The sequence below is a fragment of the Nelumbo lutea genome, chromosome 2 (assembly GCF_056320005.1).
Source record: "Nelumbo lutea isolate HS-2025 chromosome 2, American lotus-T2T, whole genome shotgun sequence".
Taxonomy (NCBI): Eukaryota; Viridiplantae; Streptophyta; class Magnoliopsida; order Proteales; family Nelumbonaceae; genus Nelumbo; species Nelumbo lutea.
Window position 1 is genome coordinate 31,566,585 of NC_142685.1, and position 54,320 is coordinate 31,620,904.

Consider the following 54,320-nt stretch of genomic DNA (forward strand, 5'->3'; position numbering starts at 1 on the left):
AAATGCATCACCACCAATCTCGGATTATCCATTTCCTCAACTTCCCCTTCACAAAAGATAACGCAAACTGTAGGTGAGTGACAATTTCCCCTTTTGCAAGCAGATTTTACTTGGTCAAATTTTCATTCCCCCTCAACTTGTTCTAAATTGGGTAGGTTCCTATTCTCTTATGATTGGGAGGAATTATAGGGGACATTAATGTCAAGTATCCTACCGAGAATCACTTTAGATCATTGTCCTATTTGTATTGAGAAAGAAGTTCCTTTTGGTGGTCTTGCTTGTTTCAGGTTTGAAAATATGTAGTTTGAGGATCCTTGTTATGATAATATAAGAAAATTTTCATTAAGAAAAGGTGACAAACTACAACAATCAGCTGTAAAAAACAAAACGAACCCCAAACGTACAACTCAAATGTTGACCTCTTAGAAGCCTCCAACCTTTGAAACCACCCCTGAACCAAGGACATCCGCCAAAACAAAACAAAATACAGCATACAAATGTCATTACTATTCCTCCCCCTCGAGCATTTCCTCCTACCCATTATCAGCCTCATCCCAGACCTCTCCTCCTTCCCTTATTGCAATCTTCTTCAAACTCTCTTTCCTCCTTTTCTTTTTGAACTCCTTGATGGCTTTTCTAGCAAATGCCTCCCCGCCCAAAGAGAACAGACCAAGAAATCAAAGTAATTTCCACCAGAATTGAAGAGTTGGATAGAAAAGAAGCTCTTAGAAGTTAGAACCTTGGAAGAGGAGGAAAGAGAGGAGAGATGGAAGTTAAAGGTAGGGTTGGAGGAGATATTAAAGAGAGAAGAAATTAGTTGGAGATAGAAGTCAAGATGTAAATGGATTGCAGAAGGGGATGGTAATACTAATTTCTTCCACTCACTTGCAAATGGTAGAAAAAGAAAAAACACCATTTGTAGTGTGGAAGTGGAGGTCAGGAGTTAAGAGGGCCTTGGGAGATTGTAAGGGTATTTGTAAACCACTTTAAGAATAATTTCTCAGCTCCAATGGGGAGTAAGTCAGGTTTGTTGAATTTGGGTTTTCTCTTTATTTGGCTGCAGGTGGAACCTGATTTCTAATGTAAACATGCTCTTTGATCCATCAATTCTTGGATGGTCAGCAAAGAGAGGGAAGCTTATATGGAAATGCATAAGAGCTGCTACGGTATGGACCTTTTGGGAGGAGCAGAATACAAGAATCTTCCAAGAAAAAGAAAGGAGTCTTGAGGAAGTTAAGGAATGCATACTAACAAGGACCATCCTATGGCTGAAAACCTCAGAATTGTTTGTGAACCTTTCCTATGATGATATTTGGAGGAGTTGGGAAGCAGTGGCATTAATAGCTTCAAAGAAATCCAGATTACAAGCAAGGTGGACTCCTCTAGAAGGGGTAATTAAGCTGAATTTTGCTGGTAGCAGTCAAGGTAATCCAGGGCCTTTAGGAATTGGTGGAATCTTGAGGAATAAGAACAACAACATTATTTCCTTATTCTCAGGCCTAGTAGGAGTTGGAGACTCAACAAGAGCTGAATTACTAGCAGTTGTACAAGGCTTACAGATTTCAAGCCAACTTGGAGCGGAAAATCTGGTAGTTGAAGGAGATTCCAAGGTCATAGACTCATAGTTAGTTGGTCATAGAATCTGGACACTGTCACTTGGGGCTATAGAGATCGTCCGAGGAAAGTAAAATGGATTACAAGAAGCATGACAATCAATTTTCAATGGGTCAGAAGATCAGCTAATGCTTTGTTAGACTCTTTAGCTAAGCAAGGGGTTTCTCGGGTATCTTTGTATTGGGCTAATTTATAATTTGACAATGTTTGGGTTTGTACTCATACCTTTGGGGAGGTAGCATCTCATGCTTCCTCCAAGGCTGATTGTACTTCCCTTTTTTCTCTTTAAAAAAAAGTAGATTGGTTGTGGATGTGGATTCATAGGGATTAATTAGGGGTTGGAGTGTGGGTAGAAGTTAAGTTGTAGTATCCCATCTTCAATTTGCTAATTATACAAATCTTTTCAACTATTCACAGATTACACTGTGGATGACATGTTGAGGAAGTGGGGTGAAATTGCAAATTGCACACAGACCAAGTCAGTAATGAAAGTGGCTTGGACTCCCTCACCTAGTGGATTCTTGAAATTAAACTTTGATGGATGCAGTAGGGGAAATCCGGGGCAATCGGGGATTGGAGGTGTTTTTAGGGACGAAAATGGGGTCATCTCTGCCATGTTCTCAGGCTCAATTGGAGAGGGTGACTCTCTTAGAGCTGAGATCTTTGCAGTTATGGAAGGAGTCCGGAAAGCTAAGGAGTTGAACATCAAGAAACTCATAATTGAAGGGGATTCAGAGGTGGTGATAGGATGGCTGACTAAAGATCAAAATGGTTTATGGAAGTATAACAATGAGAGGAGGAAATTCATGTGGCTGGTGTGGGAGATGGAAGTTAAGACATGTTGGGTTAAAAGATCGGCTAATTCCCTAGCTGACGGTTTAGCTAAACAAGGGGTAGAAAGGGATTCACTGTTTTGGGCTAAGCTGTAACTTTAGTGTATTCTTTTCTCTTTTTCTTCTTTTTTCTTCCTTTTATGAGGCTCTTAGTGGCTCTTGGAAGATAAGTGTGTTTGTCTTTCTCCTATAAATTTTCTACTGATGATTTAATGAAAGTGTTATTGTTAAAAAAAAAAAATTATACAAATCTTTTCTACGAGAGGGTTGATATGGAAATGGTTAGAAATTTGAAGGCTTTGATTGATAGATTTGTAAGTATTTCATGACTAAGGATCAATTGGAGTAAAAATGAAATTGTGGGAATTAACTTGGAAGAGGGGGAAATCCTAAGGTTTGCAAAGGTCTTATGTTGTGAGATTAGGGCTTGGCCTATTACGTACCTAGGGCTACCTTTGGGGGGAAACTTGAGAGCTGATAGATTCTGGAAGCCGGTTGTGGAGAGGTTTGTCAAGAAACTAGGCCTCTGGAAAAGAAACTATATTTCTCTAGGAGGAAGAATTACATTGATTAGAGCCACACTAGTGAACCTACCCATATACTTCCTCTCCACATTCTGAATCCTAGGCAGAAAGCCAGAAATATATGAAATACTTCCTTTGGGAGCTTGGAGAGGGAAAAAGGACCTCTTGGTAAAATGGGAACATGTTTGTAAACTAAAAAAGAAAGGGGGCCTAGGACTAGGAAACATTAGTCTCAGGAATACTGCGTTACTAGGAAAATGGTTGTTGAGATTCCTTTTGAAAGAAACAGTTTGTGGCAAAAGGTAATTGCAAGCATTCATGGCATGGAGGGTAATGGTTGGAATGCCAAGATTGTCCTTAACACAACTTCAGCTTTTCCCTTGAAAATGATTCATGAGGTATATCCTCTTTTTCTCAGCTCTATCCGTCTTGATGTGGGGGAAGATGACAAAGTTCATTGTTGGAAAGACATTTGGGTAGGGGAAATACCTTTAAAAGATTAGTTTCCTAAATTCTTTGCCCTCTCTAGCCTTTAGAATGAAACCATCTCTAGTTTGGGTACACCCTCCTTTTCAGGTCTTAATTGGAACCTTGGTTTCAGAAGAGGTCTAAGGGAATGTGAGCGTAACTCTTTGACTGACCTGGTTGACATTTTGGAGTCAACCTTTATGGATCCCAATTTGGAAGATTCTATAACTTGGGTGCATTCACCAGATTGTTTATTTACTTGCTTTGCTTTTTTTAAGTTTCTTACATTACCTAGCTCTCAAGGGGTGGACTTTCCAGTCAACGAAATTTGGAGTAAGCCTATTCTACCTAAAATTCCAGCCTTCTATTGGGAAAATTTCCTTGGAAAGGTAAATACCTGCGATTTACTGTAGAAAGGAAGGCCCTCTTCCTTGGAAAGGTAAATACCTGCTCCTTTGTACATCATATTTGGGAGTTTTTCTGTTCTCTTTTTGGCTACAGGTGGGACACCCCCCCCCCCCCCCCCAACTCAAGAGGTGGTGGATATTTTCAACCCAACTTTCTTGAGGCAACCAAAGAAGAGAGGAAGGGTATTGTGGAGATCTACTAAGGCAGCAGTTGTTTGGATGGTATGGGAGGAGAGGAATAACAGAATTTTTTCTACAAAGTAGTAGTTTCCGGATGAGGTGCTAGATAGTATTAAAGTGAAAGTAGCCTTTTGGGTAAAAAACCATGGACAGTTTTCACAACTTCTCAGTGTCTGACATTATAAGGAATATTTGGAGGGAAATAGCACATTCCTCTAAGGAAAAAAAAGAGAGAGGAATGGAGTGGAAACCCCCAGTAGGTGCTTAAGTAAACTTGAACTTTGATAGGAACTCATTGGGCATGCTGAGGTCGACAGGAATCATAGTTGTCAAGGCGTTGCCTAGGTGACCAGGCGCCCTTGGCTGGGTGCCTCGCCCAAACGCCTTGACTTTTAGCAACTATGTGCCCTTCTAGGCGACTAGGCGCCCGCCTAGGCGACAAAAATGAAAAGGCGGGTGCATTTTATAATATCATTTATATTGCTGTATCTTATTAATGTATGTGTTAATGCATTTTATTATATGCTATATATATATCGATTATACTTTGTTTTAATGTTTTACTATTGAAATTTAAAAGATCAAAGGGTTTTGAGGAGAGAAAAAGAAAGAAAGAAAGAAAAGAAAGAATCAAATAATAAAACTTTTTTCTGTTCTCTCTCTCTAATTAAATAAAACAGAAACTCCATCCTTGTTTTTTTCTATTTTACTTTCCATCTTGAATATTTATCATATAAAGTTAATAACCTTCTTTAGCTCCTAATTAATAAATTTGCTCTATTAAATACTTATTATAGTAGTATTATTTTTGAAAATAATGAAATTAATATATGTAAAAGATTTTAATCTTTTTAGATATGATGATTTTCCACATTTTTAGAGGAAATTTAATGTTCTTAAATAAAGAGAATTGCTATTTTTTCAATTAACATACATGCTGAATGGTATATAAAACTAGGAAACTAGCCAAAAGTCAGATTTTTATATTATAAAATTTTTATCACCTAGGCGACTAGGAGCCTCAGTGTCGCCCAGAATCGCCTAGACACCTTGAAAACCATGACAGGAATAGGAGGTGCAATTAGAAACTCGGAGAGTAGGATAGTGGCATTATATTCAGGCCCAATTAGCACTGCAAATTCGGTGAAGGCTGAACTTTTGGCACTATTACAGGGGATCAGGCTTGCAAAACAATTGGGCTTCAGACAAGTGGAGGTGGAAGGGGACTCAAAAGGCATTATCTCGTGGACAAGATGCAATAGACATATCTCATGGACCCTCAAACATGTTTTCAGGGAAGTGGAAAAGATAAGAAATGGCCTAAATGCTGAATTCAAATGGGTTAGGAGTGCAAATGGGCTAGATGACACCCTAGCAAAACAAGGGGATGTAAGACAACATTTGTACTGGGCTTCTTTGTAAAATCAGATTATGTATTGTGAAGTCATTTTGTACTTACTCACTTACAATTAATGTAATATATTAATTTTTGCTGATAAAAAGAAAGATTTAGTCAAGGTGGATAAAGAAGTGGAAGTTGGATTTGTTCTTCTTAGATGGTTAAGAATTTGCTAGAGAGATGTTTATGGAGTTAGGAAAGAAAGATAAGACCCTTAAGAGACCAAGAAATTTCAGACCTTGTGGTCCTCATCCAAACCATCAAAGAAGTCTACATCTCCCCTCTTTCCCCTGACATCCGAGTGTGGACCATCCACCCAAAATGGTGAGTTCTCCTTTAAGTCTCTGTTTAAGGCTCTTTCAACAGCTGAACACAGCTCTTTCTTCCCCTTTAAGAAAATCTGGTGTAATCACATCCCTTGAGTTTTTTTTTTTTTTGGTATGGGAGGCTTGTTTACAGAGAATAAATACCTGTGATCTCCTTCAGAAGAGAAGTTTGGGAAGACATTATATTTCCCCTCACGCCCACTGTCTGTGCCTACAAGATGGAGAAACAGCTGATCACCTTCTTATCCATTGTAAAGTCACTCACAAGGTCTGGTTGCATTTCTTAAACCTGACAGGTTACCAATGGGTTAACCCAGAGCATATTCAAGACTTTATCCATCAGTGGCAGGGCCGTGGCCTAAGCAAAAGAGGCAAAGCCTACTGGAAAATGGTGATGCATGCCGTAATGTGGGATGTTTGGGAGGAAAGAAACAAGAGATTATTTGAAAACCAAAAATCAGAACTCTAGAAGAGTTAATTTCAGATATTACTTATCTCTGTAACTTTTGGGCTGCTAGTGCAGAGTTCCAAGGTCTCTCAATTAATGACCTTAACAGAAACTTACTAACTATTCTTTTCCTCCCTCATCCTACTCAGACTTCCTTAAGACACCCAGCAGTCTTCTTTGAAGGAGGGACACTTTACAATTTGATGGGAGTGCAGCAGGCAATCCAGGCCCAGCTGGAATTGGGGGTATATTAAGGCATGGAAGAGGTAATATTTGCTGGGTTTTCAGTGGCCCAATCAGATTCACTGGCTCAACCAAGGCTGAAGTGTTGGCTGCTCTCACTGGAATCAGAATTTCTAAAAGCTTGGGTATTCAGAACCTCTCCATTGCAGGGGATTCAGCAAAGACCATCAAATAGATAAGGGATAAGGAAGGGGGACCTTGGAGGTTAAGCCATTATTTGGCAGAAGCAAGGGACTCGCTGGACAGCTTAAATGAAAACCTATTTTGGATCCCAAGGGAGCATAATCCCATTGCAGATGGCTTAGCTAAATTGGGTGCCTGTTTGGAAGATCTGTATAGTGATAGACTTCCTCCTTTGTAAGCTCTTCAGGGTTCTTCCCTGCTTTGTACATCACCTCATGTGCTTCCTCCTTTTTTAATGAAATCTGGTTAAAAATTTCTCAAAAAAAAAAAAAAAAGAAAAAAGGAAAAAGAAAGATCATCACTAGCACATGTTGGTTTGAAAGAGAAATAAGGTTCTACTGGAATATTGTTTAGGGAATGAGGGGGGAGGGGTATAGGTGGATCTTGTGGTCATTAGTTTTTATAACTGTTAAGTGGTTCAAAGGAGGGGTTAGTGCTTGAGATTTTAGGGGCTTGGTTGTAGGGTGGTCAGCTATGATACCAGTTACCTGTACAAGGGGCCGTATCATGTTGAATACTTAAAGTTTTTAGTGTAAATTTCATATCTAATACTATATCCAGCTATGTCCTTGCTGTATCTGGGTAATATAGGGGTGTGTGGATATATGCATGGGGGTTTTCTGTAGTGACATTACAGTTTTTTGGCTCAGGTTGTTGGAGGTTTTTTCTTTTCTTTTTTTTTTTTTCTGTGTGAGAGGGAGGGAGGGATTTAGGAAGTAGGATAGGGTATTTTCTTTTCGGGAGTGTGATATTTATTTTGGATAGATTTCTCGTATGGGTTAAGATGGTTTAATCACATGCATTGAAGACCACCTATACTCATGTGAAGTGATCTTTTTACAATTTGAAGCGGCTAGAAGGTCTAGGGGCAGACCAAAAAGGACATGGGCCGGAGTAGTAAGAAATGATTTAAGTGCCCATAATTTTACAAGGGATATGGCATTAAACAGAACAAAATGGCAAAATAGGATTCATGTAGCCGACCCCATGTAGTTGGGATAAGGCTTAGATGGTGATGATGATGATAGTATCAACAGTGGGACCTGTTGGATCAAATATAACAAATCCAAGCAGAATAGCATCTCCATTAAATCAAAAGTTCTCTTCTCCATGGCAGATTAGCAAAAGCCTGTCTTCACCTTGCCACCAGCTGATTGATCACTTCTATTTTTTCCCGTCAACATTCCTTCCCTATCTCCCCTCAAAAAACCAGAAATGATTGAAAAAATTTGCAAGGTTAAATGAAGGTGTAGATAACAAATGGAAAATCATTTTTGTGATCTTGCTAGTTTTGGTATCTCAAGAGGATCTTGGCATAGATCGTTTTTCTTTTCTAAAGGTTTGGGATTGTAATCGTGGAATCATGAAATTGCCTTTCAATTTTGAATCCAATAACTTATTTCATATGATGTAATCTTTTTTGTTTATTTTTTTGTCTTTTTTTTTTTTGCTTTTTTTCTGTTCTCATTGTGACAAGGCTACAACTGTTGTTGAACCAAGGCTCTTTATTTTGTTGCAGCTCTGATACTTCATTCCCTTTCTTCATCTAAGAGTACTGTTGCTATACTTATTCAATATATATTTTTAGATTAATATCAGTGTTTGTTGTTTTCTTTCATATTTTATTTTTATTGTTCTCAAATTGCAAAATACAATGATATCTGTATTTGTTTTTGGAAACAAATCTAAGAATTAGGTTCTCAGTTTGAATTGATAACTATGAAAAGATCATTTTTATCAGTAACTTTACAATTTTATTTATTTATTGACAGAAGGTAAAGTATATATGTAGCAGATGCCAAAAAGCACAGTATAGGGTGGAGGGACCACTCCTATACAGTGAGGATCCATACAGCTGATAATCTTCTCAGAATTACTTACAAAAAGGAACCAAAAGAATTGAAAACGATTCCTGGGGTCTAAGTGTGCATGGGGGGAATTCTGAATTCTTAAAGCTGCTGCGAATTGAGCCCTGTGAAATAATCTTAGCTAGGTATTCAATGCAATTTCATCTGTTTGAGAGTAGGAATTATAAAAAATTCTTCTGTTTCTATCCACACTGTCTAAAATATAGCACCGGGAATCAGCTGCCAGATCACTTTGCCTTTATGGTTCAGCCTGCCTATTTTCCAGCTAGACAAGGTCTCCAAAATTGTTTAGGGAAGGCCCAGTTGATGTTGGGAGTGTTCAGAATGCTGGTCTGAATCTTGTGGATCATGGGGCAATGTACAAAAGGGATATGATCCTCGTTACAAATACTGTCTGTTTGCACTTTCTCTTGCAAGTAAATCAACTAGAGTATTTGCAGACATTGGAATCCAAGTGAATGAAGCATGTAAGTTTCTACTGATTTTCCTAAATTGGCTGTGTAATTTCGTTTCCTATTCCATTTAGTGTGTATGGAATTGATATTGCTCATTCTTTTGAAGTAGTTATTTCTGTAACTATGCCAAATTTCTACATACTTGGTTTTCATTCTAATTTAAGTAAATGAAAAACTAAAATAAATCAGCTAGAGTGTTTGCAGACATTGGCATCCAAGTGAATGGAGCATGTAGATTCTACTGATTTTCCTAAATTGATTTTGTATTTTTGTTTCCTATGCCATTCAGTGTGTATGGAATTGATATTGCTCATTCTTTTAAAGTAGTTATCCCTGCTACTATGCCAAATTTCTACATACTTGGATTTCATTCTAATTTAAATAAATGGAAAACTAAAATAAATTCAATACTAGTTTTGATTTGCTTAGATGAAGATGCATTTCAGAATTTTCTTCGTTCAACTATTTTGGATGTTTCATTCAACTATTTTCTTCATTCTTTTGGATGTTTTTGGTTCTCATCTGCCTTGTTGCAATTAGCTTTTCCTGAGTTGAAGTGAAATGTTTGAAATAGTTGTTATGATCCCAAGACATGCAATAAATGGTCACCGAGGGGAAATTTAATGAGAAAAAACTGCAACACCAAAAGATAGAACCCTATATAATATTCTAGAAGTACATACCTTATCCAAACTTGATCGAGTTACTACAAATTGAAGCAGCTTCATCTTACACTAGGATTTATAGTGTGGCTCCCATCTCAAAGTACTAGTTACTAGCTGTTTCATCACAGGATAGAAAGGCTTGGCTCATGGCTCATGGCTCATGGCTCATATTTGGCATGACCAGGCTAAGTCAGTTTGTTGATGATCCAATAAACATGATTGGGATGGTAATTGTGGACTAGTGGGTTCACTATTCAATGGGTTGGAATGGTTTAGTCTATGGTGTTAGATTCTGCCATAAATTAATGAATATGAATATGAATGAGATAAAGGTAATTATAGATGACCCAATTATAGATGTTGTGCATCCTTATTATTGGCTGCATATACTTGAACCTTCCTTCCCTTATTGATTAGTATGGTAATTGGTTCTCCTTGTAAATTTATATTAGGCTTTTATTTTCATAAGTAATTTATCACATTTAATGCTAGTTTTGAACTTTTTATAGTGTTTGAAATTGTTCAGACCAGAAAAGGGATAAGAATGTTCAAATTAACTTTTTGTCACTACAACAATATTGGCATGCAGCGCCAGGTTTCTTACCGGTACAAGAGAAAATGTCACTGTATGATCTGTTTTGAGTGGCATTTGTTCCAAATCACTACTAGAAGCCATGTGTGTTTATTGTGGTGGCCATGTATTTGCTGCTATAGACAAATTTTATAAAGATTCTACTTTGAGAGAAGAGGTTAAATAAAAAATGAATGGTAAAGATTGAATAAAAAGAAAAAACAAAACCAGTCTTCTCTCATGTGCTCAAAACACCATTCATTTTCCCTCCTCTCTTTAGCACGTGAAGAAGTCTTCTTCTTCTCTCCTTCATTTTCCCTTGAGCTATCTCTGTTTTTCATTCAGGTATGGACCCATCTCCGTTCTTCTTCTTCTTCTTCTTCTTACTAACTTATCATGTATTCCAGGCAACCGGATGAACTGAGAGTCAATTCGAGTTTTTTTTTTTTTTCACCCTTCCAATCGAACAAGCAAGTTAATAAGTAACACTTTTACTTTTCACTTTCCATGTTTTACCATTTCAAATGAGTGAACCCAGATCAGAGTTGATTCGAGAGTGTTTTTTTTTTCTCCAGAATTGATTTTCACTTTCTGTCTAAATATTTCAGTATGTTTTGCAGGGAATTCGAACTTCTTTGCTCCATTTCAAATGAGCAAAACCCTACATTTTTCCTCTGCTATGCCCAGCTCTGAGTCTGTCTATTTTCTCAACAGGTATGGGCCATATTCTTATTTAAGATTCATTGTGGATTTAGGTTTTGGGGTTCTACATGATCTTCTCAATTTATTTTGGATTTTAAGAGGAAATGAGTGAACTCACTCCAAATTTAGCTAAATCTCCCTTGGCTAGTTTATTTGGCTTTCTGTTTAGCTGCACTAGTTTGTTCCTAGATGTTCCTTGATGGTTGTAAATTTTAGATAAACTCTGGTTGGGTTTTGCTTTTCTATACAGTTATACGGAAATCTTAGAACCCTTCTGTAATCTGTTATGCCTAACTTGTGGTGTAAATTGAGAAATGCATTTTTGAATGAATGATTTGTTGTAGGGTTTGGTAAATCTTGTTCATTGTTTTAAGGGTTGGGAGTTTGAAGATTATTATGTAGGGAAATTAAACATGGAAAACATACGATGATAAAAATCCTCTAACCAATCTTATTCTTCATCTGGGACCATTATTAGGTAAAGATGTGCTTTTATTCTTAACAGTTTTCTTATTTTCCTTGTTTAGACAGATTGTTTGATTTTGGATGTTATTTTTCTTAACAATATAATGAGATAGATTAAACCTCTTAATTTTCACAAGGGTGCATTTTTTCCCATATAAATGGGAAGAAAAAACAAGTTTGGCCACAAAAGGGCCAAAGTTGTTACCGAAATTTTACAGCTCAAAAACCTTTTCAACCCCCTTGTTTTATAGACTGAAAAATTTCCACTCCTACTGTATGAAAAGACCAGACGTGAGGTTACATTTCTTCTGGGTTTCCAGAGTTTCTTGGAAAGGGCTTGACATGGTGCTTTTATTAGATAGAGGCACAGAGCACAAGAGTCATGTACTGGAATGTTTTTATGGAAAAACAAAGAGAAGGGATTTGGTATCCTTGTTATTGTTTGGCAAGTTAATTATATAGGATTGTTTTGTATGGGTATTCCTGTAAGCTACCAAAAAAAAAAAGAGCATACTGGTGTATAAGTATTTTCCAAAATAGAGCTCTGATTAGGATTCTACACCATTTTCCCCAACAGTTATTTGTGTGTCTTCTTATCTGTTTGCCTTATCTATGGGGAAGAAGCTCATCTTTTGATATAGCTTTATTTCAAGGCTGCATTCCTTGGAAGAAGATTCTTTTTCCCTTCAGAAAATTTGGAAATAAGCCAAATGCTCTCCATATTTAAAGAACTCTGGTTCCACCTCAATTCGTCTTGCCAACCCTTGACTGATACTCTTTAAATTGGTTGGATGCAGTAAAAGTAGCAAGCCTGTGAACCAATTTATTGACCCGTCAGGCTTTATCTCTAATTGTAACTGGAATCTGTTGGATAGTTGAATAAGGGGTTTACTTGTTTGTAAGGCTTTATCTCCATATTTAAATGCTTGTTTTCTAGTCTCTTAGCGTTTTCTTTTGTAGTGTCCTTGATTTAGATTTAGTTCTCTATTTAAATGTTTGCATTTCACAGCCTAATCATTGAAGGTGACTCCAAGATAATTATTGGCTGGCTGGAAAAATAAGAGAATGGTTTGTGGGAATATGCAAATTAAAAAAAGAAGTTCAAATGGCTATGATATGGCAGTAAGACTTCGGTGGGTCAAAAGGAGCGCTAACTCCTTTGCAGATGCCTTAGCTAATCAGGGGGTGGGAAGGGCTCAATCCTTGTTGGCTTGCTTGTAATTGTCTATGTTTTTGTTTCTGTTGTCCTTGGGGAGGGTTAAGAGAGCATACCCCTCCCCTTGGAAGCTGTAATTATTGCTTTTGAATCTATTAATAAATTTTCTGTTACTGATAAACAAATTAAATGTTCAAATTCATATGCTCATTAATGACCTAGTTGAATGTGTTCTTTAGTTGGGTCACTGGAGGTACTGTTAACACCTCACTTTTGAGCTAAAGCAACCTAGTTAGAGCTTAGTGTAGTTTACACTGCTAAGTGAACCTAGGAGTGTAGAAATGAGCCAATGGATAGATACTAGGGGACTGGTGACCACACCATCTTATCTTTCCAGAATCTCACCCCCTCCTATTACCTACCTCAAAATAAATGTTTAGCTCGAAATTAATCATGTTATTGATTGAGTATTCTATGTTCTGAAGTTGGATTTGACCCATAATTGTGCACCTGGCTCCCATATTTGTTAGCTATAACTTTTTCATGTTTTATTCTTTTCCACATCTCCCACATTCTATGTTCTGAAGTTGGATTTGGAATCTCTTCATCCAGAACTGCAAACTTTACTCACAAGATGTAAAGTAGCCCACAAATGCGACTTTTGTTTTTCTTATTGTTTCACACTTAATGTGGATTCCTTGATTTGAAAGATTTTTTCCTATCAAAGGAACCAAAACCACTAAGTGGGTCATAACCCTAGTGAATGATTGGGATTAACCAATTGTCAATTTTTAGGATGCATCAACCAGTCCAACATGAAGCCACTACCTAAAGGTCAAACTCCCTTCACATATACATTTTCCTTGTGAATAGTGAAAGGACAAAATATCAAATTCTTGTATTCAATATTAACAAATACTTAGTCTACTCTTTGAAGGGTTGTAATTTTTCTTAGTAATATTAAATAAATAACTATTTGGAACTCTCTCCTTAGACTGATTTTTTCTTCTTGCATTGACATTCTGTGGGTTTTTCATTATTCTTTATGCTTTGTACATATATGTGAATCTAAGCTTAAATCAGTGTATTTGGCTGCCCTTCTATAGGAGTTAAAGAGGGAGAGGTTATTGTTTTCACATCTCTATAGAGTCGACTCACAGGTTTAGTAACTTGTTGAATGCTTTTAGTGATTTATAATTAAATGAATGTTTAGGGCTTCAATGTCAATCCATGCAAAGTTATGAAATGCACTTGCAGAAAATTAGGAAATTGTCAAGTGTGATCCAGTTTATTTGCATTAAGTTGCACTTTGCACACAGGCATGATCAATTCTCACCATCTTACTGGTTCAAATTAGGAGATATAGATGCCAATTAATGCCATCAAATGATGTTAAGGGCCATTGATCTGGATCTTATCTTAATAAGCTGGATTCCAGCTCTAAATGGTAGACCCATTTAGGGGTGTCAACAGATCGGGTTTGTTTTGGATGCCGTCCAAATCAAAATCAATTTGAATGGGTTGGATGGAACAATATGACATATTGAATTGGACCATCCAGACTTATCCAAATTAAGTATTTATTAGATTGGATTTGACCTGCCGATCTGGTCCTTCCGTAATGAATTTATATCGGATTGGGTCTGATTGAACCAATATCCATTAACATAATATAATAGTAGGTGTCAATAGACCAGGTTTGGATTGGACCCGTTCTAAATTAAAACCAATTTGAGCAGATTGGACGGTCCAGACATTGAATTGGACCAATCCAGAATGGTTCAAAGTATTCATCAGATTGGACTAGACCTGGCCATTTGTAATAGACTCATACTGGACTAGGTTTGGTTGGACCAATATCCGGTCCATTGACAGCCCCAGACCCATTTATAATTGGATATAAATAATCTGATCCATTTTGACAGGGCATAGTTGAATATATTTGCTAAATGCATAGTAGATAAAGATTTAGTAACACGATAGCGTCCATTCTTTGGGTGTTCTGTTTTGGAAGACACTTTTATTGAACCTTATTAAGGATATCTTTCTTTGACCATATTTGAAATGGATCTAATATGTTAAATGTGTAACCAAATTGAACTTTGACAGTACCCATTTCTAATCACTAGCTCTAGTTCTCTATTTAAATGTTTGAATTCATATGCCCATCAATGACCTAGCTGAACGTGTTCTTTAGTTGGGTCAATGGAGGTACTGTTAATACTTCATTTTGAGCTAAAGCAACCTGGCTAGATTCTAATAGCATGATTAGAGGCTGGAGAGTTGGAAGGGAGGAAGTGGTGGTTACACATCTATAGTTTGCAGATGATATTATTTTGTTTTGTGATGGGAAAACAGAAGAGCTTGTGAATTTAAAAAGGATAGTGCATAATTTTGAGAGGCTCTCCAACTTTAGAGTTGTGTGGTAGGGGTAAATTTAGGGAGTGAAGAGGTGGATATTCTAGCGAGAATCTTGGGGTGTGAGGTGGGGGAATGGCCATTACAATACTTGGGACTACCACTATCAGGGAAATGGTTATGGAGGTGACCGTTGGAACATGATAAACTATGGCATAGAGTGATTGGCAGCAATGGATTGGCAAACAATGGTTGTTTTTATTGATAATTCCTGGGACCTGGGATCGAGGAGAGGACTAAAGCAGTTAGAAATAGCAATGGTGGATGAATTAGTTACCCTTTTAGGGTTGAGCTTTTTGGATCAGCCTTGTGTGGATGGTAGAATTTCGAAACCTTCCTCGTCTGGTGTTTTCACTTGTTCCTTTTCTTTAATGTCCTTCAATCAAATAACTTTGTAAGGAACTTTCCATCAAAGGAGGTAGGGTGTAGCCCTGTACCTCCAAAAATTCAGGCTTTTTGCTAGGAGGTGGTTCATAAAAAAAATCAATACTCTGGATGTGTTATAAAGAAAAAGGCCAAATTTCTGCCTTTCACCCCATGTTCGTAGCCTTTGTTTGGGTTCTGGTGAGACAATCATACACCTATTAATATTTTTTCCTTTTGTGCACATTATTAGGTCTTTGTCCTCTTCTCTCTTTGGTTGCAAGTGGACACCTCCCCTGAATGTGGTGAGCTTTTTTGACCCAAGCTTTTTTCAGGCAACCAAAGAGGCATGGTAGATTTTTGTGGAGAGCCATAAGTGCAGCTATACTCTGGTCCATTTGGGAAGAAACAACAGGATCTTTAAAGGAGTGGAGAAATCCAAGGAGGAAATTGTTGAAAGATTAACCATTGTGACTATCCACTGGTTGAAAACTCTAGATTTGTCTAAAGATTTCTTAGTTGAGGACATATTTAGGAATTGGGGAGTGGTGGCAACTACAACATCCATAAAACCTATTGTGCAGGAACTGTGGTTCCCACCAACACAACAAAGAATAAAGTTGAACTTTGATGGGAGCTCTAGAGGCAACCCGAGGCCTTCAAGTATAGGGGGTAGTATTCAAAGATGGAGATGGGGGAATTGTTGCTATGTTTTTTGGGCCAATAGGGGTGGGGGACTTAGGGGTGCAAATGGATCGGATCATGATTCAATCCAATCCTATTTGGTCGAATTCAGATCACCTTGTTCATATCTTTTGATTAGATAATATGATCCGATTAGAAATTGGATCAGATTCGAATTACCCCCATCCGATTTGAGAAGATTCGATTTGACATATATTATATATTTATAAATATAAATATAAAACACACATAGATGTTATTTATTTATAAATATATTTTTTATATTATATTTTTATTAATTCGTTATATTATTTATTTATTTATAAAAACATGTATATATATGATGACAATAATTAAAAATACTTGTATTTTTTGTTTTTACTTTATTTAAATTAATATATTTTATTTTTGTTTTAATAATTTATTATTTTTTAAAGAAAACAAGTTAGATCGGAGCAGATGTGAAGATTTGACTTCTCTATAGGATTTGAATTCAAATCAAGTCCTATCAGATCCAATCGGATCTTTGGATCGGAGATCCAACGTGAACAGTGTCGAATCGGATTCGAATATACCTTGATTTGAATCCGCTCCGATCTGTTTGTATCCCTAGGGGGACTCATCGAGAGTGGAGGTGATGTCTTTGCTTTAAGGTGTAAAATATGCCAAACAATTGGGGTTACACCAAGTTGAGATGGAAGGAGACTCTAAATTGTTAATGGATTGGTTGCAATCAGGCAAGTTGGGAACATGGATGTATCGACAACTCATGTGGGAAATTCTCAATTGGGGTACACTAAATTGAGATGGAAGGAGACTGTAAACTGTTAATGGACTGGTTGCAATCAGGCAAGTTGGGAGCATGGATGTATCGACAACTCATGTAGGAAATTCTCAATATAACAAGGGATGTTGGTGCATGCTTCAAGTGGATAAGAAGATCAACTAATGGTTTGGCTGATAACTTAGCCAACACAAGGGACAGTGAGGAAAAGTTTGTTATAGGCAGTTCTGTCATTCAAATTACTTGGGCTTAACACTTATTTTAGGGGTTGATAATTGTGTTTTAATTTTGTTATCGTTTCTAGTAAAAAAGCAACCTAGCTAGAGCTTATTGTAGTTTACACTGCTAAGTCAGTGTAGAAATGAGCCAATGGATATGTATCATATATGGGCTCCAACCCAATGTTAGAAAAGAAACCTCTATTGGTTTCCAACCCTTGTAAAATAATAAAACCTAGACTTCAATCACCATTCACATACAACATGGATGGACATACACACTACTAGGCCCTACTTTGAAACCCTTTAAACCATGCTTGCTTAAGATAAAATCTGATTACCATGTGAATTTTGTTTAATTATTTTTTGGCTTCGATAGATTAGTATCTCCCTGCCCACACCTATTTCAATTTCCATTCACTTATCGATAGGTTTCTTACTAGATGGCATCCTTCATTGACCCTTTGGCAAAGCTTCGGCTAGACAAACCCTTTGTCTTCCCTTGCATCCATTAAGATCTTCGCATTGTTGTCGTTGAAGCCAAAAGACGCTATCGTGGTGTAGTATCTATCTTCCTTCTCTGGTGAAGAGGACGTCCTATTCTCGCTTGCACTCGATAGAAGCCTTGCCAAATTTGTGTTCCCAAAACCAATGAGAGCCATGAAAAGGAGAGAGAAAAATATCAGTTTCATTTCTCTCTCTTGATTTTGATACTAGAAGTTCAGGACTGTTATCAGTCTTGAACCCTAATGAATCTCAGGATCGAAGATAAGCAGAAAGAAAGAGGAGAGAAGAGAAAGAGGGAGAAGAAGCAGTAGAACACAAGGGTTGAAAGGAGGAGCAGAAGCTTCATGTTCTGCCGCCGCCACTTTAATTAATATTTATAGGTTATGCTCATTACATGGAAAGGACAGATCTGCCCTTAGTCTTTACATAACAAATAGAGTAAAACAAAGACTGAAATAAATAACAACTGAAACAACTAAATGACCAATAGCTAACCCTAGGCAGACTAGAATATCTTCTACCCTACGAACATAGTGGGACCGTAGCTATGGGGCCCACTTCAGTGTTCTCTACACTCCCCCTCAAGTTGGGAATAAATGTTTATCATTCCCAACTTGGATAGATCTGCCTCTAGCTTCTTCCGTGATGCAGCTTTAGTGAGGATATCTGCCAGTTGCATATTGGAGGTGATGTATGGGAGACATACTTCTTGTGATGAGACCCTCTCTCGTACAAAGTGTCGATCAACTTCAATATGTTTAGTCCTGTCATGCTGCACGGGGTTGTGTGCTATATTAATAGCCGCTTGATTATCACAATACAGCATCAGGGGCTTCTCATACTCAACACCCAACTCCTCAAGTAGTGATCTCAGCCAAAGAATTTCAGCCACTCCATTAGCCATTGACCTATACTCGGCTTCAGCACTGGATCGAGAGACAACACTTTGTTTCTTACTCCGCCAAGAAACTAGGTTACCTCCCACAAGAGCACAATATCCAGAGGTAGACCTTCTGTCATCAACACTCCCAGCCCAATCGGCATCTGTATAGACTTCCACCTTCATGTGGTCATTGTTCTTGAACAGTATACCTCTACCCGGGCATCTCTTCAAATATGCTAGTATTCTTTCTGCTGCTAGAAGGTGTGTGGTTCTAGGAGAATGCATGTACTGACTGATAACACTAACGGCATAACTGATGTCTGGTCGGGTAAGGCATAGATATAGGAGCTTTCCCACTAACCGCTGGAACATAACTTTGTCTTCAAGCAGCTCCCCACTCTTTGCATTAATCCTGTGGTTCTGTTCAATAGGTGTATCTGCAGGTTTGACACCTAGCTTTCCAGTTTCATCCAAGAGATCTAACACATATTTCCTCTGAGAGACAAAGATCCCCTGCTTAGATCTAGCAATCTCAATACCCAAAAAATACCGTAGTGTGCCCAGATCTTTCACCTCAAACTCTTGATGAAGAAGCTGTTTGAGGGACTCAATCTCATGGTTGTCGTTTCCTGTGACCACAATATCATCAACATAAACTGCAAGTAGTGTCAGTGACGACTCCACCCTCTTGATGAATAATGTATGATCTGACTGGGCCTGTACATAACCGAACTTCCCAAGGGCTAGTCTGAATCTGTCGAACCAAGCTCTAGGTGACTGCTTCAAACCATACAAAGCCTTATTGAGCCGACAAGCTTTCTTACCTGCCTCTGTATCATAGAATTCAAGAGGCAACTGCATGTAGACCTCTTCCTGCAAGTCCCCGTTCAGGAAAGCATTCTTAACATCCATTTGGTACAAAAGCCAAGTGTAGCTTGCTGCAAGAGATAATAGAACCCGAATGGTGGTCATCTTGGCTACCGGGGCAAATGTCTCCAAGTAATCTATACCATAAGTTTGAGTGAACCCCTTTGCAACTTGTCGAGCTTTGTACCTCTCAATGGAACCATCCGCATTATGCTTCACAGTAAATACCCACCTGCATCCAACTGGTTTCTTTCCTTTGGGCAAGTCAACTAGCTCCCGGGTATTATTTTTCAACAGGGCATCCATTTCAACTTGCATTGCACCTCTCCACTCCGGGACTGGTAGGGCTTCTTGCACTGTTCTCGGAATAGGGACATCAACAATAGAGGTGAGATAGGACCTGTAGTAGGGAGATAGGCGATCATAGGACAAAAACTGGGAGATGCAGTGGGCTGTAGATGTGGTGCAATGCCGTTTTCCTTTACGGAGGGAAATGGGAAGGTCAAGGTCATCTGCAGAGGGTGAGGTAGCAACAATGGAAGGAGTCTCTGTGGGCCCTGGGACTGTAATATCTGGACTTGGAGCCGTAGAAGAGATTGTAGCTGGTTGGGACTGCTGATGACCAGGATCAATCTGCCTGCATCGCCTATGATAGACTCTCAACTCCCGATTCCTTTGACCACCCTCGCTACTACAACCCTCATCATCAACTGGAATAGGTAAGGGAACAGCCCCAAAGGTATTAACCCTGTCCTCACTGCACTCCTCCCCCTGAAGAAAAAGACCCAAATCTCCACGCTCACTACTCTCCCCCTGAGGAGAGACCCGAGAATAGTAGGGTGTCTCCTCAAAGAAAGTGACATCCATGGATACAAACTTCTTCCCGGAGACAGGATCATAACAACAATAACCCTTCTGAGTTCGTGCATAACCAAGAAAGATGCATTTGGAGGCCTTGGGTTGAAACTTGGAGTGATTGGGACCAAGAAGCTGAACAAAACAGGTACAACCAAATGTCTTGAGGGGAATAGTGAACAACTCCTCATTGGGTATAGAAGGGAAAAAGGAGGTTATCACCCCAGAAGCGAATAGGGACATTGGAGGTAAACATAATACTTCTAGCCACCTCCAAGATGTGCCTATTCTTCCTCTCTGCAACCCCATTCTGCTGAGGTGTATGAGGACACGTGCTCTGGTGGATAACCCCATGATTAAGGAGGTACGATGCCAATGCCTTAGCAAAGTATTCCTTTGCATTATCAGATCTAAGTACTTTTATCCTGGCATCAAATTGTGTTAGGATCATTTGGTGGAAGTTTTGGGTCAGGACAGGCACCTCATCTCGTGATCGCATAAGATAAACCCATGAAAAACGGGTGTGGTCATCAACAAATAGCAAAAAATACCTGTACCCCCCCATAGAAGGAATGTGATATGGCCCCCAAACATCAGTATGCACAATATCAAAAGAACTATTATTCCTTTTATTACTCAATGAATAAGAGTTTCTACAATGTTTAGCCAACTCACAACTTTCACACTTCAACTGAGATAACTCAACAGACTCGAACAAAGTAGGAAATAGACTCTTCAAGGACCGAAAAGATAAATGACCCAATCGGTTATGCCACAACATAACCGGACTCACAACTTGAGAAACAAGTAACTTCTTATCCACTGACTCTTCCCGACGAGAACTCTCCCCGAGCAGATAGATCCCATTCGTCTCACAGCCAGTCCCAATCACCTTCTTCGTCTCCATGTCCTGAAAAACACATCGGTCAGGAAAGAAAGTTACTGAGCAGTTCAAATGTTTGGTAATGCTACTGACGGAAAGGAGGTTAGTATCCAGTTTAGGAACATGCAAGACAGAGGACAAGGATATAGTATCTGACAGTTTGATGTCACCCTTGCCAGAAATAGGGACAAGAGAGTCATCAGCTATAGATACTCTATCCCTACCAGAAGATAAGTGATAAGTAGTAAACAGATAGGGCAAGCTGGTCATATGGTCAGATGCACCTGAATCTATTACCCAACATGGTTCAGTAGTACCTGGAGCGGAGGCATGGTAGGCTGAGGCTCGAGTACCTGAGTGTGCAAAGGCCGATGTAGCTGGAGCTGATGATGACTGCGGTAACTGAGCTGAACTACCAACTTCCTTCTCCAATTGTATTAGAGCTGCCCGAACTGCAGCTAAGGTCTCTAATGGTGTGCCTCTCGTGCCAGATGAGGATGCTGAATCAGTAGTCGTAGCCACATGAGCATTACTCCTTTTATTTCTCAACTTTGCCAAGACCAAATGTGGATGCAGCTTCCAACATGTTTCTTTTGTGTGTTTAGGTTTCTTGCAATGCTCACACACCACACCCCTTTTATCTTCCTTCTTTCTGTCCCTCTCTGAATCACTCTTTGTTTTGGGTTTGACAGCTACCAAGGCAGGTGTAAGCGGCTGAGGTTGCATCATGACTTTCCTCCTGGTCTCTTCACTGTGCACTAAGGAGTATGCCTGAGAGAGGGTCACACTATCTCTGATCAAGATCTGCTGCCTCACAATATCGTATTCTGAATTCAGTCCTGCCAGAAACTCAAACACTCTGTTTGTCTCAATGTGCTTTCTATGTATCTGAGCATCTTTGGGACTCTCCCACTCAAGAGTCTCTAAGTGATCAATCTCATGCCACAGGGACTGCAAGTTAGAGAAATAGACCGACACCGGTTTCTCTCCTTGTTTAAGGGCATTCACCTCACATTTCAACTCATATGCTCTAGCAACATTAAGGGGTTGGGAGTAAGTCTCTTTCATCACATTCCATATCTCCTTGGTTGTCTTTGCCCATAAGTAATTTCGGTTGATATGGGGCTGCATTGAATTACAAAGCCATGTCATAACCAAGTAGTTTTCTTGGACTCACTTGGTATACGTAGGGTCTCCCTTGGAAGGTTCTGTTACATCTCCCAAGAGATACCCTACTTTGCCCCTTCCCCCAATAGCCATCATGGCTGATTGGGCCCATTCCAAGTAGTTTGATCCATCAAACTTTACGGTTGTAATCTGAAAACCTATTTCAGAACCACCACCATTACTGTTGTTCCCAAAACTGCCTTCTGCCTAATTCTTAAGCTCCATTTCAGTCAAGAACCAGAAGTATCAAAGATTATGGTTACTACAGTCAAAACCAGCACTAGAAGTCCCAACAACAGTCACAAAATCAGTAGAGAACCATTCTGTACTCACGATAGATGTGCATGAAATATATATAAGATTGATCTGAAATCAATAACCACACACAACAGCAACAGTTCGAACTGTTTTCACCCCTTCAAAAGTGTTTGAAACCCCAAAAGAAGACTAAAACACAGTTTGAAGGGCAATCTGATATGCTGAAGCCAATTCGAGGTTTTAATCAGTCCTAAGAGCCTTACGGATAAGGTTTGTATTAGGGTTAATATGAAACCCTAAAACTGATCAATGTTGAGGAGAATTCTAGGGTTTGTCGTAGGAATAAGATCACAAGTTTCGGCCTAATACTAGGGTTTGCCGTAGGGATAGGACAAAACCCTAGAGAAACCCTAGAGAATAGAGAGATAAAACCCTAGAGTAGTTCGGCCACCCTTACTGGATAGGTCCAACCTATCTTTTCTGATGTTACTTCTCTCAGAAAGTAAAAAACTTACAGTAGAATGCAGTTCGCTGCCTACCAAGGTTACTCGAACCCTAGCCTTCTCTGATTCTTCCTGATCACCAACTTGCTACAACTGTGATACTTCTTCAAACAGCTGCTAATCCTCTGGAGATCTCCAAGAACCAGTCAACGAACTCTGCTTTCTCAGTCTTCCAGCCTTAGATGATTCTCATGTGGTCGGCTGGACTAGACTCACATGAGAGAACTTAGCTCTGATACCAACTAGAAGTTCAGGACTGTTATCAGTCTTGAACCCTAATGAATATCAGGATCGAAGATAAGCAGAAAGAAAGAGGAGAGAAGAGAGAGGGAGAAGAAGCAGTAGAACACAAGGGTTGAAAGGAGGAGCAGAAGCTTCATGTTCTGCCGCCGCCACTTTAATTAATATTTATAGGTTATGCTCATTACATGCAAAGGACAGATCTGCCCTTAGTTTTTACATAACAAATAGAGTAAAACAAAGACTGAAATAAATAACAACTGAAACAACTAAATGACCAATAGCTAACCCTAGGCAGACTAGAATATCTTCTACCCTATGAACACAGTGGGACCATAGCTGTGGGGCCCACTTCCGTGTTCTCTACATTGATTTCCGACACCTGTCACCTTTTTCTTAAAATTCCTTTCTGGGTTTTCTTGTGCACTAACGAGATGAAGATGGAGATGGAGCGGACTTAGAATTGGGTTTTCATTATCATTGACAGTTTGGCACTATAACCATAAAGGGTATTTTAGAAATCTTCAAAGAATATCAGTTACGTGATGTCACATGTGAACGAAGTGTGACGGAAAGTTAATGACAATGGATGTTTTAGACAATTGTCAGAAAACTTGGGGGGTACTTTAAGACAATATGTAAACAGTAAGGATAGAGTTAGTCAATTTCCTAAACCATAGAGGTACTTCAAGAAATTTGCCCTTACCCTAAATCTTCAAGATATTTTGTAGAACTTAAGCCATTGATGAATGAATGAATAAAATAATGAAGTATTTCCTGTATTTTTTGTTTTGGTGTTGATTTATTAGGAAACCTAATGGTATTGACTTCACTAGGCTTTACCCTTGGATGACAACATGTATTCCATGTAGTGAATTGGGTGATGCATGAGGGCTATAGTACTTTCAGCTATATAGGAAGAACAAAAGAGAATATTCAACAATAAATGCTATTCCAAGGAAGCTTTAATGAATTATAGACCAAATATTAGAAATCATATGATCCTATCTACAATGGTTTTGGAAACTAGCTAGAGCTATGGCCTATGGGCAATACCGTGCTTCATTCTTGATTGAATTTATGGTTAAAGTTACCTAATTTGAATTAGATGCCCAATTAATTAAATATTTAGGTTTGAAATTACCTATAAGTTTGAATCTAAAAATAGATTTAGTATACTATAAGATTCTACCCCTATAATTTTAACTTGATAAATTGAAACGAGTGTGAGAGAATTGAACAAATTAAAAATCAAAGAAGACAAAACCTCACAATTGAAATATGAAAAAAAAAACACCTTAAACAAAAGAGATAAAAGGATTGAACTTCAATAGCTAAGATCCAAAATGTTGCCTTAACTCGATTTTGAGGGATGAGGAACATGTATATATATATATATATATATATTTTGAGTTTAAGATATGTTAGTAAATGAAACATGGGATGAAGAGTTAAGGCTTAACCCTTAGTAAAATTTCATATCTATTAATATGTAAAACGTTTGGCTATTATATTTTGGTTTGCTCAGTTTGTTATTATTGGAATAACCTAATTTCTGACTCTTTATTGATCTAAGTAGGATTTTTATTATGGGATTTTATCAGCAAAGTGTAAAACTTTATTATATATTATTTGTAATAGCTAAATGGTTTTTTATATGTCTATTACTAATGAACTAGGTTCATTTAAGAATCTTGAAATGCAAATTTAAGAGGTATTCAAACTACGCAAATCGATGAATTAGGTAATTATGGTAGTGATTCAGATTATTCCATTTGATCATAATTAATGTTTTCTGCAAGTTTTGTGTGCTAATGAGTATGGATGTTAAGTCAATTGGAAACAATGGCCCCATCTCTCTTTTTTTATAGTTTTTATGTGTCGATGGGTCCCGAACATATGTTTTCTATAGGTTCTGTGTTATGAGGCCCATATATCTATTTTGTGTGCTAGTGGTGCCCACATATATGTATTGTTCAAGTTTTTATATTAGTGGAGCCCACACATTTACATATTTACATATGTTTGACTCACACATGTATTAAATATGCACATATGGACATGCACATACTCTTGACTCATATTGTAATCCATCACCCATTGCCATATCTAATTATTTCAATTTTGAATTGCCTTAAAATAGAATTCGTAGGTTCTCTTCATTCAACTGATCTTTAAACATATAAATCTTAGAAGATTTGGCACTACTTATTTCATTTTAATGTATAATTTGAAGATGCGATGCATAATATAATTTTTATATTTGTTTTTTTTCATTTTTTTTGAGTTAAACCAATACAAGAGTGATAAAAGGCATAGTTGAAGATATTTTATTATTTTTGTATTATTATTATTTTATTATTTTATTTTTATTTTTAATCTATAATAGAGTGATGGTTTTAACTACTGTAATATGGTTCAAATACTATACATATATCCACTACTATATATTAAAACATAGACCTATAGTGCCATTAATTTGTGCAAATTTTCTTATAATGATAGATGTGTTTGTTATTATATGTTAAAGTGTAGAGCTATAGTGATGGATATTATCATTGTTAATGTGTAAAATAATCTTTTATTGACGAATATATTTGTTGCTATATGTTAAAACATAGAGTTATAATGGTGAAAATATATATTGTTATATCTTAAAGGCAAATGTTTCTGATGGATATATTCATTGTTGTATGGGGGCGGATATAGGCATTTGTGATAATGTAACAATCTTTTAGTGGTGGATTCAAACATGACAATAACATGTTTATCCGTTGCTCGCATTTTATATTTACTGCTATAACTTGTACCAACAGGACATACAATGATGAAAAACAATCCGTCAAGGATCTACCACTATAATGTTATAACAACGGATATTTTTGTTGCTAAAGACTATTTTTTTTAGTTAGTTTTGCAATTTTATTAGTTTATAACTTCGATTTTTCAAACCATTTTGATGTTTTATTTACATTGAAAACTAATTAGGTAATAGAAGAGTAGGTTCTATACATCATTTTAAGGTGCTTATTTATAAATTGGTAATGTTAGAATTTGATAGTTTATTAATTCTTGCTCTACTATTTTTTTGTTGTTCGTTCACCAAATATGAGGCCCCCATTAGATAATGTTATGCATAGGAGGCTTAGTGGGGCCATTGTAGCTATATTCAAATTCTTCATGGCAATTATTGTCATGATGATATACAAAAAGAGAAAATGGTTATAAACTGGAGAATAAAAGAGGATATAAGTGTAGATAAAGGAATTTATGTCAAATGCATATTTATGAATGATATGGAGTGTGTCTTTCATAGATTACGACGAGAAGGGTATGCTTCTCCACCTTGTGTGGTTTGCTTACATTATATGGTGGGTTTCAGCCAACTAACAATATAAATGTAAATGAACAAGTTGTATTGTTTTTACATATTTTTAAGCATAATGTCTAGAGTAGTGTTATTTTTGCACGGTTTAAACGTTTCAAGATATCATAATTTGTTATTATCATAGAGTCATGTGTGTTACTTTTAGATTGTATCCCATATTTGTTGTATAAGATTTGGAGATCACATACCCCTTCAGATTAGTAATGACCCTCATTTCATGTCCTGTTTTAAGGTATGCTTTGACTATTCTTTTAATTAAGTATATACAGAGAATTAATATATAGTAATAATAGCCCTATTTTAGTGGAGTTATGGAATTGTATAAGTGCAAAAGACAATACCCATATCCCATGCAAGGTATTGTTGAAAAGCAAGACAAATTTCATGCAAGGAAATGGAAGACGATGCAAAATGTGATGGCAACAATCTTATTTATCTAAATTTTATCTGTGTATTAGCTAGGTCAAATGGTTCAGATATAGAAGCTACAATTGTGTATGATTCCTTATGGAGGAATCATAAACTTAATGTGCTTCAAGGTAAATTGTATAGTTATCTAATCCTCCATTAACATATACCTGGTCATTGCGTAAACTTTGAATTGATTTCTTTCTTAATAATGTTTGGTGTAAGCATAAACTTTGCATAATGTTTGGTATGAGGTTGATTGTCAGAATGTACAAGAGAGATATTCAGTGGTTAACATTCTTCACTAAAAAATGTAGGACATGCTTTTTTTGTTTTTTGTTTTTTGTGTGTGTGTTAAAAAAGGCTTTGGACTATACCAAACAATACATATAATTGCATACAAAATACAAGGCTTTGCACTTTACAAATTTGTATTTGTACTCTTCCAAACTGAGCCTTATATTCTACAAAAATAAGTATGATTAATAGGAGTTATTTTTATTAATGGTAGAAATATAATAAAAATATAAAACTAACTTGAAAATTAAGGTGGTGTTTGGTGCATCTTTTTGGTATGTATTTTGAGATGCAAAAAGTCCAATGGTCTTTTTCCATTTGGTATTGTGTAGATCGAAAACCCAAAGACAAGCGTGTAGAAAGATCGAAAAGGCTAAAAATTGAGAAGCTTCAAATGAATTTCCTGGTCTTTCAATGTTGAAAATGGCCTTCCTAACAGTTTTTAATAGTCCAATAAACCATGATACAAACCAAATAGTCTTGGTCCTTAAAGATAAGACCCCAAAAGCTCAGTGTGTCTTTTTGTCTATTAGGTTGTTGAAAGATCTACCTAGAAAGACCTACCAAACAAATCTTAAATTGTTTTTCCATTTAAGTGGTGAGTTAGTGATCCAGATTATAATGGGAAAACTATTATTAAATAATAAAAAAGTTAAAAATATATAGAAGTACAAACAATTATAAAATTATAGAAAATGTATGAAAAATTTGACACCTTAATATAATACGTTCATCTTGTTAAAAAAAGGTAATCTAATAAACATGAATTATTTTTATAATTAATTATAATAATGAAATATAAAATTTAAAATCACCCATAGGTTAAATTGTTTTTTTTTTATTTCAAGTCAAATGGGTCAACATGATGCCATAATTATATCATAAAAACTCAAATTTAGATAGTAGTATACATTTATAGTAAATGTAAAAACAAAAACTTAGAAAAAATTGTACACATCTAATATTATATACATGTCGTATTAAACAAACATAAATATGATAAATAAGATATATTTTTATTAACAGAAATGCAATACAAAATTTAAATCCACTAACACATCATGCTTTAATTATTCTTTAATTATTTAATGTTGTTTTATGGATCTTGTGATACTTGTCACGTGCGATGTGTGTACACACATATATATTTCAGTTGATGATCATTTTACTTTTGATTCTTTTATAAGATACATTGATATTCATGCACGACTGCAAATGGAATAAAAAATAATTAAATATTATCTAGTATTAATAAAATGAAAAAATGATTTTGATTTTGGATATCATGAATTACATAAATTAAAAATAATTTCTGTAACACTTAAATAAAACATACAACATGCAAACCACATAAAAAATTATTGCATTGGGATCATAGATCGTATTCGATCCATATTGGTCAAATTTAGATTCACTGAATTCGGGAAAAACGGATGTTGTTTACAGCTCTATATTAATGGTGCTATCTCATGGTTTATCTCACTATTGTACGAGAATTGGGCCCACGGCCCACTATGCTTCAATATTATGTCATTTCAGGAGAATTACTATCTTTTACTATTTCTCTTTTTCTGCCCCGCCCAACTATTTCATTTTCAAATCCACTAAGTATATTATGGGCCAGTCTAAACCTGGGTCGGGCCTGAAGTATTGGGTCCAGGCCTTGCTCAAAATTTTGCAGTCGAGTTTGGACTAGGCTTGCAAGTAGGGCTATCAATGGACTCGGAAAGTCCCAAGCCTTATCTGACATATGGACTTTGGATTCATATGATTTGATTACATTATCAGATCGGATATGAATTTACCCTGATTGGCGTGATTAAAATATGAGTCTGATAGATCCATGATCCAACCGGATTTGGATATCAATTCTAAATAAATCAAAGTGGATTCGATTATGGATGGATCAGATCCTAATACAAGCCGGTTGTAGCCATTTGGTTTTCAAAATTGGTATTCATTAATTAAAAAAAAATCACCGTTAGAACTTCTTCAAACCAAACGAGAGGTGGCTCATCTTCAGCATTGATTTTGAATCGATGCCTGCAACCACCGATTTGGATAAAGGGGGCTTATTAGTGTTGTGTGACACCAAATACCAAAATAATAATAAAAAAAGAACCTCTTTGGCTATTGAACAGAAGGGTCAAGGGTATGAAAATCAACCACCCACCCAAGACAAACCTGGTCGGATGTAAATTTGCAATCGCTCGCAAAGGAGTCAGTTTGGTACATATGTTTCCTTCCTAGTAGAAGCTATAAACTGGTTGGAATGAGAAAATTTTGAATCCGATCCAATTAATTAACATGGATTTAATCCGATTCCATTTCATCTTTTAAATAAAAAAAATTAAATACTTTTGAACTTATATATATACACATATTATAATATAATATGTGAAATTATATATTTGTATATTTATATATAATTATATTAATTTTATATATTAAAATCAATAAATATTATAAAACAATCGGATTATATAGAGTTAAATCCACATGCAATCAAATGCAAATTGCACAATCCAGACCCAAATCCAATTAAGAAGACGCATTATTTGAATTTGAGATAATCAAATTGGTTGTTGGATTTTCAAAGTTCGTTGACAGCCCTATATCCTAGATGGGCCAAACCATTTTCAGATTAATCCTTGACTTTATTTTTATTTTTTTTGTTTTTGTCAAAGAAGTGATTTGACTCTAAATTTCATTTTAATCTTAGCAATCTTGGGTTGATTTTAGTTTTGAAGTTAATATGCATGTGAATAATTAGTAATGCTATGATTTGATTGGAGAATTTTGGTACTTAGAATTTGAGTACTTGTGCCATTTTATTTATGTTTTCTTTTTGTTGAAAGTATCCTTGATTTTAAGGTAAACTATTGTACTTAGTGGCAATTACCCCTTGAACTTTTACTTTGCAACAAATACCCCCTCTGTTAGAGTTTCATTAGTTAATTTTGAAAAAGGTTCTCATTTAGATGTTTAATTTTTTTTAAATCCCCTAAACTATCATGTTCTTATTTATTTCAGTGATTTATGATTCGATTAGCTTTTTAAATAGTATTGAATCCCTCTCAGTTGCTCCAATAGATCTTTGTTGATTTGTGGTTGGATTCAGTGTTCAAATGAAATGGTAGACATTTCTTGATTTATTGGGGAAAGGAGTGGATAATTTTTATATTTAAGATGAAGTGAGACATTCATGTTAATGAAATGAAACAAGAATTTAGAAGAACTTGTTTTTTATGTTTGTGAAATAATTCTTGTTACTTTAGCTGGTAGTGTTTAGAGAAAATGGAGTTTTTTTTGGGTCAAATAGGGTTTAAGAGAAAAGGGCAAGAGAAAGGAAATAAGAAAAGTTCAGATGAACAACTTTATAATTGTAGGCATTTTGTCATTTGATTTAATGGTCAGGGGGTATTTGTTGCAAAATGAAAGGTTAGGGAGTCATTGTTGTAAATGAATGTTCAATGAGGGTAGTTTTTATGAACCCAGTTGTTTAAGGTGAAGCCTAAAAACAATGAAAGAAAAAGAGAAAGGAGGAGAAGAAGGGAGAAGAAGAGAAATGTTACGAAGGTGTCTTGAGTTACTGTTCACACCAAACACTAAAAAATTATAATGTTGCTGAAAGTACAAGTTTGCCCTTACTTGGGCACCGAAAACAAAGAGAAAATTAAAAAAAAAAAAAAACCTTTCATCATATTGCATATTCTCAACACTCCCCCTCAATCTGATCATAGATATCTATCATGCTCAACTTGCCTAGGTTATTATCAAATTTTGACTTGTGAATTCCTTTAGTAAAGTAGTCAACAAGTTGATCCTCAAATCTTACAAAGGGCAGGCAAATTTCTCTAGTATCAATTTTCTCTAGGATGAAATGCTTATCCACTTCAATATGTTTTGTATAGGCATGCTGAATAGGATTATGAGCAATGTTTATAGTTGCTTGATTGTCATAGTAAAGTCTCATAGGATTTTCTGTTGGAATTCCCATTTTTGTTAATGAGATCTTCAACCATAGCAACTCTAAAATTCGATGAGCCATTGCCCTGTATTCTTCCTTTGCATTAAAGCGAGCAATAACAGATTGCTTTTTGCTCCTGCAAGATATCATATTGTCCCCAACTATGGCACAAAAGCCATAAGTAGATCTTCTTTCATCCATTGACCCTGTCCAATCTGCACTTGTGTAGGCTTCAATCTTCAAATGTCCATGATTTGAGTATAACATTCCTTTGCTAGGGCACCCCTTCAAGTAAGCGAGAATCCTATTGACATCTTTCATTTGAGAGGTTTTGGGCTCATGCATATACTAGCTAACCACACTAACTGCGTAGTATATATTTAGTCTTGTCAAACATAGATAGAGAAGATGACTCAACCAATCTTTGATAGACCTCTCTATCTGGAAGAACATCTCCATTCGTGGCATTCGGTTTGTGGTTAGGGTTAATTAGGGTTCTAACTGATTTACACCCTAAGGTCCTTGATTTTAAACTCAGAGGCAAGAAAAGATTTTAATTGAGAGATTCCAGAGATGTCATCACTAGTCAAAACAATATCATCTATATAAACTATCAGCATAGTCACCTGATCATCATGCCTTCTTATGAACAAAGTGTGGTCAACCTAAGATGAGAGAACCCAATTGTCAAGATTGCTCTTTGGAATCTATCAAACCAATCTTTGGGAGATTGTTTGAGTTCATACAAGGACTTCTTTAAGCGATAAACCTTTCCCTCACAATTAGAAAGGCTCACTCTTAGTGGCAGGCCCAAATAAACTTTCTCTTGTAGATCTCCATTAAGAATGGCATTTTTCACATTCATCTAATATAAAGGCCGAGAGAAGTGTGCTGCAAGAGACAAAATCACACTGATAACTCATTTTAGCCACTGGAACAAATGTTCGTCATAATCAATGCCACAAGTTTGGGTTATACCCTTTGGCTACTAACTGTGCCTTATATCTTTTAACAGAGCCATTGGCCTTGTGTTTGACTATATACACCCACTTACATCCAACTGTATATTTATTCTTGGGAAGATAAACAAGCTCCCAAGTATGGTTCTTTATGAGGGTATCCATTTCTAGGTTCATAGCTTATTTCCAATGGGTGATTGCATTGCCTCTATAACACTATTAGGAATAGAAACAAAAGAGATAGTTGAGATATAGGCATAATAAGAGGGTGAGAGAGCATCATAAGAAACATAATTGGTGATGGGATAGTTGGTGCACTTTCTCTTTCCCTTGCGGATGGCAATGGGAAGATCAATGTTATGATGAGTGATGGGAGCATCAGTAGGTTCAAGAGCAGTAGAGTCAAGGTTACTTGAGTTCGGGTGTTTAGATTATGATGGACATTTAGCATTAGGAGTCACCTTTCTCTACCGCCTAATAAAAAATTGTTGCCAAGACCGAGGACAACACACAAAAGGGGGAGGAGGAGGTGAAGGAATGGTAGTAGAAGATGGATTAGAAGTAGAAGATGAGTTCGAAATAGGAAGACAAAAGGGAGTTCAATCTTCATTATCATTCTCCCCTTGAAGAGAAAGACAAGATGACTAGAAAAAAGTGGAGGACTCGATGAATGTAGCATCCTTAGAAACATATCTCCTTCCAGATTGAAGATCAAAGTAGTGATACCCTTTCTGGACAGGAGAATAACCAAGGAAAACACATCTAATAGACTTAGGATCAAATTTGTGTCTAGAATGACTCATATCATGAACAAAGCAGTGGCAACCAAAAGCCCTAAGAGAAACACTGAAAGGTGGTTCATCAGCAAAAAGGAATTGATGAGTAGATTGAAGTTTGAGGCTTCTTGATGGAAGTCGATTAATGAATTACATAGCCGTTTCAATAGCATTTCCCCAAAAACGATTGCGAACATGAGTATAAAATAACAATCCTCTAGCAATTTCAACAAGATGTATATTCTTTCTCTTAGTAACCTCATTTTGTTGTAGAGTACGAGTGCATGGACTTTGGTGGATGACGCCCTTTTCTTCAAAAAATACTTTTAGTTGGTTTTCAAAGTATTGTTTTGCATTATCGGATCTTATTATTTTAATTATCTTCTCAAACTGTGTTTTCACCATTTTTATGAAATTTTGGACAATTGTAGGAACCTCATCCTGTCTTCACATCAAGTAGAGCCAGGGGTATCGAGAATAGTTATCAATGAAAATAATGAAATACTTGTAACCTCCTATACTAGGAATAGTATATGGCCCCCAGACATTAGTGTGGATCAAATGAAAGGCAACATTGCTTTCTATTACTTGCAAAATATGTGGTTTTATATTGTTTTGACAAATGACAAACTTTACAATTGGGACTCCAGTTTAATACCGACTCAAACAACTTTGGAAACAAAAGTTTAACAAAACCAAAAGATACATGACCAAGATGACAATGCCTTAGTTGCAAAAGACTCAATTTTTGACTTGTAGAGGACTTAGCCTGACACAACTTTCCTTGTTCCAAAGTTTTATAAAAAATGTAGACTCCTTTAACTTCAAGTCCACTTCCAATCGTCTTCCCCGTGCTCAGGTCTTGAAAAATACAATGGGTAGGAAAGAAAGTCACAAAGCAGTTATGATACTTAGTAAAAGAACTAATAGGTAATATATTTTTATGCAACTAGGGAACATGAATGATAGATTTTAAGGTAAGGTTGTGGGCAAGCTTAACTTCACCCAGACCAGAGATAGGAGCTTGGGATCTATCAACAACTGTAACTTTACCTTTCCTAGTGGTTAATGTGTAGGAAGAAAAAGAAGAAGACATACTAGTCATGTGGGCATTGGCTCCAAAGTCAACAATTCATGGGTAGTGGAGAGGCAAGCAAGTGCAATACCCGACTTAGCATATGAATTGGAAGGATTACTAGAAGCAACGGATGTCACATTCTTCATGTGCAATAGGAGGCCTTTTAGTTTATCCATTAGATCATAAGACTCCTGAGAGGAAGTCATAGGAATAGGTGGCTGAACATCATTACGAACTACAGTTAAGTGTGCATTGCCCTTCTTTCCTGTCTTAAACTTTTTAGGCTTCAGGTGAGGATGAAGCTTCCAACATTTGTCTAGGCTTAGAGGACATGAAAGTAGAATGTTCAACCATGGGAGATGTCATCATGGCTGCTCTCCTACTCTCCTCACCCTGCACTAGGGAGTAGGTAGTGGCAAGAGAAACAATGTCTACACTCAAGATATGTTGTCGAGTAAAGTCAAATTCAGAGTTTACCCCTGCCAAAAAAATCAAAAACCTTGTTCTTCTCAACATACTTCCTATACTACTCCCCATCTTCTAGATCTTTCCACTCTAAGGCCTCCAAATGATCAATTTCATCCCACAAGGACTATAAGGAGGAGAAATGCATAGCTATAGTCCTATTCCCCTAGTGCAAATTATAGCCTTCCCTATGGAGTTGATAAATCCGAGCAGTGTTTTTGGCTTGAGAATAGGTAGTTGTGACCCTATCCCAAATGTCCTTAGTAGTGGATAAGAACATATGGTTATGGGCTATATGTGGTTGCATGGAGCAAACCAGCCACGACATTACCATCAAGTTGTCTTACTCCCATTTAGCAAACTTTGGGTCTTCTAATTTAGGCTTGATTTCATTTCCGGTGATAAAATCCATTTTACCTCTTCCTCCAATGGTGAGCTTAGCATATTGGGACCATTCCAAGATCTTGATTCCATAAAGTTTCATAGTGGTTATTATGCCACTAGAGGTATCCATGTTTCTTAGAATCACTTCAGGAACCAAGTGAACATCCTTGGAAGCTTCCATTCTTTAACTAGGAATAATTTTAAGTCACAAAGATTTTATATGCACCACTAGCACACAATAAAACCAAAGGAAGAGCCAACACATGGCTAAGAAGCAACAATAGCCCCAAGAATAGTCTAGGTGGCAAAATATAGGAAGAAGAAAAAACTCCAAAAAATTTATAGGGTTTAGAAAAATATGGGACCACTTCCCGTCTTCCCAGAAATATAAAACGAGTCAAATAAAATTGGTTTGAAGGAGAAACACTCTATTAAAGACATTGAAACATCCTCAAACTCAAATTTAAATTTTCTATGAATTTTCTTTTGGAAAAAAAAAACATAACAAATCATAGAGGTTTCGCATGGAGGGGAATCTATACCAAAAAATCCCTAAATTCAGGGCGAATTGAACCATGCCAATTTTAAGAATGGTTGTTGCCACTTGTATGGGCTTCTGATGTCATTCGATTGCAATCTGACGTCAACAGGTTGCCTCTAGAGTAACGAACACCAGCAGAAGCCTACCCTGAATCCAGATGAGCTCTGATACCTAGTTGTTTAAGGTGAAGCCTGTAAACAAAGGAAAAAAAAAAAAAAAAGAGAAATGAGGAGAAGAAGAGAAGAAGAGAAATGTTACGAAGGTGTGTCTCGAGTTACTGTTCACACTAGACACTAAAAATTTATAATATTGCTAAAAGTACAAGTTTGCCCTTACTTGGGCACCCAAAACAAAGAGGAAATAAATAAAAAAAACCCTTTCATCATATTGCATATTCTCAACAAACCCATAGTACAAGGGGTTTTTATAATTTACCCTTAATTTTATGTACCACGCATGCAAATTTCCACATGTTAGATTCCATAAGGTAGAGAACTAGCTCTTGACCTTAGCCTAGAAATCGTAGTCAACTGATATATAGCTAACCATATTTGTGCTATTGCCGATTTTGCTATTTATGCATAGTTTCCAAGGAATACAAATATATATAGAGTGCAAAACCTTGTATTTTGTATTATTTGTACTTTACATATCTGTATTTCCAAATGGAGGTAAGTTGGGCAAGTTCTGTTTTATTGAAGAGAAAATGTAAAAAGAAGTTTAAAATGATATCACCACCACCACCATCATCATCATCCAAGCCTTATCACAATTACATGGAGTGACCCACCTACATGATATGATCATCGTAATCCATGACCTTGAGAGTTTTCCAAAGGATTTAATGCCAAATTCACACAAGAAAAGTTGTTATAGGTTTTCTTTTTTTTTTAAACAGGAAACACAAAACAGGGGGGAGCACGTCCTTAGAAATCAAAACAGCTAATTACACCTAAAGGTCTTGGCACAAAAGAACTAGATACACTGTTTGAGTGAACGAAGTTTGCCAACTAGTCCGTCGGAATGTTGCCTTTTCTGTAGGTGTGTCGATACTTCACTCTGCTTTTGAATCTCTCGATCAACTTCAACCCTCTATGATTGACATCATTCTCCACGGGGGATCCACAAGCTTATTCGAACAGTCAACTACAAGTTTAGAGTCACCCTTAATAGTAATGTTCTTTTTTGGGAAGTTCAAAGCCACATTATGGGCTTCCCACGCAGCCCATGCCTCAGCCACATTGATAGTGGTTTCACCAACCCTATAAGCTTTGAGGTCTAGAATTTGGCCTAAGAAATTTCTAGCCACGCATGCAATGGTACACTTACCACTAATGTTGGAGGCATCAAAATTAATTTTAATTGAATCCATTGCAAGACTAGTGGACTTGATCGGAATAATGTTTTTCTCCTCACAAAAATTTGTATTATCCTCCATACATTTCTGTGTTTCCTCAAAAGCATGTCGAGCCCTCTCTATAATAATAGGAGGGGGCTAATCTTATTATTAAGCACATTCTTATTTCGATTTTTCCATAACTACTACAATAAGAAGGTAAACTTTTCCTTTTTGCAACAATCCTTACAATTTCCTCTCTCAATATTAGTCATGGTAGACTACCCATCCAGAATTGAATTATTCAGATTACTTGTAAGTTGGAAAGACTCACTAGTGGTAAGCCAAACTTGTTTGGCTAGTGGGCATTTTAAAAATATGTGTTGGAAAGATTTCCGCATATATATGTTGCACGACCCATCTATGTTAAATCCTCTCGAAATTAACATCTTCTTCGAGGGGAGTTTTTTGTTGAGAAGAAGATGCATGAACATTTTAAGTTGAGGAGGATTTTTCATGCCCCAAATTTATTAATTGTATTCAGGCTTCTTGACGGATTACCATGCATTAAACAAGCTTCATTGTATGCCGACTTAAATAAAAAATTTTCCACTCGGATTGGGCCTTCAAATGAGTGTTTCCTCTTTATCTCCTGGAGGAATGAAAATAGATTTGATTTTTTCCTAAATAGTGGGGAATTAGGTTTTTAACCATATTTTATTTTGACCAATAACCTCACTGACTTTGAAGTAAATATTAGAAATTATCCACACACTTATACAAAGGATCTCCATTAGCCCATTTATCGAGCCAAAACCTTATAACTTTGCCATTACCAATCAAAGTTCCTAAACCCCTCTTAATAAGGTCTCTAGAAGATAGAAACCCTTTCCAAGCCCATGACTGACCATTCTTGGGCTCCACCTCCCAAAAGCTTTGGCCTTTGAGGTGGTTAGTTGTACATAGAACCAGTGATGATTACAGCTATCTATGTTTGGTTCTATGGGGTTTAGTGGAAAGTCACAACTACATCAGTGCCACGTTTATGTGCATGAGGTGTTGAGAAAAACTTCAAATTCTTGTTTCTCCCAATGCTTGGCATTTATTAAAATTGAAATGCTTATGTGACACACTTTAAAAAGCAGCTGAGGTAGAAAATAAATTTATGGGATGTCACTTAAAAAGCATAACCAAACAATGAAATTAACAAACATTTAAAGTTAATCCTATCTCCAATAAACACCCCGTCAATAAAAGCCGGAACCCAACGCATACAACATCACACCCATTAATTGATCGATAAAATACGTGGACGGTGGACCCTACGGCGATGGTTGCATTAAAAGACGGGTATGGAGCTAGCCTCATCAGTTCAAACAGATACTGCGTTAAGCTAATTCTATCTCACTTGACTTGAAAACGAAATTTGCTTTTTTTTTTCTTCTTTTATTTCTTATTTTACAGGCTATATCTGTTCATGGGGTGAAAAAAAAAAGTTGCGGTCATTGAAAGGCCAAAAATATAACTGAAATAACAAATGCCTGCTCCTTTTACGGAGAAGCGAACATCTTTTTAAGCTGCATTTGCTTCTAGGTAAAACGGGCAGCATTTTCAGACAGAAATGTTCTTTCATCTATTATTTCCGTCCCTTTTACAGCTAAAAAAACCTGTTGTTTCACTTTTACGCCTTCAATTTCCTTTCATGGAAACGTCAAGAAGGAAAACAATCCTGACTAAATAATACAGTACTCCTGGAGCTTCAGTATTGAGAGTTTCCAAGTGGAGGAGTAAGCAAGATATTTGGCGCTCAACAGGAAGAAATCATGCTCTAATTCAAATCCCAAAAGAATAATTTTATACATATGCTTATTAAAAAATGCCAAAAAAAAAAAGAATTCCTGTCAACTGTTACTGTCCAACATGAACCAAGACAAGTTGCATGGCTATACTCCCAAATTGCAGTTTTCACCTTCATCTATAACAAAAAGGTATTAAATATACAGTTACATTTCAAAGGGTAATTACTCTTGACAAAAAATCCTGTGCAAATCCAATGAGTAAGCCCCAAAACCTTATGCAAGGATCCTCTATGGCAGGCTAAGCTGCTAATCCTCTGTAAGTTGGAATTTTCTGCAACTAAAGAACACAAGTTTATGTCAAGAAAATAAAGGGAAGCTGTCTATCTGCTCAAAGGTTCTAGCTCAACTTCCATTCCTTCGGAGGGACGTGGTTCTTGTGTTCTGTCGTCGGAGCACAAAAGATCTATAGAATTATCTCGTTCATCAATGTTGTCCAACCCCAAGTTGCTTCTCAGAAAGCTTCTCTCTCTTCTTCTCTTTTCATTGTATTCCAAGTGCATAACCAGTAATGAACCCATCAAGAACCATATCATCATAACCCAGTTAAGTTCTCTAACATTCTGACCTCCATATCTGTCTCCTAAATGCTTCATCCCACTAAGAAGCGCTGAAAACCCAACTACTAAGGTACATCTCCCTGAAATGACATGTAAGTATTCCCACAGGATCCTAAGCGTACTTTTGGAGGAAACCACCTCTCCATTAGCAGTTACTTCTGGTCTTATAGATGCATTGAGGGGCTGAAGGAAAGCCAAAACTATAGCAGCAACTCCAAACTTGGCATGTACAGAGCCGAAGAAGAAACCCCGAAGTTCAGCAACAGCAAAAAGAACACCAAGTACAATTATGGCTAAACCTGAGTACTGTAAGTAGATATGAAGCTGGTACCATTCGTTACCCAAGTGTTTTAGGTACCTAGCTGCCAATATCCCACCTGGAAACATCATACCCCAAGCAACAAACATCATACAACCATGCACAGCTAAAACAGGGCGTAAGTCCTCTACTGCCTCAGCTAAGCCACTTATAAGCAGCACACGAACAGGTCTGCTGCTTGTAGTAGAATGCATGTTTGCCTCACTCAGACGATTCTCCGACCACCTAGCTCCCATGGCCCAAACAACTCTAAGAGGAGTTGTTGGGTCAATGATATTGTCGCATTCTGGCCTGCTACCTGGAACACATGAAGGATAATAGGGGCGGGTAAACTCAAAAGTGATAATACCATCCTCTGACTTGCATCTAATATGTGTCAAATTCTCTCTAGTTGGATGCACAGCGGCGGCCTCCTGCCCGTCGATCCAGTATGTGTTCACTCGACCTTTGCCAGTTTCATCAGTCCAACCCACATAAGCAAAGCTATTCACCATCCCACTACCAAATGCTACTGCAAGATAACCACTTTTCTTCTCACCTCGAGCTGCTATGGATATTGACTTATCTGAAAGTGTCCAGAAAAGTGTAACTTGCTCATCATCCAGAACAACACTGTTGTTATACATATCAGAAAGACCTCCATCAACCAGCTGCACTTTCCAACCCATTTTCTGTCCATACAATGACTGATAATAAACCTCATCAGGTGTATTCCGGGCAGGAGCCCAAACCAAATCCATTGGACTAGCTGGGACTCCTTCAGCCTCTGGCCCTCCGGCATATATAGTTTCTGACATGTTTCTAGAGGTTGCATTCCCACCAACTGGATCCGAAGTTATGTAGAAAGCAACATCATGCCCAGCTTGTATTGAGAATTTTACTGGAACCCCTCGTTCCACTCTCAGCACTGGAGCCTCTCTCTCGTTGATATAAAGAACTTTTGATGGATTGGGTGGATTTGGGTAATGCAGTGCTGGACCAGCCACAACAACCAGTGTGGTCTTTTCATCTGCAAAAATAAGGTCTTCATCCTCCTTGCCTTCTGCTTCTAATGGCCCTAAACAATCGTTTACGTGCTCTAAAACATTGAGGGTCAGATGCCCATGAGTCACAAGCGGAGGTCCACCATGGTTCTGGGGAAGGTAATATGGGCGGAGGACGTCAGGGGGCCTTATCAGCCCTAGAGCCCATATGACGGTCATGTTCTTGGTATGATCCACAGGTAAGTCATACTTTATGTCAACAGATTGCAGAGGCCGCTGATAACGAATGAAGGATACTCCATCGATCCTGTGTCCATATACCAACCTGGTATTGTTCACCAGCCCAATGGGGTCAGATCCTTCGTAGATGGTATCAGGACAAACACCCTCGACTGAACCATCCTTGCTCAGCAAGCACTCACTGTATCTGGTAATGAAATAATCGTCAGCAAACGGCGTTCCTTCCTCTGTAAACCCAGTCACAGCGACATCAGCATGGAGCATCAACTCATTAGAAGAATTGGGATGTGCCCATCCAAATGCCATATAGTATTCGGATCCCTGAGCTGCCTCCAGGCCAATGTCGATCAAATCCGCCTCGAGGTTCAGTGTCCACCTGAGTCGGTAATTGTTGGCGAGGATCTTACAGTTATCGAACATCGTCGGTTGTTCGTAAAGCTGGCTATTCCCTCCACTAGAATTGTTCCCGATTGACGGGGACGGCAATGGCGCCGAATAAGAACCAGGGGCCGAAGAATTCAAAGGAGACGCCGAATTGTTTCTCATGTTTCCGAGAAGAACATGACCAAAATCAGACGCAGTTAGTTCGTCCCAAACAGCAATCACTTTGATCTGGTCCCACGTAACGTTGTTGAGACGAACAGAAAAGCTTTCGCCTTTATAAGTTCTGTTCAACTTCTCATCAGAAATCACGAACCCCGCCGTTAGATTCTCAAAAGCATCACCGAGGGCACCCCACCACTGAACGTCAGAACCCTCGATCATATCGAATTTGCTAACCCTGAAAGAACAATCGTCGATCACCTTAAACACCCCTCTCAACTGATGCTGCACCATAACGAATTCCGACTCAAAATCAACCAGAGAACTCTTTCTCGTGCAACCTCCCTCACCACCCGAATCCGCATCACAGAACACAAACAGGAAGAATAACAAAAATGACAGAAGCCTTGCAGAAGCGCATTTACCCGCCATGAGAACTTTATCCGGGTGATTCAGATCTAAGCAATGCGGGTGGCTTACGTATGGCCTTCCTTTTTTTTCTGGTTTGGTGCAATGTAAGAAAAGTTTGAAAATAATGCGGAGGGAAACAGAGCAGAGAAATACCTTTCGATCCGAGGAAGGTTACGGTTTGTGGAGGCTCCTCTGATCAATGTTGGTGAGGCGTTCGAGATGAAGCTGAAGAGGGCGAGTTGGAGGAACTCACTAAAGCGAGTCTCGAACTCGTCGTCGGTACGTGAACGACCGACGACGTTCACAGCTTATATCATCACGCCGTGCATTGTGCCCCGGAAAACGGGCATGGGACCATGGCCGTCAACGCGAGTGTTGTCACAATATATATACAGGTATTTTAATGCTGCAACGTCAACGAATTTTGATTTAAGTATTTAGCACGTGTCACTACGACCCAGAACCCGAAAATGTCGGGCCGTGACGGGTTTTGCTACTTGACCTGACCGGCTTCCACCCTCGTGTGGAAGCAGACATGGGAATGGCACTTTTGCCGGAATTTTTGGGTACTCGACCCGTGTACGCGGGTCGGGTCGGGTCGGTTGCAAGGTTTTTTTTCGTCAATGGAATCGACCTGATTTAGTTGGTGAACAGGGAATCGAAAATCTAAATCCACCCATTATCCAACACAACCGATCCAAACATGAAACATTGTTTTGGATTGGTTTCTTTTTCTCGACTTGAGGGATGACCATTAAAATAGCCAAGGATCACATTTTCCTAAGAAATTTAAAGATACAAGGAAAGAAACTTAACTTGAAAAGATAAAAAGGAGTTGAGTTTTAGTTTGGTGTATAAGTTTGTAACTACAAAACCAATTCCAAAAAGTACGTAGAGTGGATTTCAACCACCCAAATATATCAATTTATATATTAAACCATAATCGGTTTGGTTTAAGTTTTGGTTTTCAAATTTATATATTGAAATGAAATGATAACTCGAATTGTATATTTTATTCACCCGAAACTGACCGATAACCTTGAAAAACCGACCAAATTAGATTGATATAGAGGTATAAATCAAGTCGTGCTGCCTCTGGCCCGGTAAGATTTTGGACCGGCCTGGCCTAGTATGGCACGATAGCCCATAGGTCGTGCCAAGCTCGGCATGATAGTCCGTGCCATGCTGGGCTTAGGGTTTAAAGTCCATGGCACCACATGATCAAGCGGGTCATGCCGCCCGTGGCCCGCATGCTGGCCAAGCCCGGCCTGGCCCATATATACTATTTATATATTATATATGCATAATATTTATATTTATATATATATATATATATTATAAATTATAATTATATAATAATATATAGTATATAATATATTAATAAAATAAACAAAATGTTTTCAATTTTATTATACTAATTTATTTAATTATTGTATACAAGCAATTGTATACATCAAAATTCAAATAAAATTAGAATTTTAAGTTTTTTTTTCAATTTTTCAAATAAATAGGCAAAAATAGCTTTGACCCGGTCTATGGCCCAACTTGGGCCAAGTCTTGGCTCACGGGCTAACCCGGCCCAGGGTACGACACAGGCTCGCACGGGCCTAGGTCGTGTCAGGCCAACCTCCAAAATTTTCATCGGGGAGGGTGGGTGGCATGGCCCGTGACGGCCCATGGGCTAGCACGACATGGCTTGCACTTTACGCGGAACGCCTGTGAGCTATGTCGTATCGGCCTGGCATGGCCCACTTTATGCCTCTAGATTGATATTGTCTTTGTGAACAACCTTAGTTCCAATTCTATAGGATTCGTTTATCAAAACCCTATAGGTTTGGGCTTTGACCTTGAGGTACCCATACCTGAGTCCAATTATATTTAACGGTAGCCTACTACACCATTTCTATTTAAGAGGGGAGCATTACATTTTGCTTACTTGATGTAAGATCAGGTGCATTATTCAAAGTACGTACTAGAAAATGCCAATAATATAGCTAGTTAGAGAAATGTATCTAAATTTTATATATGCTTTCGATACAAATAGATACAATGGAAAAATTAAGATACACATGGATATGTCATAAAAATTTAAATATATATTAAAAATATATGAATTATATATAATATACAGCTCTAATAACTCTCTCTCTATATATAAGAAATATGTATTTTAATAATTTATGACTTTATGTGAAGTATAATTTCACCGTAAAATGGGAAGTATAAATTATCAGAATATTCCAATGAAAAGTTAACATTAACAAATTAATATTTCTATTATAATCATGTAAAAGGTTAGAAAATTTAAAATAAATAATGGTGATACGTCATATTAGAAATATTAAATTCTCTTATGAAAATAATCATAAAAAAAAATCTCCTAAATGGATAATTGAAATTATATAGGCAAACCATGTAGAGCTAGTTTGATTATAGCTAAAGACCTCAGTATTTGCAAATGGATATAATATGATTGCTTATCAATGCTAGTTTACTGCTAAGATATTTTGAGTTGTTTTGTGGTTGAAATATTTATGTTTAAATTAAGCAACTTGGTTCAAATCCCTTTAGCAACATAAGTATTTTATATAGAGCTTGTTTTAAAGAATTAGGTGGAATTAATATGAGATAGATATAATTAATGTTATAATCGGTGCCTTGAATAAGGTTAGTTATGGAGTGAATTATGGTAAATCGTGTTAAATATAGCCAATTATGGTGAGTTTAATAAGCATTAATTATGGTAATTGAATTTTCATTTCAAATTTGAAAAATGATACCAACAATAGATATGGATAATTGGGTCATACCATTCATAATAGGTTTGTGATGGGACGGGTTTGGGAAATTATGATGAAAAGCTAATGGGTTTAGGATCAAGGGTAGTAAGCGGATTTCAGGAATGGAAAGGGCAATTTTCATCGGTACCATATCCATTGCCATTCCTAAGAAGACCTAGCAAAAAATTGACCCAATCTGAAAACCTGACCCAACCCAATCCGAAAAAAAGGCAAGGTCTCATACTCTCATATATATATATATATATAGCTGTCTGGAATTAAGAATGACTTGGACCAAAAAATGAGGTTGACTCCGGTTGGGTTATGGGTTAATTCATTGACCTGATTGTCAATTCTAATCAGGACTATTTATGTATTGTTAGAAGTTTTCATTATTTAAATACGTAGTATTTAGTCTTTATTCTTTATTTGTTTATTTATTTATTTTTTGAATTTTCAAGTTTTTCTTTTAAATTTGAAATGTTAAGGTTGATTCCTTTAATTTTAGCACTTTTCATGTTTTTTTTTTTAATTTTTAATTTTTCAAAAGTTTAGTTGTTTTAATGATTGACCCATATGGAGCAGAGCTATTCACGAGCTATTTGAGCTCGGCTCAATTTCAACCGAACTTTGAGCCGAGCTCGAGCCTAATAAAGCTTGACTCGCGAGGCTTGCAAGTCGAGCTCAAATAGCTACATATAATAATAATAATAATAATAATAATAATAATAATAATAATAATAATAATAATAATAATAATAATAATAATAATATATAAAAATAATAATATATAAAAATATTATATATAGAATATTTTATTTATATATATATATAATAACTAATTATTATAATATATACTTTTTTTTATTTTTAAAAAACACTTTTCTCAAGTCAAGCTTGAACCGAGCGAACCGAACTCAAACTTACGAGCTTTTGATTTGAATTGAATTTAAGCTGAACGTTATATCTTGAACTGAGTTCGGGCTCGAACTCGAGCCTCGTACTACCTTGACGAATTCACCCCTACCCGAAACTTAACCCAACTTGAAATCAACCCGAAAGTGTGTTGACCTAACACAAACTTAACCCACCCAACCCGATTGCCAAGTTACGTAGAAGTGTCTTGGACAGATGTTTGGATCCAATATTGAGTAGTTTTCTTTTCACCCAAAAACAGAATTGAATGGTTATGAAGTTGAAGCATGGGTGGTCATTTCTAGCCCAACCCAACCCACAATGTATAGGATAGGGGTGCTCTCACCTTGCAAGAAATGGATTCTATTTGTGCGAGTAGATTCCCACGTGAGAGCACCCCATTAATTATTGTTATTAATTACAATAACAGTATTTACAGTTATTAATTACTGTTATTTAAATTAACAGTATTTACAGTTATTAATTACTGTTATTAATTACTGATTATTACAGAAATTAATTACTGTATTTAATAAATATATAATTAGTGATTATAATTAATAATTACTGTTATTATAAATATTCTTAATAACTGGATATTAACTTTAAAATTATTAATACTGTTATTAAAAAATTACTGTTAATAAATTACTGATTCTTACAGTAATTTAATAAATATATAATTAGTGATTATAATTAATAATTACTGTTATTATAAATATTGTTAATAACTAGATATTTACTTTAAAATTATTAATACTGTTATTAAAAAATTACTGTTAATAAATTACTGATCATTACAGTAATTTAATTAATATATAATTAGTGATTATAATTAATAATTACTGTTATTATAAATATTGTTAATAAATAGATATTTACTTTAAATTAAAATTTATAAATATTTTTATTAATAAATACTAATAATAAATTTAGTAATTATTGTTATATTAAAAATAATTAAAAGTATTATTAAAAGTATTGTTACTGATTATTTAATAAAATATTATAATTACTATTACTGATAAAATATTGTTAATTTAATTTAATTTTGATAATTATTAATTTAATGAATATTTTTAATAATTCCTATTCATAAATTTAATATTTACTGTTATATTAAAAATAATTAAATAATATTATTAAAACTATCATTAATGATTATTTAATTAAATAGTATAATTACTTATTATTATTGATCGATGTTGTTAATAATGTTCTGATAACTGACGGTTAGACCGTCTAATTTGAATGGATGGCCCATTCTGACAACAAAAATTATAAGCAAAAAATTGCGGAACCATTCTGGCCACCAATTTTTGGGTCGGCGGTTCAATTGTTTGGTTCAAACGGATGGCCTATTTTTACAACAAAATTAAAAAAAAAAAAAAGACCAAAAACCATTTAATGGGTCAACGGTTCGACTGCCTGGGTCAATGGGTCATTGACCGATTCAATAATTTTTTGCTAGGGACTGAGATTAGGATAAAACGGAACCAGATGCTTGGGTGGTTCTCAATGAAAAAAAATAAAAAAATGGCCAAAAACCATTGAACGGGTCAATGGGTCGACGGTTTGACCGCTCGAGTCCATGGGTCGTTGACTGAGGCCAAAGACCAAGTCAATGGGTTGACAGTTCCATTCTAGCCCCTGTAAAGCAGGGTCCCTCCGCTAGTATTAAATGTATTGTATTTAGTGACATAGGCTCAAAGCTTGGCTTAGCTCATGATCAATCGTGCGTTGCCTTTAATAGGGGTGCTCATGGTTTGGTTAACCAAAATACGAGCCTATTTTCCAAATCAAATGGTACCATGGGTTTTTGGAAGACCATGAATCGAAACCAATCGAATTCGGTTAATACGTTGCTCAGTTGGATTTTTGACCTATTTAGTTCTTCGGTTTTTATGTTCATTAATATTTATAATATATATTATAGATAAATATATAAATATAATAATATTATAAATATTATATAATGCATATATATTTATAATATATAGATAATACGGAATATATGAATATATAGTATATACTAAGAATATATATAATATACATAAATATAACATAGAACCCATCTAATTTACACCCAAGAAGTTAAAAGTGACTTAAGAGGAAACAAGGGACTTAATGGTAATAGTTTATTTAATAATGATAGATTTTATTAGAGAAAATAAGGCTTGATAAGGTTTTTATTTCGGCTTCATATATTTTTATTAGTTTATTTTTAAAATAAACAACCACATGCATGAGAAATGAGAGGAGAAGGAAATGGATGCGAGCATTGAGGTAAGACGACTCTAAGCCTCCATCCTCTCTCTCTCTCTATCTATCTATACACACACACACACTAGTGGGGACCCATGCAATGCACATGATTTGTTAAGTTAAAGATAAACAATAGAAACATGTAAGAGTATATAATTGTTTTATATAATAATTAATAATAATCTATATTTTATATTATACTTTTAATAATTTTTTATAATACAAAAATAACAATAATTAATTTTAGATAGGGTTGTTTATCAAACTTAGGGATGGCAATTTTCCCCATTTCCCCGATCCTCATGGGGATTTGCCTTGAATGGGGTGGGGATGGGGATGATTTTCCCCCTACAGGGACGGAGATGAGAAAATTTTCATCCCCATAGGCGGGGATGGTGCGGGGATGAGGAGAGCACTCCCTGCCCCACATGGACCTCGATCCCCGCTAATATATATGTATATATACAGATATATTTATATCTATGTATACTACTATAAAAAGTATGAATAGGGTCTAAGATTTCTGGAATTTCTCTAGACTAAAATATCCCTTTTTGAAATAGGGTCCTATCTATTATGAGGGCAAAAATGTAATTTGAATACTATTATTCATTGTATACAATTCTCTCTCATTAAATTCAATTTAGGCTATATTTGGTTTGAAAGAAAATTTAAGGAAAGAAAAGGAAAGTTGGGAAACCTTTACAACCCTTGTATTGGTTTCCCTGTCTTTCCCTTCATTTCCATGCCTTTTCCTTCAAACCAAACATAGCCTTAAGGTATTAATTCTCATTCACCCTCGTTTAACCATACATTTAAGGCATTTTTGTTTCTTTTAGTTACTAAATTTCACTAATTAAATCCATACATAAATAACTCTAATAACATAAAAAAATTAAACAATTTTGGGTCAAATAGCCCAATCCATGTTGCATTTTTGCCATAATTAAATAATAAAAAATTAAAACTTGATAAAATGCAACAAAATGAAAATTAAAGAAAATTTTGGGAATCTCTTTAATATCATATATTCAACATATTAGATAAGAATAAGTGTGATAAATAAGAAATATTTTTATTAATGATGGAAATTGAATACAAAGTTTAAAACCAATTGGAAATAAAATGATTTTCTTATTCTCTCTCATTAAGTTTTATATCTAAGGTATATTCTCTCATTAAATCCTATATTTAAATATATATATATATATATATATATATATATATATATATATTCATCATTAAATTTTATTAATTAAATCCACAACATTGATTTTAAAAGTATAAAAATAAATATTTTAAAAAATAATTTGAAAATAAAACCATTTTCTTCTCTTCCGGTGGTGGGTAAGCAATTTAACCATTTGGGTCAAATGGGTTAACCAATAATGAGATAAGGAAATTTATATGAGCATTGTGGTAAGAAGACTCTAAACCTCAATCTTCTCTCTCTCTCTGGCCTGAAACACTTTTTGCTCTTTGAAACCTTCTAAAAATTCTCTTTTTGCAATTAAAAAGATAAAAATAACTAAAATACACGAGGAACTCAATTGTCATTAATTAAAAATCTATTAATAATTCACAATTTAATTAGTACTAATGCATTGCTTCATTTATTACATTAGAAACTTTTAGTAATATAAAAAATCTAAAAACAAAATTTACATAAAATTAGATGTCTAATAATATAAAAAATGAATAAATCTATTAATTTGACTAGAATAGAAAATATTAATTTAAAGTAAAAAATCTCTCCAAATTTAATTTTATATTAATCCAATATTCTATGTATTAGATTAGAATTAATTAGTTTAATAAAAAATAAATATAAGAATTGTTGGCTTTGTCAACTCTTGAACTTTGCAAAGAAAACCCTCTTTAGCCCCTAAAAAATTGAAAGGATCATTTTACCCTCAAACAATGATGGAAAGGCCATTTTAAGACAAAAACAAACTACATTAGAGATGTTATGGACAACTCTGCTAGAAAATAAATAAAATAATAAAGAATACTAATGTGGTATTATTCAAATAAAAAAGGGAAAATTCCCGATCAGTACTCAGTACTTTGGCTCGAGTGACAATTTGGTCCATAAACATTAAAATGTTGCAATCCAGTTTCCAAACTTTCAAAATGTGACAATTCAATACCCGAACTTTCAAAATGTGACAATCCAATACCTGTCGTTAACCAGTCCGGTAATTAGCCGTTAAATGACATTTGAAAAGTCAAAAATGCCCTTCGAATGCCATCTAATTCTCTTTATCAACCATCAAAACATTGGCAAAAAACTAAGCAGTCCCAAATTTTAGCCTCTTATATTCAAAAAAGTTGGTGTCTGTTTAGAAGAATCTTAAATTTGGGTACATTGGTGATTGATCAAGAATTTTCCCCAATTAGTCTATGTCCCTTCCTTGGAAATGAAATCCCGTTTCTACTAACTCCCATTTTCGTTCATATTTTTGTTTGAATCAAACAAACTATAGAAATAAATCATTCCAATTCCAATTCTAAAGGATTTCGAATTCTATTCCAATTTTAAAGAATTTCAATTTCGGTTCCGATTCCAATTCCGACTGCAAATCAAACGGACACTTAATATGGGCTCAACAACTACCCTGGACCATTTTTTTCTCGGCATTAGCTTTTTCTGCAAGTCAATTATAAAGTTTTGTGTCCTATCCCATGAATGACTCCCATGGTATTGCATTGCAAGGATTGGTCATGTCGAGACTGAGTGTCGACAGTCGACTGCGTTACCATTGCTGATTGATAAGAAGCTACAATGCTTGACACAAGCTTGAATCTCTTTCTCATAACAGCATCACCGTCGACATTAGACCTCCCTCCATTTGCTTGTTTTACCAGTCAATAGGAGAACGTAGCCCGATGGCACGGATTAACCGGCAGCTTCACAAACGATTGTGGAGTGGAACAATTGTTTCTGTTATTACGACCCCTGTAATTGATTCACTTGTTTGTTCTCCTATTGTACGTGATCCTAATCATATACCTTTAGAGACATGCAATGCTGACGTGGAAACACCTCATTCCAACGTACCCATTGATTCGTTTTAATGCAAATTAAATGAGGGAGTTCTAGTTGTGATGGGCGGATCTTCATTACATTTTGGCTCACCCATTGAGCCAATCATTCCTTCTGATACTGTGGATTTGAATAGTGGGCCTAACTCCTCTACTTGCAGTCGTATATATGCCCACCCAATTAGAGGTGTAAATCGGGTCGTGCCGCCCATAGTCTAGCATGATAGCCTATGGGCCATCAGGCCCGGCATGATGGTCCGTGCTGTATTGGGCTTAGAGTTTTAGGTCCACAAGTCGGTACGGTTCAGCCCGTGGCATGACCTATATATATTATTTATATATATTTATATATTATTATATAAATAATAATTATATAATAATATATTAATAAAATAAATATTTGTTTTAATTTTATTTAATTATTGTATATAAGCAATTATATACACAAAATTCATATAAAATTAAGATTTTAAGTTTTTTTGTCAATTTTCTTTTAAATAGATTGCTTTGGCCTGATGTACGGCCCGACCTGGCCCAAGGCTCGGCCCACGGCACGACCAGGCCAACCTGGCCCACTTTATACCTCTACACCCAATCAAGCAAGTTTACCTCATACACTCAATCTCCCTCTTCAATATAATTCTATCACCACTTATTGCTATTGATGTTGCTGCACTTGGTGATTGATGATGGTTACATCAGACCAATTTATGTATATTCTCTTACTAAAAGCCCCTTGATACATAATGGTTCACTTGGGCTGTAAATGGAATCGCCACTCATCAAATTAGGAAATGGAAGTGATAGGACCTCTTAGAATTGCATCAAAACTCATTTTGATTTAATAGTGACTCCAAAGCTTGAGGCATCGATTAAACCAATCTGGGTAAAACTTGGATGAGAGAGAAGATATTAGACACCCCTCTCCCAAGTCCGATAAATGAAGCCCACATGGGGTTCCAAACACAATCATAATTACATATTCATTTAATAGATCAAAATATGCCAATAACAAAGAAAACAATTGCTTAATTTACAGGCAAGTAGGTGTACCCCTTCTAACTACTTAAGATGAATGAGTTGACTCAAATATGAACCAACAACTAAAATTAAGTAACCACAATCTAAAGTGATCGTCAATTAGCAATTAATAGAACTAACAAGAGATAGCACAAATGATAGAAGGATAGAAGATTGATTTTATGTTTAAATTCAAAGCACATCGAGCCTCCCCTTTCAATCAGTCTAACTTCACAAGGAAAATAAACAATAAAATAACCAACAAACAAACTGGTAATAGTGGTGAGCCGGGACACAAAATCAAAACTAGAAAGATGGCATATAAGAAAAATTCATGTCAGTTCTCCAAACAACCTAAGGATGCGAGAAAATTTATAACTATCAAAGGAAATCAAAATAACAAACAAAAATAATAAATAAAGCAAGAAACCATGACGGTATTTGGGTTGGGGCGAGAGCCTATAGGAATTGGTTTTACCAGTTCCGTCGAGTCCCCCCTTCCTTTAAGCCCCGATTAGTTTATGATACAAGTAAAATAATAAAATAAGATGATACAAGTGGGTATTTTAGAGTATCGGGGATTTGGTGGTAACGTCTGATCGGTTTAGGAGCGTCAAGATTGTGAGAATTTGAGTTAATGATAGGATTTGAAATGAAATCTTCGTTTAATGGAAGGGTAAATGGGAAAATCTTGGTTGAAACTTTATGGGCAGGTGTTTTAGTGTATATAGGATTCGATCATATGATCTGATTGGCTTAGATGTATTTGGACCAAGAGAATCTAGTTATAAGTGTTATAGGCTAATGAAAGAAGTCAAAATGGAATCTTTACTTGATGAAAGGGTAAACAAAGAAATTTTGAGGTGAGATTTGCTGGGTGTGTATTTTGGGAAGCCTTGAGTCCAATGGTGGTGTTTGATTTGAGGGTCAAAGTGTAGACGGGGATTGATTGGGGCCATCAGTTTGGTATCAGACAAATTTAACGGTGCATTTAAGGATTCTTGAGGCAAAATTTAGGTTCTTTGGGTTTGTTTTGGCATTTCATAGTGATCAGAGTGGTCTAATCGGGCATTCAAGGTAAATTAAGGATTTAGCCGGTGGGCTGAGTAAAAATGAGGTACTAACAATACATAATAGAGAGGCAGATTCTTGTCTAATTTCTTATGAGCCCAAATGCCTTGGAGTTGTAAGCTTGGATTTTGTTGTTTCTAGTGTACGTGTTCATGGTTTTAAGTGGCTGAAGCAAATGGCTAGACATATGTCTTCTACCCATTCATGGGATCGATATAAAATTTCCAATATTCATCATCATATGAATGTTGTCGATCCAACTTCTGTGTGTAATATCTCTAGTGTCCACCGTCAAATGATTGTAGCTAGTGCTCTTGATTTAGAGGGGCTGAGGGGGAATAAGCTCGAAATCACTCCCAAAGGAGCCATGGTTGTTCTTAATTGAAACTATCAAGGTTTGAGGAGCTATCCTATAGTTCCGCATTAATTTGAAGAAGCTCCTTTGTACCAAAAAGCCTGAATTTTTCTTTCTATCAACAATAAAATGACATGAGAGGAAAGGGTTTGGTGTTGGGTTGGGAGAAATTTTATTCACCTACAAATTATTGACCCTTCTCCTGATCATGTTTGTGTTAAAGTTCTAAATCATCCATGTTTTTGCATATGGTTTTTATGTGCATCCCAATTTGGAGGGATGCATGCCAACACTTTTTTGATTTTTTATCAGCAATTGTTAGTCAATTGAATGGACTCTTATGTGTTTTGGGTGATTCCAATCGCACTCTTTATGCATGTGAGAAGAGAGTTTCGCTATGGTCAGGGCAATGTCCATTCGAACAGCCTTTACAGCCTTACATTGAAATTTTTTTTATATTTATGTATTTTATTTCATGGGGAGGCATTCCCAATGCAAAGTTGTAAGGGGCTGTTTGATCGCAGGGTGTGAACACAGGCTTGCCCTGACCGAAGCCAATCTCATGAGAAGATGGGTGCTTGGTCTCCAGGTTAGGGGGGAGATAATCCAGTTTTGGGATGCCATTGTTGCTTGTCAACTATAGGATTTGGGTTATCAAGGTTCCTAATTCACATGGTGGAATAATCGTTATAGGGGTCTTATACATATGAGATTGGAATGTGTTAGAACATGGGCCATGGGTTGCCTTGTTCCCTAATGCTACAGTCCGGTCACCACCTTGTACACGTACATAGCTAGTGTTCACTCTTCAAATCTCCTTCAAATGTTTCATCACTCTACCAGATTGGCTCTAGAAGATGTTTTGAAGCAATCTAGCTGGCGGACCCAGATTTCCATGATCTGTTCAAAGATAGACACTTGGTGCTCACCTTTGGGTTCTTTCACTGATGAGTGTGCTTCTATTATCAATACTTTCAAGGTCAAAGGTGGTGTCATTGGTTCCAGTTGACATATAATACAGGAATAGGAGCAACATCTACAGAATATCCAACGTACTACATTGTCTTCTACTAATTATCTTACATATCTCAGTTGTGCCATGAATTAGAACAATGGTTTAATAAGGAAGAGACAAAGTGGATGTAACGTGTCTGGATCAATTAGCAAAGAGACGGAGATAGTTGGCTAAAAAATGAAGGTGGTTATGGTAATCAAACG

At 36.3% G+C, this 54,320-nt stretch overlaps 1 long non-coding RNA gene and 1 pseudogene across 3 annotated transcripts; one reads left to right on the forward strand and one right to left on the reverse strand.

The window, feature by feature from the left end:
• Positions 1-8,397: 8,397 nt before the first annotated feature.
• Positions 8,398-12,692, forward strand: LOC148869648 (uncharacterized). The gene is made up of 4 exons (XR_016108050.1): positions 8,398-8,618; positions 8,713-8,960; positions 10,805-10,898; positions 12,361-12,692. It is a non-coding gene; the product is annotated as an uncharacterized LOC148869648 (long non-coding RNA).
• A 25,846-nt stretch (positions 12,693-38,538) lies between these two features.
• Positions 38,539-42,009, reverse strand: LOC148869649 (cytochrome b561, DM13 and DOMON domain-containing protein At5g54830 pseudogene; annotated as a pseudogene). 2 transcript variants are annotated; one of them, XR_016106996.1, is made up of 2 exons: positions 41,805-42,009; positions 38,539-41,478 (listed from the first exon to the last, which is right to left on the reverse strand). The product of XR_016106996.1 is annotated as a cytochrome b561, DM13 and DOMON domain-containing protein At5g54830 pseudogene, transcript variant X2 (transcript). The 2 variants fall into 2 exon arrangements; XR_016106995.1 differs by lacking the exon at positions 41,805-42,009 and having other exon boundaries at positions 38,539-41,803.
• Positions 42,010-54,320: the final 12,311 nt, after the last annotated feature.